General features: G+C 39.8%; 1 pseudogene; it reads left to right on the forward strand.

The window, feature by feature from the left end:
* Positions 1-7,408: 7,408 nt before the first annotated feature.
* Positions 7,409-44,910, forward strand: LOC122121602 (annotated as a pseudogene).
* The last annotated feature ends 27,179 nt before the right edge of the window (positions 44,911-72,089 follow it).

Raw genomic sequence — 72,089 nt, forward strand, 5'->3', positions numbered from 1 at the left:
CCAGTACTGGAAATCTCCATCTTGGATACCGACAAAGCTCAGCAGAGCTACTAGTTCCAACTCAGGCCCTGGAAGAAAACTAGAGTAATTTAGCAGGTCACAAGAACCTTATCTGACCTGCCAGACTCAGCTCCACCCAGGAAAAGTCACCATGCTTGGGAGCCAGCCCTAGGAGTGGCTTTCTTCACTGGGTCATCAGAGCCACAGGCTGCTCCTCCCTTTAGCAGCCTTGACAATCAATTGAAATTCAGTAAACATAAACCCTGAGAATGGCTCCAGGCTGGGCTATGTGAGTTTGTCAAAAACTAGCCCCCTGGAAAAGCTACTGTTTGCTGAAAGGCCTCAACTCTACCCAGATCCTAGCCTCCTCATAGCTTCTCCAAATTTGAGGAAAAAGCCATCTCCCTCTTTTGTGATACTCAAAGCAGATCTCCCTCCCATTGAACTAATCTGGGAGGAAGTTCACAAAATCCTTGGTAAAGCAGAGCATTTTACTGCGTGTTCAAACAAACTGACTTAAGAAACCAACCAAGCCACAGGACCACAAGCAGACAAGAGACTAGTTACAGACACAAGGGAGATACAGAATTTTTCCCAACCCTCCCAAAAAAATCGAAGAACTTTTTTTTCTCTTATTCCTTTTTCTATTCCTTTTATAATTTTTTTTCTTTTCTAAAACTTTTTTAAATTTTTACCTTTTTTGAAAAAAAAATTGTCCTCTAGTAACTTTTTTTCCTCTTATAATTTTTATTTTAGGAGTACATGTGTGTATGCATTTCTCTTTCTTTCTTTTTTTAAAAAAAATTTGTTTTTTGTTTAGCTCTACTGAACTTCTGATCTTTTTTCTTATGCTCTTATCCTTTTCACCTTTTCTTCTCTTTCGTTCTTCTTTATGTGACTTAATTATTGTTCTGCACATCCTCAGATAAACCCGTAGTTAATTATTAGACCCTATCCCCCATTGTGTACACACTTAATCCACAGCAGCTTATGAACACTCAAAGAGAACTACAAGAATGGCATGAACTCGAGTAAGCTAATCAAAGAGTAATACAGGAATTGGGAGAGCAGGATGAGAATACAAAAATATCACTAAAGGCATTCATGGAATCCGTTAACAAAGAGCTGAAGGAAGTCAGGGAGACCACAAAGGGAATGCTGAATGGAACCCAACAGAAGGAATGGGAGTCCAAGGAAACCATAACCAATCTGAGAATAAACACTGAACACCAAATTAAGGAAGTAAAGAAGTTCATTCAAGATCTAAAACAGAGCTTCAACAAAGAATTTGAAGCCATCAAAGCTGAGCAACTAGAAGGAGAAGAAATAAAAAACAGAGTAGAAAGTCTCTACAGCAGGTTAAACCATGCAGAAGATCAAATCTCGGGGACTGAAGACAGATTAGACATTATAGAGAAAGAACATACAACCATCCAAGAGAAATCCAGGAAATATGAGAGATCTATCCAACACTTGGAAGACACCATCAGAAGGCCTAATCTAAGGATAATGGGTATAGAGGAGCACCTAGAAAAAGAAGTTAATGGCCTAGGAAATTTGTTTAACAGGATCCTAGCAGAGAACTTCCCAAACATGCAAAAGGTTAAGCCTATTCAGATACAAGAAGCTTTTAGAATTCCAAATAGACCAGACCAGAATAGGACATCCCACAGTCACATTATAATCCACACAGGATCAATTCATACCAAGGAAATGATCCTGAAGCTGATAAGGAGAAAAGATTAATCACCTATAAATGGAAACCAATTAGAATCAGCTCAGATTTCTCAGCAGAGACAATCAAAGCAAGAAGAGCCTGGAATGATGAATGCCATGCCCTAAAAACAAACAACTATCAACCAAGAATACTGTACCCAGCTAAACTCTCCTTCATAACTGAAAGCCAAATAAAAATCTTCCATAGCAAAGAAAAATTGAAACAATACATCTCCACCAAACATGCCCTATAAAAGATTCTTAAAGATGTCTTTCACATACAAAACCAACAAGACCACAATAGAGGCCAAGAAAATGCACCCAAACTGATAATCCAAGAACCATAGGAAGAACCCAGTTGCCTCAGCCGCCATGAATGTGGACAAAATGACAGGAACTCCCAAACACTTCTCTGTCCTATTTCTTAACATTAACAGGATTAACTCTCTAATTAAGCAACATAGACTGTCTAGCTGGATTAAAAAGCACGATCATTCTTTCTGCTGCCTTCAGAAATTTTGCACATAAAAACAAACACATTTTCAATGTGAAAGGTTAGAAGAAAATCTACCAAGCAAATGGCCTCCATAAACAAGCTGGAGTTAAAATCCTAATATCAGATAAAATAGACTTCAAATTAAAATTCGTCAGAAGAGATAAAGAAGGTCGCTACATACATATTAAGGTGTCTCTCCTTCAGGAGGATATTACAATTCTAAATATCCATTCGCCAAACAATGGAGCACCCAAATTTATCAAGAAACACTACTTTCCACCAAATCCCACATAGATCCAAAGACATTAATTGTAGGAGATTTTAACACACCACTCTCCCCACTAGATAGATCAACTCAGCAAAAACTCAACAGAGAAACTGCAGATCCAAACAGCTGCATAGATCAACTAGATTTAACAGACATCAATCGAATATTTCACCCAGCAACATCAGAATACACGTATATCCCAGCAGCACATGGAACATCTCCTAAAATAGACCATATTTTAGGCCACAAAGCCAACTTGTCCAAATTCAGAAACTTTGAATTTATACCTTGAATTGTCTCTGACAACAAGGGAATAAAATTTGAACTCAACACCAAAAGCCACCAAAGAAAGTCTGGTAACACATGGAGGTTGAACAACACTCTGTTGAATCACGAGTGATTCATGGAAGAGATTAGAAAGGAAATTCATATATTCATGCTATTCAACAAAACTGAGCACATAAATTACCAGCTTCTCTGGGACAAAGCAAAGGCAATACTCAGAGGCAAGTTTATAGCTCTGAATTCCTACATGAACATATTGGAGAGATCTGAAATCAAAAATTTAATGAGACATCTGAACCCCCTTGAAAATGAGCTGCAAATAAACCCCAATCCAGTAGACAGAAAGAAATAATTAAAATTAAATCAGAATTAAATGAATTAGAATAAAAAAAACTATAGAAAGAATCAACAAAACAAAGAGTTGGTTCTTCGAAAAAATTAACAAAATTGACAAACCCTTAGCAAATCTTATCAGAAAAAGAAGAGAACACATCCAAATAAATAAACTCAGAGATGAGAATGGAAACATCACCACGGAAACAACCAAGATTCAGAACATTATAAGGGAATACTTCTCAAAACTTTATGCTAATAAGTTTGAGAACTTGGCAGAAATGGACCTTTTCCTAGCAAACATTGACATGCCAAAACTAAACCAAGATGAGTTAAACCATCTTAACAAGCACATATGAAGCATTGAAATAGAAACAGCAATAAGAGACCTCTCAGCTAAGAAAAGTCCAGGACCAGATGGTTTTACAGCCTAATTCTACAAGGCCTTCAAAGCAGAGCTCACACCAATACTCCTCCAAATCTTCAATGAAAGTGAAAGAGAAAGTTCACTACCGAACACATTCTATGAAGCCATCATAACCCTCTTCCCAAAACCAGGCAGGGACTCATCAAAGAAAGAGAACTATAGACCCATTTTTTGATGAACATTGATGCAAAACTTCTCAACAAAATTTTGGCCAATCTAATTCAACAATTCATCCAAAAAATCATACACCACGATCAAACAAGATTCATATCAGGAATGCAAAGCTGGTTCAATATACGCAAATCAATTAATATTATTCATCACATCAACAGGAGCAAGGATAAGAACCACATGATTATATCAGTAGATGTAGAAAAAGCATTCGACAAGATCCAACACCCCTATATGTTGAAGGTTTTGGAAAAATTAAGAATCCATGGGACATTCCTCAATACGATAAAGGCTGTATATGACAAACCTATAGCCAGCAAGATACTTAATGGTGAAAAACTAAAGCCATTTCCTCTTAACTCAGGAACAAGACAAGGATGTCCACTCTCTCCACTTCTCTTCAATCTCGTATTAGAATGCCTAGCTACAGCAATAAGACAAGATGAAAACATAAAGGGGTCCAAATAGGGAAAGAAGAAATGAAACTCTCCCTCTATGCAGATGACATGATCTTGTATTTAAAGAACCCCATAGACTCTACTCCCAAATTACTCAAGCTGATTCAAAACTTTGGCAAATAGCAAAGTATAAAATTAATCCCCCAAAATCATTGATTTTCTGTATGCCAACAATGAGAAAAGTGTGGCTAAAATTAGAAAAGCAACTTCATTTGTAATAGCCCCACAAAAAATAAATACATAGAAATTAACTTAACCCAAGAAGCGAAGGACCTCTATGATCAAAACTTTAAAAACTTGAAAAAGCATATAAAAACAGATTTAGAAAATGGCAAACAACTCCCGTGCTCCTGGATTGGAAAGATTAACATCATGAAAATGGCAATACTTCCCAAGGCTATCTACAAATTCAATGCAAAACCTATCAAAATTCCAACCTCATTCTTCGGGGAAATAGAAGAGGCAATCCAAAAATTCATATGGAACAATAAAAGACCCTGAATTGCAAAAACGCTCCTCCACGGAAAGAAGGCTGCTGGAGGAATGTCAAAACCAAATTTCAAACTCAAGTATGTAGCCATAGTAATCAAAACAGCTTGGTACTGGCACAAGAATAGACCTCAGGACCAATGGAATAGGTCCTGAAAACCCAGGAATGAACCTACAGACTTATAGCAATCTGATCTTCGATAAGGGAGCTCAAAAAAATATAATGGAAGAAAGACAACCCCTTCAGTAAATGATGCTGGCAAAATAGGTTAACTGCTTGTAGAAAACGAAAGCTAGATCCTTATCTATCACCCTGCACCAGAATCAATTCCAAATGGATCAAAGACCTTGGAGTCAAAGCAAACACTCTGAAAACATTACAGTTTGGAATAGGAGAAACCCTAGGTCTCCTTGGCTCAGGCCGAAATTTTCTTAGTAGAGACCCTGAAACACAACAAATCAAAGAAAGGCTGGACAAATGGGATTGCATGAAGTATCAGAGCTTCTGCATGGCAAAGGACATAGCTAGCAAGATCTATAGAAATCCTACGGATTGGGAGAAGATCTACTCTAGCCATACAACGGACAAATGGCTCATATCTACAATATACTTGGAACTCAAAATATTAAATTCCCCAACAACAAATCCTCAAAGAAACAACTGCCCAATAAATAAGTGGGCTAAAGACTTAAACAGAAACTGCTCTGAAGAAGAAAGAAGGATGGCCAATAGACACATGAAGAAATGCTCAACCTCCCTAGCCATAAAATAAATGCAAATCAAAACAACAATGAGATACCATCTCACCCCAGTTAGAATGGCTATATTCAAGAACTCTAATAACAACAGATGCTGGAGGGCATGTGGACAGAAGGGAAACTTACTTCATTGTTGCTGGGAGTATAAACTTGTTCAACCACTTTGGAAAGTAGTATGGAGATTCCTCAAAAGACTCCACATACAGCTCCCCTAAAACCCAGCAATCCCACTTTGGGGCATTTACCCAAATGCTTAAAAACAAGACCACACTAAAGCTACCAGCACAACTATGTTTATTGCAGCATTATTTACCATAGCTAATATATGGAACCAACCCAGATGCCCCTCAGTAGATGAATGGATTAAGAAAATGTGGTATACATACACAATGGAATTCTATGCCTCCATCAGAAAGAATGACATTTCTCCTTTTGTTAGGAAATGGAAAGACTTGGAAAAAATTATATTAAGTGAAGTAAGCCAAGCCCAAAGAAACATAGGTCCCATAGTTTCCCTTTTTTGCAATATCTAGTACATGTATGAGTCAAGCAGAAAAAGTCAGATTAGGTGAAGTTAGGAAAATGAACCCTAAGATATGTATTTAAATGTTTTGTTTTCTTTCATGCATTTGTTTCTAACGCATTTATAAGATTATTTCTTTGTTGCTTTGATGTCCCTCCCCCACAGTATAACCCCTGCTTTCACTGTATTTGATGTCGATATAATTTGTGGAGGGGAAGGGGAAAAATAAATTGTTTAAATAAGGACACAGGTGGACCTTTGCAGCAATGAGAAGTACAAGTTGTCATGTCGAAAACGAACTTCACAACTTTGGTGGGGGTGGGAGGGTGTTTGGGTGGGAGACGGGGGAAGCTGGGAAGGGATGTGAAGGGTAAACAAAGGAAGAGGCTACAATGCTTGATAGAAATGTACTCATTATCTTGCCCATGTAATTGTAACCCCTCTGTACTGTATGTTCACAATAAAAAAAGAACAAAATAAAATATTTTGTTAAAAAATACACGCACATATAACCCCAAAATAAAAATTATGAGTAAGAAGAAAAAGTTAATAGATAAAAAAATTTTAAGTTAAAAATTAATAAAAAAGGTTCAGAAAAAAATTATAAAAGGTACAAAAAAAGAGATCTTTGATTTTTTGGGGGGATGGGACGATCTTGAATCTCCCTTGTGTCCATATCCAGTCTCTTTTTGGATTATCTGGTCTGCTTTTGGTGTTTGATTTTCCTGCGGCTTGGTTGGTTTCTTTAGTCAATTTGTTTGAGTATGCAGAAAAATGCTCTGCTTTACCAAGGATTTTGTGATCCTCCTCCCAGGCTAGTTCAATTGGACAGAGATCTACTTTGGGTTTCACAAAAGAGGGAGATGGCTGTTTCCTCTAGTTTGGAGATGCTGTGATGAGGCTAGGTTCTGGGTAAAGTTGAGGTCTTTCAGCAAACAGCAGCTTTTCCCTGAGGAGTTAGCTTCTGAGAAACTCACAGAGCCCAGCCTGGAGCCATTCTCAGGGTTTATGTTTACTGAATTTCAATTGATTGTCAAGGCTACTCTAGGGAAGGGCAACCTCTAGCTTTGTTTACCCAGTGAAGAAAGCCCACTCCTGGGCCTGGCTGCCCAAGCTGGGTGACATTTCCCAGGGAGGAGCTGAGCCTGGCAGGTCAGGTTAGGAACCTGTGACCTGCTAAATGACTCTTGTTTTCTTCCAAGGCCTGAGTTGGAGCTAGCTGCACAGCCTGGCTTTGTCAGTATCCAAGATGGAGATCTCCCGTCATGGGGGGGGGAGGGTTGGCCTTCCCTCCTCTGCTCCCTGAGAAGGAGTGAGGATGTCAGGCTTCTACTCACGCCAGAGTCGTGGTTCCTGGCTCATCTCTGGTCTGTGAACTTCAGGATGAAGATGTGTGCTCCTTGTCAGTTCTTGCTGGTGTTGAGTAGAAACCGCTCACTTGCCGCGTCTGGCGCTTAAGTCCTGGACTCTCTTTGTTGCAGGAATGGCGGCTATGGCTGCTGCCACTGCCGCCACATCCGTGGCCACTGGCAAGTGCTCATATCTGTCTCCTTGCCTGGATTTTCCCTCTCAGGCCTAACTCTCTGTCCTGTGATGGCACACTTGGTGTGATTCTTTGGCTTAGGACTGTTTATTGGAACACTAAAATTGTTTTGTATGCGAGAGCTTGTTTAACCTCCAGCTTCTCCTCCGCCATCTTCCCAAAACTCATCAGAAAATAACATTTAAAGGCAAGCCCATGCAGGAAAGTACATGGGGCATTTTTTCTGTGTGTGCCAGTCATGGGGGTTGAATTTGTTCTACTTTATTCAAGGCTGGTGTTCTATTACTCTCAGCTAATTGGTGGGCTGACTACCAGCTAATTGGAGGTAAAGAGTCTCATGGAATTCTCTGTGCAGGCTGACTTCAAACTGATAATCAGATTTCAGCTTCCTGAGACATTCTGTGCTTTGCATGAGACACTTATCTCCAATGAACCACCAAAAAGAAGAAAAAAAATAACACCTGGTTTTGAGATGTGGCTAAAATGGCAGAAATGAGACAATGATTTCTGGGACAGCACCCACACCTTGAGATCAAGCTCCAGGACCAGCACACACAAGAATAAAATAAATAAATGAAAAGAAAAGTGGAAGAAGAAAAGGGAGAGCCGATTTCAGAGGTTAAAATGAGCAAAATTGATTTAGCTTACACTTGTTACTGTACTTACTCAAGGGTCTCACATCTGAGGATCAGTACTCAAGGCCAGCCAAAGCAGGGGAGTCCATGAACTCTACTCTAATTAGCCAACTACAGTTATTTTTTAAAAGCTCTGAATTGTGCTGTGGTTCACATATTAGAGGGCTAGTATTAAAAATGTACTGGGAGGGGGCTGGGAAGGTGACTCAGTGGGAGAATGCTTGCCTTGCATGCATGAGGCCCTGGGCTCAATTCCTCACCAACACATAAGCAGGAAAAATTAGAAGTGGCGCAGTAGCACAAGTGGTACGGCTCTAGCCTCAAGCTGAAAAGCTGAGGGACTGCGCCCAGGCCCAGAGTTCAGGCTCCATGACAGGCAAAAAAAAAAAAAAAAAAGAACTGAGACAATACCTAGGCTCTGATTTATAGCTCCAAGCCCAGCATACATATGGAAATAGAAAGTAGAAATTTAAAAATGTATAAGAAAATCCAATTAAAATTTTAGAATGAGTCATGAGTTTTTGGTTTTTGTGTGTAATCCTCTTTTTTTGGTCGGTTGTAAGGCTTGAACTCTGGACCTGAGGGCTGTCCCTCAGCTTTTCAGTTCAAGGCTAGTGCTCTACCACTTGAGCTACAGTGCCACTTCCTTTTGCTGTAATCCTGAATACTAAGATAGATTAAATCTGAGGGCTATGGTCTCTCATCTTCAAATCACCAGCAAAACAAATAAACAAGAAAATAGTAGTGAATCAGTGATTGAGTTGTAAAGCACCAGGCTTGAGTGAGAAAGCTATGAAACAGTGCCCTTGCTCAGAGATCCAGCCTTAGGATCACAAAAATGTAAATAAGAAGAGAACCTGGGGCTGGTGACTCATGCCTGTAAATCTCCAGGAGGCAGAAATATGGGTATGCAGTGTAAAGGCCAATTCTAGCAGGAAAGTCCAGAAGACAGTTGCTTGTGGGCCATCCTGGGCCTAGAAATGTAGTACTCCCAGATTTTTGGCAGTTAATTGGAGGTAAGGATCTGAGACTTTCCTACTCAGCCTGGCTTTGTACCATGATGGTCAAATTTCAGCCTCTTGAAACAGGACAGGCCTTGCATGAGTTTTGGCTCCAGCACTAGCACACTTACAAAAAATGAAATGAGTACATGCAAAGAAGACTAGAAGAGAAAGAAGAACCAATAACTGAGGCTGCAATGAGCTAATCAGCTCATCACTGGTGGCTCATAACTGTAATTGTTTACTCAAGAGGCTAAAATGTGTGGATAATATTTAAAGGCCAGAACGAGTAGGAAAGTCCATAAGACTTGTGCTTGTGTAAGTATGTCTGTGTGTGAGTCCTGTTGCTTGAACTTGCACTGTTTTGCTCAAAGCTCTACTAATCTCAGCATTTTAGTGGTTATAATTGGAGATATCATGTACTTTTCTGCCCAGGCTGGCACCAACTTTGATTCTCGGATTTCAGCCTCATAAATCTGGTTTGGCTCTGCATTATACTCATTCTAATTAAACACCAAAACAGAAAAAGAATCCTGGAGTTAAGCTGTGGTTCAATTGTCAGAACTGGGAAAATTTCTGGGACAGCACCCAGACCCTGAGTTCAAGCTGGAGGACAAACACAGAAGAAATAAAAAGAGGATAGAAATACAAAAGGAAGAGTCAGTGACAGAGGTTGAAATGAATCAAACATTGGTTTCTCACACATGTTGTACAAGGTACTCAGGAGAATTAAATCTAAGATTCACGGTTCATGGTCAGCCCAGGCAGGAGAGTCTATGAGACTCATATATCTAATTTGCCAACAAAAATAAGCTACAGTTTGTACTTTGGCTCATTCGGTTGAGTGCTAGTCTCAAATAGAAACTTTGGGACAAAACCTAGGCCCTGACTTGAAGTCCTAGACATACATTTCAAAACTAACAAACAAATATCCCCAAGACTTAAAAAAATCATGGGAAAAGAAAACTAAGGTTTAAGTTGGTTCATGTATGTATTCCTATCCATTCTATGTTCAAAGCTAGACTGGGCAGGAAAGTACATGAAACTGTTAACCCCAACTACCCAGCCAAAAGCTGGAAGTGCAGATATGACTGTAGATGTAAAGCACTGTATTTGGTGCAAAAGCTAATTAAAAAAAACTGCTGACCCAGAGTTCAATTCTTAGTGCTAAAAAATTGTAGGAGAAGTGAATAAAGGCCAATTGTAAATTTAAATATAAGCCTGGTGTTTGTTGATCATGGCTATAGTTGATCCCTGGCTACAAAAATCTTGGGATCAAGTTTCAAGGTCAACCCAAAAAACAAAGTCCAGGAGACTTTGTGTGTGTATGTGTGAATGTTTGTGTGTGTGTGTGTGTGTGTGTGTGTGTGTGTGTGTGTGTGTGTGTGTTTCTATGTGTGATGTGTGTGTCTCTGTATTATCCTTTGCCTAGTACCCTAGCATTCCCAGCTTTTGGGTGGTGAATTAGAGATAAGAATGTCATGGACTTTTCTGCCCAGGCTGGCTTTGAAACATGGTCCTCAGATTTCAGCTACCTTATTTAGCTGGAAGTTGAGCTGTGGATTAAGTGGCAAACTGGGCAACTATTTTCTGGAACTGCAGGCAGATCCTGAGTTCAAGCCCCAGGACATGCACAGAAGAAAGAAAGAAGAGTACAAGTAACCAAGGAAGAGCGAGTGACAAAGGCTTAAATCAAACAAGCATCAGTGGCTCATACATGTTTTACTAGCTATTCAAGAGCCTGAAATCTGAGGATGATGGTTCATGGCCAGCCTAGGCAGGAGAGTCCATGACTCTTGTCTCTAATTAATCAGCCCCCCTCAAAAAGTACCAAAAAGTTATGATGTTTCTCATGTAATAGAGGATATCCTTGAATAAAAACTTTTAGGACAGAATATGAGCCCCAATTTGTAGACCCAAGAACAGCACACACATGCAAAAAATAAAAAGTAAACAAAAGAAGGAAGTGTCAAGCACATATTAAAGTTTGAAAATGACACAAGGGTTGTGGGTCATGTGGATAATCCTAACTACCCAAGAGCCTAACATCTGAGGATTGTGGTATCAAGTCAGCCTGGGTAGGAACGTGCTTGAGATGCTTATCCCAGCTACCTAGCACAAAGCCCTGAGCTGGAGCTGAGGTGGTAAAGCTACAGCCTTCAGTTAAAAAGCTAAGAAACAGTCCCCAGAGCCAGAGGTCAAGCTGCAGGGCCACTAAAAATTACAAATAACAAACAATCAAAGGAGAGTGGAAGAAGAGAGACTGAAATCTGAGGATGCACAATTCAAAGTTAATGCATGGAAGAAAATCCATGAGACATTCTGATATGTGTGCATCTGTGTGCCATCTTGCAGCTTGTGTGTGCCTCCTTGTACTTGTGTTGGTTTGTTCAAGGACAGAGCTCTACCACTCCAAGATTTTCAGTGGTTAATTGGAGGTCATGGTCTCATGGACTTTCCTTCTCAGCCTGGCTTGATTCATGGTAGGCTTTCCTCAGACTCTTATCTCCAATTAATTGTCAAAAAGAAAAAAAAGCCTGGGAATTGAGTTATGGCTCAAGTGGCAGGATTGGGCAATCAGTTTCTGGGACAGCAACCAGGCCCTGAGTTCAAGCCCCAGGACAATAACAGAAAGATTAAAGAAAGAGGCTAGAAGTGCAGAAGGAAGATCCAATGACAGAGGTTTAAATGAATCAAGCATTGGTAGCTCACCGATGTTCTATCAGCTACTCAGGAAGATGAAATCTGAGGATCACCATTGAAGGCCAGCCCAGGTAGGAGAATCCATGAGACCCTTATGTCTCATTTGTCACCAAATTATGACACTAGCTGTGCTCTGGTTCATGTGGTATACAAAAACAAAGAAAAAAGAGCACAAATTATTAAAGATGAGAGAAAGAGAAAATTATCATTTCAAAATGAGCCATGGGTTGTTGGTTTGTGTATTCCTAGCTACTGAGGAAGTTGAAATATGAGGATAACAACTCAAAGCCAGCCTGGGTAGGAAAGTGATTGAAATTCTTATCTTCAACTACCCAGCAAAAGCTGGAAATGAAGGTGTGATAGTAGTTGTAAAGTACTGAAATATGGCAAAAATATGGAAAACGGATTCCTGGTCCATAATTCAGCCCAAAGTCGACCAAAAACAAAACTGAAAGAAGAGAAGAAATGACCATTTGAGATTTAAAAATAAGCTTAGCGCTGGTGGTTCATGCTTATAATTTTAGATTTCAGGAGGCTGAAGTTTGAAGATAGTATTGAAAGGCCAGTCCAAACAGGAAAGACCATGGGGCTTTTTTGCTTTGTGCCAACCTAGGGCTTGAATTTCTGTAGGAGCTCTACCACTCCCAGCATCTTGGTAGTTGATGAAAAGAATCTCATGAACTTTCCTGTTCAGGCTGGCTCCAAACTGTGATACTCAGATTTCAGCCTCCTGAGTCTTGCTGGACTTTACATGAGACTTATCTCCAAAAGGAAGAAAAATAAACCCTGGCGATTGAGCTGTGGCTCCAATGGCAGAAATGAGAAAATAATTTCTGAAACAGCACCCAGACCTTGATAGTAACTTCAGGGCCAACACACATACAAAGAATAAAATAAATGTGGAGAAGGGTGGGAGAAGAAAGAGCCAATTTCACAGTTTAAAATGAGCCAAGCATAGGTGGCAAACACCTGAGATGGTAGCTACTCAGGAGGCTCAAATCTGAGGCTCACAGTTGAAAGCCAGCCCAGATAGGAGAATTCATATACTCAACTCTATGTAGCTACTTAAAACCAAACAACATCAAAAAATAGCACAAGTTGTGTGGTGGCTCATGTCTTAATAAACCCCTCGGGGACAGCACCTGGGTTGATTTGTAGACCCAGGACCACATAGACAAGGAAATAAAAATACAAAAAAAGGTGTAAGAATGGCAGGAAATATGCCTTAGTGATAGAGTGCTTTTCTAGCATGTTTGAATTCCTGGGTCTGTTTCCTCAGTACCTCATGAATAGCAAAGGCTGGAAGTGGTACTGTGGCTCAAGTAATAGAGTCCTCACCTTCAGTAAAAGAAGCTCAGGAACAGTGCCCAAGCCCTGATTTCAAGCCTCAAGACTAGGGGAAAAAAGGTGTGAGAAAATCCAATTAAAGTTTCAAAATTATCCACGAATTTTTGGTTGGTGTGTTTAATCCTAGTGATTCAGAAGGCTAAAATCTAAAGGTTGTTGTTCATAGCCAACCTGGGCAGGGAAGTGCCTAAATCTCCAACTAATCAGCAACAAAATCCAAAAATGAGGATGTGCTTGTAGTTGGAAAGCACCAGCCCTGAGGAAAAACCTGAAACAGTGCCCTGGCTCAGAGATCCAGCCTCAGGATCACAATAAGAGAATTAAATGATTGAAGTAGAGAACCTTGGACTGTTGGCTCCTGTCTGTAATTCTAGAAAAGCAGGAGGCTGAAATATAAGATCCAGTGTAAAGGCAAACCCAGTCAAGAAATTCCAGGAAACCATGGGACCTATGTTTCTTTGGGCCTGGCTTACTTCACTGAATATAATTTTTTCCAAGTCTTTCCATTTCCTAACAAATGGGGCAATGTCATTCTTTCTGATGGAGGCATAGAATTCCATTGTGTACTGAGTCAAGCAGAAAAGGTCAGATAAGGTGATGTTAGGGAAATGAACCCTAAGATATGTATTCAAATGTTTTTTTTCTTTCATGCGATTGTTTCTATCACATTTATAAGATTATTTCTTTGTTGCTGTATATGTCCCTCCCCTACAGTTTAACCCCTGCTTACACTGTATTTGATGTCGGTATAATTTGTGGAGGGGAAGGGGAAAAACAAATCGTTTAAACAGGGATACACGTGGACCCATTACAACCATGAGATGTACAAGTCATTATGTCGAAAACGAACTTTACAACTTTGGTGCGGGGCGGGGGTGGGGGGGAGGTGGAGCGGGGACGTTTGGGTGGGGGGCAGGGGGATGATGGGAAGGAATGGGAAGAGGAAACAAAGGAGGAGGCTACAATTCTTGATAAGAAATATACTCATTATCTTGCCCATGTAATTGTAACCCCTATGTACAGTGTTTTCACAATTAAAAAAAGGGAAAAAAAAGAAATTCCAGGAGACTGTTTTGTGTGTGGTAGCCACACTGGAGATAGGATTTTTTTTTGATTGAATGGAAATAAGAGTTTCATGGACTTTCTTGCTCAGGCTGCTTTCAAACTATGATAGGCGGATTTCAAGCTCGTGTATCAGGCCAGGCCTTGCATGAGTTCAAGCTCCAGGACCAACAAACACAAAAATAAATAAATGAAGGGTAGAAGAAGAGAAGAAAGAGGCAATACCAGAGGTTTCAATGAACTAATCATTGGTGGCTCATATCTGTGATTCTAGCTACTCAGGTTGAAATTTGAGGATACTGTTTAAAGCTCAGCTCAGTTATATGAGCTCATAAGATCTCTCTCTCTCTCTGTATCTCTCTCTTTGTCTCTCTCTGCGTCTCTCTCTGTGTGCCAATCCTTGTGTTTGAACTTGCAATCTTTTCTTCAATGACCTACTTACTTTCTGATTTTTAGTGGTTAATTGGAGAAAAGAGTGTTAAGGACTTTCCTCAATTTTCAGCTTCCCGAATCTGGCCTACCTCTACATGAGTCTCTTGTCTCCAATTAATTTCCCCCCAAAAGCCAAATGTTATGGTTAGTCCCATATATGCACTGAGACAGCATCTGAGCTTCAATTTCTACTCCTAGCACAAGCAAAAATGAAGAAAATAAGAACGTGGAAGCAATCACATATTAAAGTTTTAAAATGACCCAAATGTTGCTGGTCATGTGTGTAATCCTTACTATACAAGAGGCTGACTTCTGAGGATTGCAATGTCAAATCAGCCTGGGCAGGAATGTGCTTGAGACTCATCTTCATCTACACAGCCCAAAACCTTGAGCTGTGGCTGAGGTTGTAAAAGCATCAGCCTTGAGTGTAAAAGGTAAGATATAGGCCCCAGAGTTAGAGGTCAAGCCACAAGACCAATAAAATTTTCAAAGAAGAGAAGATGAAGAGAGGCTGAAATCTGAGGATCATGGTTCTAAGCCAGCCCATGAGGCTTTCTCTGTGTGTGCAACAGTGTGCTGTCCTATGGCTTGAACTTGTGCTGTTTTGTTCAAGGATAGAGCTCCACCACTCCCAGCTTTTCATTGATTAATGGGAGCTAAGATTCTCCTTGACTTTCCTGCCTTGGTTGGCTTTGAACCATGATTCTCAGATTTCAAAAAACTGATCCATGCTGGGCTTTGCATAAGACTCTTATCTCCTATTAGTACCAAGAATTAAAAAAAACTGGAGTTGAGCTGTGAGTCAAGTGGCAAACGGGGCAATCACTTTCTAGGACAGCACTCAGGGCCGTATTTCAAGCACCAAGACAAAACAAGTATAGCCACAAGTTATATTTTGGCTCATGTGGTAAGCCACTAGTCTTGAAGAAAAAGCTCTGGTATTGTATCCAGGCCCTGATTTGTAGCCCCAGGACAAGCACATAAGCAACAATAACAAACAAGGAAAATTTTGAAAAGAAAAATTGGAAAAAGATAACATTAACGGTTTTAAATGTACAATCGGTGTGTGGTTCATGTGTATAATCAGAGCACTTCAGGAAGCTGAAATCTGAGGATCATGGTTTGAAACCAGACTATCCAGAAAAGTACAATAAAATCTTATGTTCAATTAGCCAGCAAAAAGCTAGGAGTGGAGTTATGGTTGAGTTGTAAAACATAATCCTTGAGTCTAAAACTAATAAACATAAGGGCACTGAGACTCTAGCCTGTAATCCTAGATATTGAGGGGTTTGAGTTATGAAAATCATGGTTCAAAACCAACCTGCGAAGGAAAGTTAATGAGAACTTATCTCCAAATAACCACCAGAAATCCTGAAGTGGCTCTGTGGCTGAAATGGTAGAGCATTCGCCTTAAGCTGAAGGGCTCAAAGACAGCACTCAGGCCGAGGGTTCAACTCCACCCTCCTTAAAAATAGGCAAGAAACAGCAATGAGGCCCAGGTATCAGGTCTACTGACCGCAATTAAAAAGCATTGAGGTTGAAGTCAAGAAAGAGCTGAGTAAAAATATTAAAATGTCAGAGGCTGGTTGTTTATGCCTGTAGATTCTAGCTACCCATGCCACAGTTAAAAGCCAGAACTAGCAAGGAAGTCCATGAGATTTGTGTATGTAATTACCAGTACTAGGGGTTGAACTTGCCCTGTTTTACTCAAGTCTAGAGTACTACAACCCCCAGCTTTTTGGAGATTAATTGGAGATAAGAAACTGAGACTTCATCTGGGAAGTTGGCTCAGTGGTGCTAGCCTTGCATGTATGAGGACCTGGGTTTGAGTCCTCAGAACCACATAAGCAGGAAAAGCTGAAAATGTTGCTGCAGCTCAGTTGATAGAGCACTAACCTTAAGCTAGAATGTTGATGGACAGCGCCAAAGCCTAGTTTTCAGGCCCATAACCAATGGCAAAATAATAATAAAAAAAAACATCAGACTTTGCTGCTCAGACTGGCTTCTAACCAAGATCCTCAGATTTCAGCCTCCTTAGTAGTGCTGGGGTTCGCATGAGACTTCAAAAAGAAAGAAGCTGGAAGTTGAGCTGTAGCTCAATTGGCAGAACTGAGCAAAATCTCTGAGACAGTGGCCAGTCCCTAGATGGAGAAAAAAAACATAAAAAATTTCAAAAATAAATAGTAAATTGTAATACAGAAAAAAACATGTTTAATATGATACAAAGGAAAACTGGTTTTTTTTTAAGTGCAGCAAACAAAAACGTACTACAAAGTTTCAAAATAACATACTGAGAGTAAGGGGAAAAGGAAAAATTTTTAAATTTATGTAAATATTAAATCCAAACTGACATGAACAAAACCTAATATGATCAGAACCTTATCTATCACTTGTAATTTCTTACAAACAATTGTCCCTCCAGTTTCAGCACTAGCATGGGGATTTAGGAAGGACCTCTCTATGCAGCCTTGACTGAATAGGGATCTTCCTGCTTTAACCTCTTGAGTTAGAAATACAGGCTTTGCCCTTATTTTAATACAAAAAATTACACTTTAAAACTCAACATCAATATTCAAATAATGGATTATGTGTAAAAGCATGAATAAACATTCACCAGAGAAGCTCTGAGCAATACAATCATAACAGTAGAAGATTATCTATCACTTAAGGTAGGTAACAGAAGGAAGATTTAACATTTTTTTGGAAGTGCAGGGATCTGAACACAGGGCCTCATGCTTGTTAGGTATAAAATTCAGTGACATTAATTATATCCACACTACTTTTTAACCATTACCTCTGCTTGTGAACTTTCTTTTCAATACTGATGGAATCCACACAATGACCTGCACCAGAAACTTTTGTTTTGTTTTTGATCAGTCATGGGGCTTGACCTCTGGGTTGGGCACTGTCTCTGTGCTCTTCAGCTCAAGGCGTGTTCTCTACCACTTGAGCTACAGCGCCACTTCCAGTTTTCTAGTGTTTTATTGGAGATAATATTTTCACATACTTTTCTGCCCTGGCTGGCTTTCAACTGTGATCCTCAGATCTCAGCCTCCTGGGTAGTTAGTATTACAGGCCATCCCCCAGCCACAGAAACTTTTAATCTTCCCTTTTTCCATTATGAAATTGCTTAGTCAATATATTTCACATAAATAGATTATTTTGTGTCCATCCATGACAGACATATATTAATTGCAGCCTTTTTTGGATGAGTCATAATTTATGCACACCTCACATTTTATAAACCTATTCATCTGGGCCCACATTCAGCAGCTTGTTCTGAGAAGAATGATAGCTATTTTGCTAGCCACCTCTATCCTCTGCCGTTTCCTACTCAAATTAGTCTTTGGTATCAGTATGAGTCTGCTCAGAGGGTAGAGCCATAAGGGCTGGCTTTGAACCATGATCCTCAGATCTCGGTCTCCTAAATAGCTAGGATTACAGGTGTGAGACACCTGCACCAGGCCATCATTTCTTCCTAGAACATTTCAGGCGGATGGAATAGCACTGTACCACATATATTCATTAGCAACTGCCCCAGGGTGAGCCAGATACTCAGACCAAATCCACTGAACTTGATACTGTCTTTGGTGTCCAAAAGGATATTGTTGGACTTAAGGTCTTCGTGTATGATTTTGTTTGGTGTAAGTAGTGAACAGCACTTACAACATGTGTAACAAGCCTCCTGGCTTCATCCTCATATAGGCCGCAGAATTTTCAGATCCACCCCAGGAGGTACCCCCTAGTGGCCAGTTCCATGATGAGATACACATACTCTTCCTTCTCCATTACCTGGTACAACCTGATGATGTGTTTGTGCCATACCTTCTTAAAAATGTCCACCTCATTCTTTATGCAATGATGAGGACTCTCACTTCCAGAGTATCTTAAATGCTATGTCCTTGTCTGTGAGGAGGGAATGGGCCAACTTCACTTTTCCATAGGTACCTATGTCAAAGATCTCTTTCTTCCGGTATTGTTTGATGATCTCCTCCTTCAAGGAGTTTGAGATTGATTCTTTCTGTACTTCCATCCTTCTGCTACAATGGCAGGTAGCAAGTCTACCTAAATAAATTAAATTAAATAAAGGAAAACCCAGAAAGAGTAAAAAGAAATACCAAAATCCAAATAACAGCCCGTCCCCACTACCAAAAATATCATTTAACTTTGATTCAGTCCAGCGAGTCATCAAGCAAGAGCTCCAAGCTCTGTTAACTGACATAGGTTGGAGCACAGTGGCTTCCTATATATCCTTCATGACCTCACACAATGGAGCAATCACAACCAGGCATAGTGATGTCATAGAAGAAATGGACCAATCAGAGTTGCGGCCAGTGACGTCAGAGAAATAGCGGAACAATCACAGCCTGCCAGCATTGACACTCTAGCTCTTAGACCTCAAAGACTGTTGCTAAGGAATCCATGTGGCTTGAGGTTGCTCTGGTCATTCTCGTGGCATTTCTGAAACCACTAGGACAGTGGTCAAAATACTCTTATTTTCTAGAAGACTACTGAATCTTATAAATTGCTTCTCTGGAGACACTAGCTAATAACCTCCATTCTTGATGGCCACCTTATCCAATGTCTTTTTCCAGCAATAGCACTGCACAAAGGCCTCCGTCCTTCTCAAGGAAAGGTGTGTCCTACAACTTCCTCCTGAGGGGACAAGTTCCAGGGTGGCTTTGAGCCACCACCCTCACAATTCACCTTCCTGAGTAGTTAGGATTATATACCTGAGCCATCGGTAGGTACTTAGCTCATCTCTTACATTTGGAGCAAGTATATTTGTTAGAAAGGTGGGTTTTAGATCTGTCCTTTCAACACTTTAAATTTATTGCCCTTGCTGTCTAATAGTGAATCTAGTTTCTGATGAGAAATTTGTCTTAATATCATTGAAGATTACTTGTGTGCGATGAGTTGTGTCTTTGTGCTTTGAGAGGTTTTCTGTTTTTGTTTAATTAGAATGTCTTAATGTGGATCTGCATAATTAAGTTAATTGAGATTTTTGAGCTAATAGATTACTGCATGGAAGGGTTCATGCTTTCAATCAAAACTGGAAGTTATTGGTTTTTATTCCTTCAAGTACTATATATTTCTATTTTTCCCTCTCTATACATATCTATATTATACATTATATATTCACATTGTATATGTGAATATACATATATATGCCTACATGTTTATATTATATATACATTTATATACATATATAGTTTCACATAGCTTCCACTTTTGTGATTGTTTATGGTAGGAAGATTAAATTGATCCTAGCTACTCCATCAGAGTTAGAGTTTGAAGTTTTCCTATTTATTTCTTGATAAAAATTATCCATTACTCATCAAGGATATTGATATAGGTATTAAGCACAGATAGCCTCTCTCTCTCTCTCTTTCTCTCATTTCCTACCTTGGTTAGGTCTCTGTGCATAGATCCATTGCTTGTCTGATTCTTCTAGTGTGCTGTGAAATTTTGCAGTGTCATATTCTGCTTCATAGGCCACCATGCAGGCCTGCACTTGGAAGAGGATTTTCTCAAAGGCAGCCTGCATGGGTGCACCTGCTTGCCTCTGTCTTGATGTCAGAGCCCCACAGCTACTTGGGGTGGCCTTAGCAGATGCCCCTTTGCCTGGACTGCTGACTGGTGACTGTGCCAGCACAAGCACAGCCTCTTTTTATTACACATCAGAGGTCTGCAGTGTAACCTGGGGGTGTTCCCTTGTTGGTGGCTATGCTTGGAGCAAGGGTGGGGGCTGCAGAAGCCTCACTGTGGCCTGACTTCTGGGGTACAACAAATGCCAAGGGTTTCTCTGGGCTCTTTACAGAATACATGGGCAGGTTCAGGAGCAGAAGCTGAGCTCAGGGGGCCCCTAAACACAGGGTGAGCTTTAGAGCTGGGCATCACAGATTGATCTTTTTGAAGAGCTGCGGACAGCATCTGGAAGCTGTTGGACCTTTAGGAGGTCTGATAACATCATGCAATTAGGTGTGGACCTCTGAGTTTCATCCATTGTTTGCAATAGGGCTGAGCCCTCCCTCCTGTATTGTCCTGGTGCCCTCTGAGTGTGTGCTGGTTTCTAGCAGTGAGAAAAGTTTAATGTGTCTTTTATTCTCTGAGTCTCACTAGGAAGTTCTATTGTTGTCAGGGATGATTCTGTCATTGGGAGGTCTGTGTGTTCTCTGATTAAGGGAATCTACAGACCTCAGGAGCACATCTTGGCTTTCTCTCTGAAAGGCCTAAGTGTTTAAGGCTTCAGATGCTTTATAGGTTTCCAGACATATCCAGGGCTTTTTCTCTTTGATCTTTCAATGACAGCTTTAATTTCCTCCCTTACTCATGGTCTATTGACCGCTTTGACTGTGGCATAAATGAGGGAACACAGGCAGAGCTGTTCTGTTGCTAAGAAAGCAGACAGGGCTGCCTTGTTGCTGAGAAAAAGCAGGCTGGCCTATCTTGTTACATAGTTTCATTTTATTCCCTGATGTTGGTAAATAAAACCTCCAGGTTGGACTTCAGGAGCTGCCTATGATCATTTTTCCATTCCTTTTCCCTGCTCTTAGCATACTGCCTTTCTATTTAAATTCATTTTTATTTTTAATTTTTGTCAGAAACAAAGAGGCAATTAAAAATCTGTATGTAATGTTAATTTTTATTCTTGAATTACTAAAATACATGAAGAACATGTCAAAACAGCATAAAATGGCAGGTGGCGTGAGCTTGATCACTGTCCCTCTACTCTGTCTCTCTTGCTCTACCCTGGGGTGACCACTGAGACTAGTTAGTTATGCATCCCTGCATCTAAACCACATGTGCACAAAGAACAGGCTATTAGAAAGAGACTTTCCCACAGCTATGCAAGTCCCTCAAACTGCTGTCTTAGTAGGAGGCCAAATTTCCATTCACAGTATGGAGCTTCAAACGTCTACACTCAGGTTCACAGACCTGAGCCAAGTCTGTGCTGGAACCAGGACTGAACATGGTAACTTATTGTTCACTAAGGGAGAAGTCTGCAATAGCTAGAAATCTGCCCTTTGCTTTTCCCACTAAGTCACAGTATCAGGTATGAGGATCAAGGAGTTACACAGGCCTTTTAGAGGTTACTAGACTTTGGGTTTTAACATTTGTAATTCCAAGTTTCTCTTCAGATCAAATATTGGGCCTGCACAACAGCAGCCCACGAGGAAGTGATGTCCAGAACTTGTGTAAGTGTCTCAGACTCTTTGAATTTGTTTTTACTGAATTGTCTCTTTTTTTTTTTTTGTTTTTTACAATCCACACCAATGGCCAAATAGGGTGTAGAAAAACAAGGCCACTTCCACCAAACCAGATTGTTGGTGTTCAAGACCTAACTTGAGTCCACTCCATTTGATGCAATACTGTTCAAAGGAACATTCATTCAGTGAGGAGTAAAACATTGTACATCTGTCAGAGATAGATGTTAACAGATATCCTTGACTTTTAACGTTATAGGTGGTATTTGAGCCAGATGCTGGTGGCATATACCTGTCATCCTGGCTACTCAGCATTCTAGTTTGAAGCCACCCAGGTCCAGAATGTCTGTGAGACTTTTATCTCCAATTAACCACCAATAAGCCCGAAGTAGAGTTGTGGTTCAAGTGGTAGAGCAATAGTCTTTGACACAAAAGTGCAGGAACAGCACCCAGGCCTTCAGTTCAAGTGCCAGGGCTAGCAAACACATACCAAAAATGTGGTATTTGCAACCAAAGAATAAATTTTAATTTGATCTCTTTTTAGCCAATTTAATGTCCGAGCTCTTGATCTGAAAGCCTCTTGGCCACTCTACTCCTGGAGAATAACAATTATTCAAGTGGAAAATAAGGATCTAGAATGATTCTCCATTAGAGATGCTGATGTTTGAAAGACTATGCGAAAAAAAATTCTTCAGTCTCTAAAAGAATATAGCATTCACAGTGGAACCTCTGAATTTGTTAATTGATGGTCAGTATATAGGCTTGAACTCAGAACCTCAAGGCTAGCACTCTACAACTTGAGACACATCTCCACCTCTAGTCTTTTTGGAAGTCAATTGGAGTAAGAGTCCTATGGATTTTCCTCAGATCTCAGCCTCCTGAGTAGCTAGGATTACAGGCTTGAGCCTGTGATGGCTAATTGAAATTTAATGGTACCTACTACTAGAGATGGTAGTTAAGACATTTACAACCACCACAAAAGTCCAAGTTAATTTCAGCTTTGGTTTCTCCAAAACACTTAAGAGAAAGATCAGTAGAGATTTATAATTAAACATTAATAGTACAATTCAAATACTCTTGGCGTATTTTTTTAAATTGTGAGAATACCACACAAAGGAGTTACAAATACATGGGCAAGATCTTGGTTTATTTTGAGTCCTGCTAAATCCCAGATTTGCAGGGACAAATCCCAAAATACAAGTGTTAGGATGTCAGAGACAGGAGAGTTCCCTGAAATTGCATTAAAATTAATATTAGCATTAATATCATTTGTTTAACTAACAATCTAACAAGTACACTTAATATAATTTTTTTCAAGCCTGTTCATTTCCTAACAAATGGAGCAATGTCATTATTTTTGATGGAGGCATAGAATTCCATTGGGTATATATACCACATTTTTTGATCCATTCATCTACTGAGAGGCATCATATAAGTAAGATATGGTTCCATATCTTACTTATGGTAAATAATGCTGCAATAATAAACATAGTCGTGCTGCCAGCTTTAGTGTGGTCTTGTTTGTGATCATTTGGGTAAATGCCCAAAAGTGGGATTGCAGGGAAATAGGGGAGCTCTATGTGGAATATTTTGAGGAACCTCCATATTGCTTTCCAAAGTGGCTGAACAAGTTTACACTCCCACCAACAATGTAGTAATGTTCACTTCTCTCTGCATCCCCACAAGCATCTTTTGTTATTAGAGTTCTTGATTATTGCCATTCTAACTGTGGTGAGGTTGTATCTCTATGGTTTGATTTGCATTTCTTTTATGGCTAGAGAGGTTGAGCATTTCTTCATGTGTCTCTTGGCAATCCTTCTTTCCTCTTCAGAGAAGTTTCTCTGTAAGTATTTAACCCACTTATTTATTGGACAGTTGTTTCTTTGGAGACTTGTTATGGGGGGATTTAATTTTTTGAGTTCCACGTTTATTTTAGATATGAGATCCTTGTCGGTTGTATGGCTAGTGAAGAACTTATCCCAATCTCTGGACTTTCTATTGATCTTGCTAGCTATGTGCATGGCCATGCAGTAGCTCTGCAATTTTTGTTCAATCCCATTTATTCAACCTTTCTTTGATTGTTGTGTTTCTGGGTCTCTATTAAGAAAATTTCGGCCTTCTCCAAGGAGACCTAGGGTTTCTCCTATTCTATCCTGTAATGTTTTCATATTGTCTGCTTTGACTCTGAGGTCTTTGATCCATTTGGAGTTGATTCTGGTGCAGAATGATATATAAGAATCTAGCTTTCATTTTCTACAAGTAGTTAACCAATTTTGCCAGCACCATTTGCTGAAGAGGCTGTCTTTATTCCATTCTATTTTTGAGCTTTTTTATCGAAGGTTAGTTGGCTATAGGTCTGTGTGTTTATTTCTGGGTTTTCATTTCTGTTCCATTGGTCCTGAGGTCTGTTCTTATGCAGGTACAATGTCGTTTTGATTACTATGGCTTTGTAGTAGAGTTTAAAATTTGGTATTGATATTCCGCTAGCCCTGTTCTTTCTGTTGAGGATTGTTTTTTGCTATTCGGGGTCTTTTACTGTACCATATATATTTTTGGATTGCCTCTTCTAATTCCTTGAAGAATGAGGTTGGAATATTGATTGGTATTGCATTGAATTTGGAGATAGCCTTCGGAAGTATTGCCATTTTCACGATGTTGATCTTTCAAATCCAGGAGCATGGGAGTTTTTGCCACTTTCTAAGTTCTGTTTTGATTTCCTTTTTCATGTTTTCAAAGTTTTCTTCATAGATGTCCTTCACTTCTTTGGTTAAGTTAATTCCTGGATATTTTATTTTTTGTGGGGCTATTACAAATGGAGTTGCTTTCCTAATTTCAGCCACACTTTTTTCATTGTTGGCATACAGAAAAGCCATTGATTTTTGAGCGTTAATTTTATACCCTGCTACTTTTCCAAAGTTTTGAATCAGCTTGAGAAATTTGGGAGTGGGGTCTGTGGGATTCTTTAAACACAAGATCATGTCATCTGCAAAGAGGGAGAGTTTTACTTCTTCTTTCCCTATTTGGATACCCTTTATGTTTGCATCCAGTCTTATTTGTAGCTAGGCATTCTAATTCTAGATTGAAGAGAATTGGAGAGAGTGTACGTCCTTGTCTCGTTCCTGAGTTAAAAGGAAATAGCTTAAGTTTTTCATCATTAACTGTAATGCTGGCTGTAGCTTTTTCATATACAGCCTTTATTGTATTGAGGAATGTTCCATGGATTCCTAATTTTTCCAGAACCTTCATCATAAAGGGGTTTTGGATCTTGTCTAATGCTTTTTCTGCATCTATTGATATAACCACGTGGTTCTTATCCCTACTCCTGTTGATGTGATGAATTATACCAATTGATTTGCGTAATTGAACCAGCTTTGCATCCCTGAAATGAAGCCTATTTGATCTTGGTATATGATTTTTTGGATGAATTGTTGAAGTCGATTGGCCAAAATTTTGTTGAGAAGTTTCTCATGAATGTTCATCCAAGAAATGGGTCTATTGTTCTCTTTCTTTGATAAGACCCTGCCTGGTTTTGTGATGAGGTTTATGATGGCTTCATAGAATGAGTTCCATAGTGAAGTTTCTCTTTCAATTTCATTGAAGAGTTGGAGGGGTATTAATGTGAGCTCTGCTTTGAAGACCTTGTTGAATTCCGCTGTGAAACCATCTGGACCTGGGCTTTTCTTAGATGAGAGATCTCTTATTACTGTTTATATTTCAGTGCTTGATTTGGGCCTGTTAATGTGATTTAACTCATCTTGGTTTAATTTTGGCATGTCAGTATTTGCTAGGAAAAGGTCCATTTCTGCCAAGTTCTCAATCTTATTAGCAAAAATTTTGAGAAGTATTTCCTTATAATATTGTGAATCTTGGTTGTTTCTCTGGTGATGTTTCCATTCTCATCTCTGAGTTCATTTATTTGGGCATGTTCTTTTGTTTTTCTCATAAGACTGGCTAAGGGCCTGTCAATTTTGTTATTTTTTTCGAATAACTTACTCTTTGTTTTGTTGATTCTTTATATGGCTTTTTTGACTTCTAATTCATTTAATTCTGATTTAATTTTAATTATTTCTTTCTGTCCATTGGGTTGGGGTTTATCCTGCTGCTCTTTTTCAAGGAGGCTCAGATGTCTCATTAAATTGTTGGTCTCAGATCTCTCCAATATGTTGGTGTAGGAACTCAGAGCTATAAAAATGCCTCTCAGTACTACCTTTGCTGTGTCCCAGAGGAGTTGGTAATTTGTGTGCTTATTTTTGTTGAATATCATGAACATTTGAATTTCATTTCTCATATCTTCCATTATGCACTCCTGATTCAGCAGTGTGTTGTTCAGCCTCCATGTGTTACAGGACTTTGTTTAGCGGCTTTTGGTGTGGAGTCCTACTTTTAATCCCTTGTGGTCTCAGAGAATGCAAGGTATAAGTTCAATGTTTCTGATTTTTGACAAGTTTGCTTTGTGGCCTGAAATGTGGTCTATTGGAAAATGTTCCATATGCTGCTGAAAAAAACGTGTTTTCTGATATTGCTGGGTGAAATCTTCGGTAGATATCTGGTAAATCGAGTTGATCTATGCAGTTGTTTAGATATGCAGGTTCTTTGTTGAGTTTTTGCCAAGTTGATCTCTCTAGTGGGGATAGTGGTGTGTTAAAGTCCCAAACAATTAATGTCTTTGGTTGTACGTGGGATTTGAGGGAAAGTTGGGTTTCTTGGATAAATTTGGGTGCTCCATTTGGTGAATAGATATTTATAATTGTAATATCCTCCTGAAGGAGTGATACATTAATTAGTATGTAGCAACCTTCTTTAACTCTTCTCACTAATTTTAAATTGAATTCTATTTTATCTGATATTAGGATTGCAACTCCTGCCTGTTTATGGGGGCCGTTTACTTGGTAGATTTTTTCCAGCCTTTAACATTGAAAATGTGTTTGTTTTTATGGGCAAGATGTGACTCTTGAAGTCAGCAGATAGAAGGTTCTTGCTTTTTAATCCAACTAGACAGTCTATGTCTCTTAATTGGAGAGTTAAGTCCATTAATGTTGAGAGATAGAACTGAGAAGTATTTGGGAGTTTCTGCCATTTTATCCACCTTCTTGGGGGCTGTGGCAACTGGGTTCTTTCTATGGTTCTTGGATTCTCATTTGGCTGCGGTTTCTTGGCCTTTTTGTGGTCTTGTTGGTTTTCTATATATAGGACATCTTTAAGAATCTTTTGTAGGGCTGGTTTGGTGGAGATATATTGTTTCATTTTTTCTTTGCTATGGAAGGTTGTTTTTGACCTTCGTTTATGAAGGAGAGTTTAGCTGAGTACAGTTTTCTTGGTTGATTGTTGTTTGTCTTTACTGCATGGCCTACATCATTCCAGGCTCTTCTTGCTTTGATTGTCACTGCTGAGAATTCTGAGGTGGTTCTAACTGTTTTCCCTTTATAGGTGATTGATCTTTTCTCCTTGACAGTTTTAAGGTTCTTTTCCTTGGTCTGAATTGATCCTGTGAAGATTATAATGTGATGCTATTTTGTCCTGTTCTGGTCCGGTCTATTTAGAGTTCTAAAAGCTTCTTGTATCTGAATAGGCCTATCTTTTTGCATGTTTGGGAAGTTCTCTGCTAGGATCCTGTTAAACAAATTTCCTAGACCATTAACTTCTGTTTCTAGGTGCTCCTCTACACCCATTATCCTCAGATTAGGCCTTCTGATGGTGTCTTCCAAATGTTAAATAGATCTATCATATTTCTTGGACTTTTCTTGGATGGTTGTATGTTCTTTCTCCATAATATCTAGGCTGTCTCAATGCCTAAGACTTCGTAAGAACATAGTAGATATTATTGAATACTAGATACACAGTTCTGGCACTCTCTACTAATACGCATTTATTGGCATACTACCACCTGCCTATCCATGTATGGCTATTTTGGCCACCTCTAGGCTTGATCTCAGAGCCTGCCAAGAATTTCATCCTCGAGTAAGAAGCCAAGTGTGACACCTGTTTTCCTTTTCTGAGAGAGTGCTGGGTGTGAGACATGATGGAGAACAAGTCTACAAATCTAGATGCAATTTGATAGTATGTAAACAATGTCATATATGTTTTGGTGTCCTCACAGTCGGTAAAATAAACGGTAAATAAATGAATAAAACAACAAATACAATGAATAAACACACCAAACATGATATAGACTGAACATGTATATGGAAGCCCAATCCTATCTTTAATATATATATAAGGAATATGACTGGGGCATGAATTCAGGCTTAGGGAACAAGCCTGAATTTCTGGTCTTCAAACATAATGAGGTTCCCCTTCCCCCACAGTGCAACATAGTTACCCAGTCCCTAAGTTCAAATCCCAGGCCTTGCAGATAAAAAAATCACACATTCCAAGACAAGGAGTTTCATTAGCATTTTAAATATTTTTTAAAGTTCACTTTGACTTTATTTGAAATATTTTGAAATATTTTTTTATTTTATTTTTATTTTATTTTGACCATCTGCCATGAAGAGTGAGAATAAAAATGAGGATATCATTTCTCCCTAGAAGTTTGGGACAGTTGATGTTATTTCTTATTTTTTCTATTTTTTTTATTTGTCTGTCGTGGGGCTTGAACTCTGGGCTTGGGTGCTATCCCTGTGCTCAACGCAAACGCTTAAGCACTTGAGCCACAGCACCACTTCCAGTTTTCTAGAGGTTTATTGGAGATAAGAGTCTCACAGGCTTTCCTCCCTGGCTGGCCATGAGTAGCCTTCCTCAAATCTCAGCCTCCTGAGTAGCTAGGATTATAGGCATGAGCCACCCGTGCCATGCAGTTGATGTTATTTCTATTTAGAGTTATTTTTATAATTATAAAATGTCTGCAATTGTGTCTTGTGAGTTTTCCTCAGTGCCTACCATGAAATATACTAAGGGAGTCCTCATACCACCAAAGGTTGAGTTTCTGAATAAACACTCACTTCTGTGAAGACAGTAGGTACTTGTAAGCATTTTGGGAATAAACTAGATTCTAAAATGAAAAACAAAAACATCGGTACTAAGATGTAGCTCAGTTGTGGAATAGTTGCCTAAAGAGCCTAAGACCCTGGAAGAAAAGTTTCCTAAGGCTCAGAATGTTAGAATTTTGTATGAACAAACTTCTTTCCTTTTTTTTTTTGTCGGTGGTGGGGCTTGAACTCTGGAATTGGGCATTATCCCTGCGCTCTTCAGCTGTTTGAGAGCACTCTACAGCTTGAACCACATCACCACTTCCGGTTTTCTACGGGTTTTTTACTGGTTCCGGTTTTCTCCCGGGGCTTGCCTTGAATGCCATCCTCAGCTCTCAGCCTCCTGAGTAACTAGGATTGTAGGTGTGAGCCACTGACGCCTGGTACATGAATAAACATTTTAAGATTGATTCTAAAGAAAGAAACCTCGAACGTACTTTTTGTACAAATAATTTATAATGCCATGATTAAGGCACTAATTCAGAAGTATTTTTTCATTGGCTGGTTTCTTAGTTTATATATATATATATATATATATATATATACACACATTATTAATTTATATATACACATATTATTAAAAACATAGCTTTGAAGTGTACCTAAGAACATATGGGCTCATGTAAAATTGTACAAATGCACAAGCTTGATCTTTTTTTCAGTTTGTTGTTACCATAAATTAGATGGGATTTGTGTACTGTTGTTTTGTTGTTTGTTTTTGGAGGATTTCTCTCCCCTTTATCCCCCTACCCCCCTCTCCACGCACTTGAACTCAGCTTGCTCTTTCTTGGCTTGTTTGTTCGTAGCTAATTTTCTACCACTTCAGCCATACCTGTAGATTGGCTTTTTGCCAGTTAATTGGAGATGATATCTCTCAGGCTTTGCTGCCTGGACTGGCTTTGAAACTTCATCTTCCAGTTCTCACCTCCTGAGTAGCTAGGATTACAGATGTAAGCCACTGGGGTGCCTAGGGATGAATTAATTTGGTTGATGTAGTCTTTCTGTTTTTCTAAGCATGGGATGATCTACTATAGAATTTCAATGCATGTCCTGGGTCTGAAGTAAAATATATAATACATATGCAAATCTGGATATATCTCATAAGATGTAATCAATTTAATACATGTTATAAATGTAATAATAGTCAATAAAATAATGAATGAATAATACAAAAAATAAAATAAATACACACAAAGCAAATTGCAATAAACATAAGTATGTAGATATTAATCATTATTTCAAATGTGGATGAATATTACATTAACAGGGCTGGGGATTGAATTCAGGCCTAGGGAACAGGCCTGAATTGCTTGTCTTCAAAGAGGGTGAGTTTCCCCATCCCCCCAGTAAATTAGAGTTACCCAGACTCTGAGTTCCATTGCCAGGCCTGGTAGAAAAAAACGGGCATGAATTCCAAGCCAGGGAGCTTCATTATTATTGTATGTATGTATATATGTATGTATGTATGTATGGGACTTGAACTCTGGCCTTGGGAGCTGTCCTTGTGCTCTTCAGCTCAAGGCTAGTGCTATAATGCTTGAGCCCCAGCACCACTTCTGGTTTTCTAGTGGTTTATTGGAGATAAGTGTCTCACAGACATTCCTGCCCTGGCTGGCTCTGAACCATGATGTTCAGATCTCAGGGTCCTGAGTAGCTAAGATTACAGGCGTGAACCATAGCAGACCCCAGGCTATTTTTAATATTTTTATTTATTTATTTATTTATTTTATTATTATTATTATTATTTCCCCAGCACTGTGCTTGAACTCATATCGTGGCAACTCTGCCTCAGCTAACATCAACCTAGGCTTGGATGGTGCAGCCTCTGGACCCACAGCCCATCCTGGGATACTAGGCCTCGGGGGCTGACAGGAAAACAAAATGAAAACAAGAACAAAAAAAAAAGCCAGGAACCACCTACAGATGGCAGTTTCTTGGTTTTCTTTGCTTGCATGGTGACCATCCCGGGTCCAAATAACACTGCTGCAACCTGTTGATCACTTGGCATTGCTGAAGGCTGACATGCTGTCAGAGAAGCCATAGGCCAACCTGGACACCTAGGCCCTGAGTTTGAATCCCAGTCATGCTACATACAAAGGGTTGGAGAGCCTAAGAAACTATTGTTTGTCCATAGGAACGCCAGAGAAATATGATCAATGTCATGGTTGGATGAGTAGTTCATCAATCAGTCTAGTATAAATTTAGACCCAATAATCACAGAACACAGATTGATTTTAATTCATAGTCTATTATGCATTAAAAGAATACTATTCATTATATGGAGTCCTCACTAAAGACCAGAGAACCTGTACGAATGTAGTGTATGTCATTTAATTCCACATAGACATCACTGGCAGTATCAAAATATCTAAATATATGTTTATCTTTATACCAGATAAATATATAAATATCTGTTATATATACCAGATAGAAAGGTACTGCTATTTTGGCCAAACCTGTGGCTCCATCCTAGGTCCTGGGATCCACTTGGCAGCTGAATGGGCTAGAGGCTGACACTCACCCATTCATGAATTGGGACTTCTAGGCTCTCAGTTCAGGTACCAGCATTGCCAAATATTTCATCTTGGAGTAAGATTCCAAGTGAGACACCTGTTTTCCATTTCTGTGCACGTGCTGGGTGTCAGGTATGATGTACATAATATGTATGCAAAGCTACATGCTACAGAATAGATTGGAATAAATGTAATAAATGATATAGGTGCACTCACAGTCCATAAAATAAATGTTAATTCAATCAATCAATAATAATATAAAATGAATCACTCCAACAAACATGATACAGACTTAATATATAGATGTAAATATAAATCACATATTTAAAATGTCTATAAATGTTACATTTTTCAGGCTGGTGCTTGAATTCAGTCCTAGGGAAGAGTTGAGAAATTCATGCATGATTCACATAGGAAATGATAGGCAAGACCTCTGGCACAACAATTAATTTTAATTAAGACTTCACAAAATGTGACAATAATAATTACATTCAGGAAATTGAGTTATTTTGAAAGATCCAAGAATTGGTAGTCACATGGTAGATAGGATTCCAACACAGCTTGACACATCTTCTCTATACAAATAGGTATTTATTAGCATACTAGCTTCAGCTTATGAATGGTTGAATATGGTGCACAAATCCCAGCCCGCAGCTCAATCTCAGGTCCTTGGTAGGGCCTAGAACCATAGTAGCTCAAAAGCTGTTGTGCTCATATGGACCCATTAGAAAGTTGCGCCTGCTAGGCCCAGAGTTCAACTCCCAGCAATGCCAAAAGGTTCATCCTGATGTGAGAAACTAATCCTTACAGCTGTTTTCCTGTCTTGTGAAAGTCCTGGGCCTCATCGAGGATGGAGAATGCTATATAGGCAACTCTATAGACATGGGAATAGGTTGTCATCCACGGCAACACAGATATACCTGTCACCATACTCAATAAAATACACAATACATCCATGAATAAGACTCAAAATTAAATAATAACTACATTGAAAGCAAGATGCTTACCACACCTGTATGTAACTAGAGATCCTATGTTTAAAAAAGGTAAGCTTGTTATTTTGTCCACTGCTGGAACTTCAAATCAGGCCCTGGACCAGGCCTGACATTCTAGTCTTCAGGGATGATAAGCTTTCCCTTCCCCCACAGTGCAACAGGGTTACCCAGATCTGAGTTCAAATCCCAGGCCTGACAAAAGATTCATCCTGATGTTAGAAACCAGTCTTTACACCTGTTTTCCTTTCCTATGGAAGTCCTGGGACTCAGCTAGGATGGAGAATGAATGCATAAGCAACCTCATAACAATGGGAACAGGGCATCATCCATGTCAACAGAGTTATACCTGTCACCATACTCAGTAAAATACACAATACCTCCATGTATTAGACACAAAATAAGGAGAAGGGGTGCACGGAACGCAAGATGCTATCCACACATTTATATCAATACATATCCTATTTTTCAATTATGAATTTATGCCTATCTTGGCCCTCACTGGAGCACAACCTCAGATCCTGAGAATGACTTAGCTCCTTAGTTGCTCACAGGCCGGTGTCCTCACCTTGACTCTTTTGTTGCCAATTGGGCCTGCTAGGCTCTCAGTTCAAATCCCAACACTGCCAAAACATGAATCCTGGTGTGAGAAGCCCATTGATTCACCTGTTTTCCTGTCTCGAGAATGTCTTGAGTCTCAGCTAGAATAGAGAAGGAGTAGGAAAGTCTATGGAAATGGGCATAGGTTGCCATCCAAGTCAGCACAGTTATATCTGTCATCATATGCAATAAAATACAAAATGCATCTCTGACTTAGACACACAATAAAAAGAAAAACTACACTGAAAACATGATGCATTCCACACATGTATGTAAATAGAGATTCTGTGTGTAACATAGGTGGGCATATGATTTTTCCCTGAGCTGGGGCTTCAATTCAGGCCCTGGGACCAGGCCTGACCTTGTAGTCTTCAACCATAGTGAGCTTTTCCTTCCCCCACAGTGCAAAAGAGTAACCTAGACCTGATTTCACATCCCAGCTCTGGCAGTAAAATGGCGCGAATTCTGAGCTAGGGTGCTTCATTCATAATTTTTCAATTTTTTAATATTTTTTGCCAGACCTGGGGCTTGAACTCAAGTGGTGGCAAACCTGCCTCAGGTCCGATCATCTAGGCTGCAGCCTCTGGACCCACAGCACATCCTCGGATCCTAGGACCCCAGGGTTTGTAGGAAAAAATAAAAAGCCGGAGGAGAAAAAAGTGGTGGGAAGTTCCAACTGGCGTTTTTAGGTTTATTTTCATTTGAATGTTGACCATGGTAAGACCGAACCCTGTGGACTGCAGATTGAAGGTGACCTGGTGTGGCTGAAGGCCTGCTGGCTGTCGGGGGAGCCACAGGATGACCGGGCCATGGAGGCCCCGAGGTCGAATCCTGGTCAGCCATCCTACATTGAGGGAATGGCAGGAGTTCCTGAGATACTCAATTCCGGACCTAAGAAGAGCCGTGAAATACGATCAATCTCTTCCTTGAATGAGTAGTTCCTAAGGATTTGAGTAGGAAATGATTGTCAAGACTCATGGAGTATCGATTATTTTTAGTGAAGAGTTGATGAAGTGTGACCATAATCATCACAGTCATTAAATGGAGGCATTGGGGAAGATCCAAGAATCGGTAGTCACAGGGTAGATTGGATTCAATCACAGGTCTCCATCTCTCCTACTCTATACAGATATGTACTTATTTGCTTACTACCTTCAGCTTATGAATGGATGACTATTGTGCTCCCCCTGCCTTACCCCTCGGACTCGATCTCAGGTCCTGGGAATAGCCTAGCTCCTTAGTGGCTCACAGGCGGGTGTGCTTATGTGGACCCATTCGCCTATTGGGCCTGCTAGGTGCTGAGTTCAGATGCCAGCTGCCAAAATATTCATCCTGTCAGAAGCCAGACATTGCACCTGTTTTCCTGTGTGAGTCCTGGGGTTCAGCTAGGATGGAGAATGCATGGGCAACCCTGTGGCCATGGGAAAAGGTTGTCATCCATGTCAGCCCAGTTACACCTGTCATATATACTCAAGACCATACATAATACATCCATGAATAGCATACAAAATAGAGAGGATAAGTACGTTCAATGCATGAGGCAGTCCACACACGTATGTGAATATACATTCCATGTTTCAATGATGGATTTAGGACTCTTGTGGCCTCCCTGGGGCTTGATCTCAGCTCCTGGGAACAGCCCAGCTCCTTAGTGGCTCACAGGCTGGTTTGCTCATGTTTACCCATTGGGCAGTTGGGCCTCCTAGGCCCTGAATTCGAATCACAGAACTTCCAAAAATTCACCCTGATGTGAGAAACCATTCGTTGCACATGTTCTGTGCTGTGCAAGTTCTGGGTCACAGCTAGGATGGAAAATGCATAGGCAACTCTATACTCATGGGAATAGCTTGTCATCCAGGTCACCAAAGTTATATCTGTCATCCTATGCTCAAGAAAATACACAATACATCAATGAGTAAGACACCAGATAAAGACAATAACTACACTGAACCCAAAATGCCGGCCACCCATGTATGGAAATAGAGATCCTCTGTTTAAATTCTGAATTTATGACTACTATAGCGCCCACTGGGGCTTGATCTCTGGTTCCAGGAAAGACCTAGATGCTTAGTGGTTCACGTGCTGGTGTGCTCACCATGACTCATCCACCACTTGAGCCTGCTAGGCCTTGAGTTCAAATCTCAGTACTACCAAAAGATTTATCCTGATATGAGAAGCCAATGGTTGCACCAGTTTTCCTATGCTGTGAAAGTCCTGGGTCTCAGCTAGAATGGAGTTAGCTAAGTAGGCAACTCTGTACTTATGGGAATTGGTTGCCAGCAATGTCAGCATAGTTATAACTATTATTAGACTCAGTAATATACATATTGCATACATGAATAAGACACGAAATCAAGAGAATGAGTACACTGAATGCAAGATGCCTCCCACCCATGTATGGAAATATAGCTCCTGTCTTTAAATTATGATTTCATGCGTATATTGACCCTAACTGGGCACAAGCTCAGGTCCTATGAATGGCCTAGCACCTTAGTGGCTCACAGGCTGGTGTGCTCACCTTGACCCATTCCCCAATTCTGCCTGCTAAGCTCTGAGTTCAAACCCCAGCACAACCTAAAGATACTTCCTGATGTGAGAAACCAATGGATCCACATGATTTCCTGTCCTGTGAAGGTCCTGGGCCTCATCGAGGATGGAGAATGCTATATAAGCAACTCTATAGCCATGGGAATAGGTTGTCATCCACGGCAGCACAGATATACCTGTCCCCATACTCAATAAAATACACAATACATCCATGAATAAGATTCAAAATTAAAAAAAAATAACTCCATTGAAAGCAAGATGCATACCACAACTGTATGTAACTAGAGATCCTATGTTTAAAAAAGGTAAGCTTGTTATTTTGTCCACTGCTGGAACTTCAAATCAGGCCCTGGACCAGACCTGACATTCTAGTCTTCAGGGATGATGCGCTTCCCCTTCCCCCACAGTGCAACAGGATTACCCAGACCTGAGTTCAAAACCAGGCCTGACAAAAGATTCATCCTGATGTCAGAAGCCAGTCATTGCGCCTGATTTCCTCTAATGTGGAAGTCCTGGGTCTCAGCTAGGATGGAGAATGAATGCATAGGCAACCTTATAACCATGGGAACAGGTCGTCATCCATGTCAGTACAGTTATATCTGTCACCATACTCAGTAAAGTTCACAATACCATAATGAATTAGACATAAATTAAGGAGAAGAAATGCACCAAATGCAAGATGCTGCCCACACATATATGTCAATACAGATCCTATGTTTCAAGTATGAATTTATGCCTATCCTGGCCATCCCTGGGGCTAATTGTCAGGTCCTAGGAATGGCCTAGCTCCTCAGTTGTTCACATGCTCATGTCCTCACCTTGACTCTTTCAACAATTGGGCCTGCTAGGTTATCAGTTCAAATCCCAACATTGCCAAAGTCTTAAGGACTTTCCTGCCTGGCTGGTTTTGAACTATGATCCTCATATTTCAGCCTCCTGAGTAGCTAAGATTATAAGCTTGAGACCCCAGCACCTGGCTCTATGTCTCATTTTAGATGTTCAAGAAGTAGAGTACATGATTAAGACCTGCCAGGAAAGTCCACATGACTATCTATGTGAAGTACCTGTCACAAATTAGTAAGAACTTTTCATATGAGTTCAAAACCTAACCCAGAGCTGATTGGGAGTAATGGAAACTCTCTAGGGATGAAAATTATGGAGTTCATTGAGTGCCAGAACACGCTTCTCTATATTAAACCTGATGAGAGGCACGGTGCATATAGGCCTGCTCTGTCTCCCATAGTTGAACAATCCCTGAGATATTTGGAGCATTTTGATCAAAATGATGAGTAGCAACATTTTGAATGTGATATAAAAAAGGAGATTTTTTTTTTCAGTCACAGACAATATTCTTGAGACATAGTTGGGCTTATGTGGGACAGCTTTCTTATAACCATGATGAATATAGGGAAGACTATGGTAAGTGTCCTCTCTTTGCCCAAGAAATACTTAAGGGACAGAGGAAAACATCCGAATGCCTTGAATAAGGAAAAACATTCTACATAAGAAGTACAGTCACTACTCATCAGATAATATTCAAAAGAGAGAATCCTTTTCAGGTAATGAATGTGAAAAACTTATCAGTAGGGAAATTCACCTTATAAAATTCCAGAGCAAATATACAGAGGAGAACTCCAATGAGTATATAAAATGAAAAAAATTATATCTCTCGGAAGTCAGACATCACTTTCCCACCTCAAATGCCCACAGAAGACAAGCCTTATAAATATGAGGATTGGACAGTTTCCACCCAGAAGTCAACTTTCAGCATAAGAGAACTCATACAAAAGAGAGAACTTGAGGTTCCGGGAAGATGGCGGAGGAGAAGCTGGAGTCTAAGTAAGCTCTCGCATAGAAAGCAGTTTTAGAGTTCCAGTGAACAGTCCTAAGCCAGAGAATTACACCTATTATACCATCACAGGACAGAGAGTTAGGCCAGAGAGGGAAACCCAGGCAAGGAAACACTTCTGAGCTCTTGCCAGCAGCCGGCACGGCAGCGGAGGCTGTGGCGGTGGCGGGCGAGCTCAGGAGCCATTCATTCTAAGATTCAATTCATATCCACAATAATTGCTACCACTTATTTTATTTTCACAATATTTTAGACTTTATTTTAAATGTCCCATGAACAAATATATTTGAATACGACAACAACATAATGAGGCAAATAGTAAACTATAATCACTTACGTGATGAGAAAACTGAAACCTAAAAATGTATTGTGTCTGAGATAACACCTAGTGGTGGTGAAGTCTACCAATACATTTTCTCTAAATTCACTTACAAGTTCATAAATACTTACACAGCATTATAAAATCTTAGCTATCTTAGACATACACCTTCACACCATTCACTGAATGATTGTTCCAATCTCTGTTCCAACCTCTCTTCATTTTGTTTTACCAAAGTGATAGATGCACCAATAAATCCACACTATTTGTAAGTTTTAAGGAAAAGTTTACTGATACCCAGAAAATTCCTTCTATTGAAAAAGGACGCTTCTGTTAAGAAGCAGCCCCCAGCCCTAACGAGTTTCAAATTTGATGTTTTAGAAGTGACAACTAAAAAAAGTGACTTAATATTTCACATAGATACATATCCTTCTGAGGCTAATTTCAAATCTCAATTCTGTGAGGAAGAGGAGGATTGGTCCCCTCTTCTGAGCTTTAGATAGCTGATTCTGGAATTTTCCATAGTTGTTTGTTTATTTGTAGCCTTTACATGTGAATCTTTTGAGTGGTTGGACAATAACTGATCTTTCTTCATATGTCTGAGGTCTCAACTGAACCCCCCTCAGTATTTTCAGGATAAACAATAAGTTATAATCAATATATGAAATAATTAATCAGTTTTGAAATTTAAGTAAAAGTAACAGGCTTGAGAAATACTGAAGTTAACATCTTCAAATTCAATTTCAACTAATTTATTTCAACTAGAGATGTCACAGAAAGTAAATTTATATCAGAGCTCAAAAACAAATGATTAGGGGCTTGGAATGTAGCTTAATGGTTGCATGGTTGCATGAAGCCCTCAGTTTGATTCCTTAGTACCACATAAACAGGAAAAGCAAGCTGAAAATGGTGCTGTGGCTCAAGTGGTAAAGTGCTAGCCTCAAGCCAAAGATGCTCAGAGAAAGGGCCCAGGCCGTGGACTGGAAAAAAAAAGCAGAAAGACATGCTTAGTCCCATTGATGCTGTATTTTAATAATTCACAAGATTCTTTGGTGAAATTTTTTTGGTGCTGGGCCTGAGACTTACAATCAGGACCTAATCACTGTTCCAGATCCTTCCTATTGTGCTAGCAAGGCTAGCACTCAACAACTTGAACAACAATACCACTCCTGGCTTTTATGGTGGTTAAGTGGATATGAGTCTTACTACTGCTTGGGCTGGTTTCCAACCTTAATCCTCAGATCTCAGCCTACTGAATAGCTAGGATTACAATCACGAGTCACTATAGTCTGCCTGATGAACATTTCCTTTTTTTACCCTATCACATTTTTTTTTAACTTATCACATCAAAAACAGACATGTATACCAATTTATACAATTATTAGGTGGTACATACTTTTTCAGGCAAAATTACATAGAAAAAAGTCAAACTAATTTCAAAGTCATCTGTTATACCTAGTTGCAATTTGAATGTACTTAATTGTCCATATAGATTTCTGCCAATAATTTCTTCCTATTTTCACTGCTCTGTCATATCTTTTGCCAGCCAAGTTTTGTAATTCTCCACTTTCCCCGTGTTCTCTTTCATTAAATGTCTCCATTAGACATGTCTTCTTCCAAGCTTCATTTCCTTCATTCACAGACCTTGTTTGCTCTTCGGTTTGTATTCTCAAGTGCTCTCCCTCCCTCAGTCTAACTTATATGGATTTGAGAGAAAACTGATAGGAGATGAAAGCCTTAGGAAATAGATTCTAATTCTATATGTGACTTTCAATGAAGGGAATGCCCAAGACAACCTTAGGTAAGGAACCTAGTTTGAAGAAGTTCTCAGGAATTATAAATTTCTCAAAGTCAAGTGGATTAGAAGAGGCCCAGAAACCAGTGTTCCCTCCTGGAGAAGCAAATACACAAGGACAATACTGCAAACAAAAATTGGGTAAGAGAAAATAACTTGGGAAATTTACTAATTTTGGAAATTCTAGCAAGGTTGATGAGGGTAATCTGACTATGTGAGGTGGACTTTGGAAAGTTCAAACATAGGCTGAACTAAGCTGTGGAACTAGTAATTAGGTTTCCAATGAGCAGCACATAAGAATTTGACAATGAAGTTACACACTTGGGTTATTATCTACATGGAGGCACTTAGGCCATGACACATTTTACAATCTCCCTGAACTTCTGAATGTTAATCTGAAGAACATGGATAAAGATGCACAGACTGCACTGGGAATGTGGCTTGTTGTAGCGTATGTGTCTTGTACGAATGAAGCCCTTGGTTCTATTCCTTAGAACCACATGAACAGAAATGCCAGAGGTGGCAATGTGGCTCAAGTTGTTGAGTGCTAGCCTTGAGCAAAAGAAGCACAGGGAGAGTGCCCAGGCCATGAGTTCAAGCCCCAGGACTGGCAAGAAAAATGTGTACAGCCTGACTGTTGTCTGAAAACGATAAGTAAAAGGTAAAATAACAGATACACGCAAACTGTCTAATAAATCTGTGACCCCACATTTTCAATCCTGTATGTCCAGGTCTTTGCTCAATACTTAACATACCCTCAACAAATATTCTGAATGAATAAATTCATCAATGACCACTTTATAAGAAATTTAATGAAGTAGAAATTAAACCTGAAAATGGGAATGGTCAAAACTTAAAATTGAATTAGAAACCTGTAATTAATGTTAAAGTGAAGTCTTTGTATCTCTGAGTCAAAGGTTAATGGGGGACCAGAGTATGTGAGAAGAATAGATGATAATTTGGTAGTAAGAGATTTTACTTTTCTGAAGAAATAGGGACAAACATTGTTGATCCCCAACTTAACTAACCATTGATTTTCAACATGGACGTAGGAAAAAGGAGGTAAAAATGAGCATATACAGCCTACAGGAAAGAAAGAGTTATGCTTATGGAGATATCCGTAAACCCCAGGATGATGATTACCTGTGTAAGTAACCCTCTGTGCTTGTTCAAACAGAAGGCAAATGTGCTTTTATAATAATTCATCAGGTCATTTGGCCCCCAATTACTGGTTAACTCTAGTAACTTCACATGAAGAACTAAGTGACAATGATATGCATTCTGTGCTCTTTCTCATGATTGTTAAATCTGAGAATGTACATATTTCTTTATTTTTTTGGGTCCGGTCATGTGGCCTGAACTCTGGGCCTGAGCACTGTCCCTCAGCTCTTCAGCTCAAGGCTAGTGCTCTACCACTTGAGCCACAGCACCACTTACAGCTTTTTTTCTTTTTTCTTATGTGGTGCTGAGGAATCGAACACAGGGCCTCTGGCATGCAAGGCATGCGCTCTACCACTGAGCCACCTTTCCAGCCCCCGAATGTACATATTTCTTTACTAATTTTTGCTGCTCTTGCCTCAGATTGTGAGCAGTGTCAGAACACATTCATCAACAGCTACACTGTTAATGGGCCACCTATATTTGTAAGAAACAATGTGGTGGACAAGGGGCATTATGACCATTCAGTCCTCAGTCTGCCCACTGGGCTGAGAATTCGTCAGTACAGTATTCCTGAGGCTGGGCTTAGAGTATGGAATGAGGAATCTGATCTGCCATTGGGTTTGCACTTTAGTCCCTATGAGGGCTTGATCATAGAAGATGAAGATGCAGACAATAGGTACTCCTGGATGGTAAGAAATGCTCTCCCTTTCCCCCCTTTCTCTAACTCCATGTATCCCCCTGTGCCTCCAATGAAACATTGCTAGGACATGGACAAAATAGTTGTATGTGTTTGTGGAATCTGCATAAACGTGGACATTCTGATTTAGGATCAAAGTATAGTGCATATAAACAGAGTGTGTTAGAGGCAAAGTGCATCCACACTTAAGGAGCCTCTGTTAGGACTATGACAAATCCCCTCAGATGTGTAGACGGCATCCTATGTGTTCACAACTGCTGAATCCATGCAGGCTCAAAGAGAATCACTGGACTCAAGTAATGTGATTTTGCCGATTATTACTCAAAAGCCTTTAGCTTGTCTTTCTGAAACTCAGATCACAAAAAGGAGAAACTGCTATGTGTAGATGAAAAAGATAAATCCCCGGCCATCTGGAGTGAGTCCAGCAGTCATTTTCATGGTTCCTAAGAAGATATTCTCCTCACAAGACTTGCACCGTGATCATCACACCTTTCTCAATGGATTCCCATATCTCCATTTTTCTTTTGCTGTACTTGGTGCTTTCAAAATTATGAATATTTGAGGGAAAAGAAATAAAAATATAAATAGTATAGCTGGGTTCCATAGCTCAACCTTTAATTTGGACTTTTGAGATAGAGATGATGAGATCTCAGTCTGATGCCAGTCCTAGCATAAAAGATTATAAGACCCCAATTACTACCAATGGCTGAGCACGTTGGTGCACATTTGTTATCCCAGCTACAGTGGAAGTACAATGGCTGGATAAAGTGAAGTATCTTCAGCAACCCAGGCAAGCACAAGCAGGATGGCAACCCAGGACAGCAGGGGAAATAATACCTCAAAAATAAACTGCACATTGGTGGCTCAAACCTGTAAGTAGCTACTCAGAAAGCTCAGATATGAATATCATGGTTCAAATCCAGCCCATGGAAGAAAGGCTGTGAAACTCTTACCTCCAATAATCCACGAGAAAATCAAAAGCGGCGCTGTGGCTCAAGTGGTAGAGCGCTTGCCTTGAGTTGAAGAGCTGAAGGACAACATTCAGGCACAGAGTTTAAGCCCCTGGACAGACAAAAAATACCTCAAAAATAAACAACACAAAAAGGGCTAGTGGTTCAAGTGGTAGAGTATTGTATTGCAAGAGTTAAGTTTAGTTACTGAGTTCAATCATTAGCTCTGCTATGTATGTATGTATGTATGTATGTATGTATGTATGCATATATATGTGTACTGTATCAAAATAAAGATTTCCATGAGAGACAAAATTAAGACATTAGAAGAAAAACCAAAGGGCCTAACTTCATTCATAGATCCTGCATCTAAAAAGCACATACTGTATACGAGTCAAAGAATTACCCTCAGTAGTTGAATAAATCATATTCCCTGAGTAATTGCGAAACACATGTGGAGACAGAAATGACAATTTCATTGTAGGAGTATTTAACTATAATTTTTCTTCCTAGTTTTTGCAAAGTACATAGTGCCCTAACAACCTACAAGAAAGAACTTTAGTCTATTAGGGTACACTCAAACACGTAGAAGCAGAGTTGGAGCAGTAGTGAGGTTCAGAAAGCAGTGGGTCTGTGATATGTCCTGCAGCCCTGTGCCATGGGGAACCATTGTCTTATCATGATACGACATCATGAATAAACAAATTTCCCTCTATTGTCTTTATAAGACAAAGAATTTCTATGGGAACATAGTGGAGACAGGTGCATGAGTGAGTCCAATCTAAGGAAAATTACTTGGGCCAAATGTCAAATGATGTGTGCTAATCTAGAAACAGAGTACATGTCCCCACCCAAATCTATGACATAAACTTTAACTCAATTTAGAGAATCTGGAAATCAATCTATTTTTGACAAATAAGGATTAAAAGAAGTCTGGAACGGGGCTTTGAAAACAGTGCACTTAGAGTTCTAGAGTGGATGAGTATTAGGAGTAGATCCAAAGGGAGCAGAAACTTACCCTCTTATGTTTCCTTCCTGTGCCTGCTTCAACTTTAGGTATATGAACTGTGGCAGGTATGCTGAGAAACAGAATCTGAGGGCCTTTCAGTACCACAGGTAGATCTTCTACCAAACCTGTCATGTCATCAAGGCAGGATGTGAGCTGCTTGTCTCCTATGGGGATGAGTATTGACAGCAACTGGACAGTAAGTGGAAGAAAGAGCTCACAGCAGAAACAGGTGGACCTCACTATGGTTCCTTAAAAAGGAAGAAAAGAAAAAAAATTCTCTTTAGGAATTTTCGAATATCAACTCTTCGGTAGAACAAAAGGCAATTTAACGTGAGAAAAATTTCAAGTTAAGTACCTCTGAATTTAAAGATGCAGTTTGTGATACTTTATTAGGAAAATTTCCTTATTTTTAACTATTTGTCCTGATTTTACATTTTAAGAACTTCATATGTTTGAATGCAATACAAAATACTGTGCTAAAAGGCTTAGAGGCCAAACAAAGAACCTACCAGCTCTCTTTCAAGGAACCAGTTACTTCTGGCCATTGAAGTTTTTTCTTAATTCCCTCCATATTCGCAAATATTATGCATATGTCATTGTTCATTCATTACATAGTCTACATATTCTGTGAATATATTACTAGGAAGAAAATCAGTTAGAATGAGAGTTCCCATAGAGACTTGTGTCTTTGACAAAAATGAATCCATCTTTTCTCAGGGCAATTTGCTCCAGCCATGGCCCTCAATTCTTGGTTCCATGGCTGCAACTAGGCCTTACTTTTCTTCCTCACTAGAAACAACTAAAAAGTTTTTAGTAAGGATGGCCTGTCATCGGCGTGGAGAAGTTGACTCCTGTAGTTGGACGTGTCAGTGAGAGGACAAATAAGTTGGCAGTAATTTCAGAAACTCTAAGGAAAATATCTGCTACTGGAAAAAGAGTGTCAGTTCATGTTCTAAGAAAATGTAATAGTAAAAATAACTATGAAATCAGACAGCCCTCATCTGTCCAGGAATCTCAGACTGCCCTGACCGATTATTTCCCAACTCTATCAGGAAGCAATTTAGGTCGGGAAATAATCCAGGAATAGCGCCCACAGCATTCCTGTGATTGGCCCCACCTACCCCAACTTATAATATGCTTGCTATGTATGATTTAACCTATCCTGTAACTGCTAAGCTAGAAAGTCCCTGCCCTTACTGGAAATGATCATTCCCCAACCAATAAACTTAAGACTAGATTTACTCCGAACCACCGACCTATCACAAAATCAGTGTTGTAATGATCCTTCCACCTGCTTCATACACAATAAAAAATCCTTGCTGAACAAGAGATTGGGACTCACAATTTCTGACCTGCTGTGTCAGGGAAGATTTGTGAGTCCAGCTCGAGCTGTAATAAACGACCCTCCTGCATTTACATTGGCAACGGCTCTCTGCTGGCCTTTGGGGGTGTCTGTGGCCTGGTACATCAGCAGGAAGCAGGAGCACAGCGAGAGTCCAGAAGACAGGAGAGGCACAGGAATGAATGCACCTTTCCGTGGAGACGCCTGGGCCATGCTTATGAAGTTCCCAACATGCACGTGTTGGCCACCACGCAAGTCCCTGGAAGTCCCACTGGTCTGGGGCACACTGCCTGTTCTAGGTCTACAGTCTGAACTTCTCCGGTGGCCCTGGACCTGGCTAGGCTGGAGCTGCACCCACCAGCCATGCTTCCTCCATCTGTTGCGCATAGCCTCCCAGCCACTGCCTGGTCTTCAGCATCTATGCCAGTCTGGCTCTCTGGGGCAGGCTGAGGCTGAGGTCACCATTCCGGGTGCCCGTTCAAGTCGAGTGAGGCCAAAGCTGTGGTGGAGCCAGTCCTCACACACTTCCAGGTATGTCCAGAAAGGACTGAACGCCACTGGCCCAGTGCTGCCGTCCTCTCCATCCCCCGAGTTTACCTCCATGTCCCCACCTTTGTTGTTGAAATTGTTCAGCCACTGTGATCTTAATTTTCATTGTTCTCCTTTGCAATACTTGAGACTCCTTCCTCTTCTCACCAGGCCACCAGGCCCCATGGGATCCACCACAACCACCCCACCTCACAGACACTCTCCAGAATCAGGCAGCCTTTGGGCACACTGCTTTCTGAGCCTCTGGCTTCCTGCCTCTTTCCTCGCTTCACCAGCTTCTGCCAAGGCCTCCTCTCCCCTCCACACCACACCAAACCCCAACCACAGTGTGGCCTCCCATGTGGCCTACACTCATCTCCCTACCACGCCCAATCCAACCCCAGTGTGGCCACTGCACTGGAGAAGACAACTAAGGTCCAGCAGCAGCAAAGATGCCACAGTGTACAGCTGGCTGAGAACTGGAGGCAGCATAGGTCTCTCTGATCATCTTTCTCTTCACTTACTCAGGTATTAATTGAATTTAGTATTTAATTTTTGGTACACAAAATCTCATAAGTATCTTCTTATTAAGCCTTTGCAGAATAGCTGGTAGAAATGCAGTCCCAAAATTCCGATTGTGTGTTGTTTAATTTTTTTTGAGATTCAGAGATGTTTTAAGTAGTTATAATCATCATAAATTCTCACTTTCATAGCAGAGTGCTACTCAGAAAATAATTATTTATGCATCTATTATCAATTATTTACATGACTTGAAACTTAAAGTTTCAAATATTACAGGAAGATCTTTTATTCATGTTGAGTGGATGTGAGTAGGTTGAGCTGTTGCATACATTCATTGTGTGTGTGTGTGTGTGTGTGTGTGTGTGTGTGTGTAGGGAGTGTATATTTATTATTGAAATCAGGGATAAGGATGAGCACTGGTCTGAACTTGCTTCCTTTTTCTGAGATATATGGTATTTCTGTGCTTGTGGTAGGCTCTGACTGCTTGCCTTTGCCTGATGTGCACTTTGCAGTTTTTTTTTTCAAATAAGCTTCGTATTTCTTATTGAGCAGATAGGGCTCTGATATTGCTTTGCCTTTAATATGCCATCTAGGATCTTATTTTCCTCTTTAAAAATTAACATAAAATATAAATTTTAACCCCTGTGTGATTTTCCCTTTAATTTGCATTTTGAAATAAGTAGTATAAGAAATTTGAGCTCTGTATTCATGAAGTTTGAATTTTCTGTTTAATGTAATAACTGGACACATTTGTTAGCACAAAGATCTTAAATTTCTTTTGTAGTTTTAGTTTAAAATACCCTCCTCCATGTTTTTAGCATGGGAAGACAAACAATTCCTAGTAAAAATGATAACAATTTATCCTTTAACTATCAGATAATTCATAATTAATGTCTAGTGGCAAATGAATACATTTGCTGAATAGATTTCCTTGATAGACCCGTGCACAAAAATTCCCCTCATAGGTGCTGAGAAGGTAGATCAGTTGTAGATTACCTTGCATGCATGAGGCCCTGGGTTTGATTCCTCCTCACCACGTAAGCAGAAAAAGCCAGAAGTGGTACTGTGGCTCGAGTGGTAGAGCACTACCCTTGAGCTGAAGAGCTGAGGGCAGCAACCAGGCCCAGAGCTCACCACCAGCGACAAAAATAAATAAATAAACAAATAAATATATAAATGAATAAAAAATAAAACAAACTCATACACAAGTAAATTAATTTCAAAGGTTGATTACTATTTTAGTTAGGGGCAGGGTGCCAAGATATAGCAGACCTCTGTCCCAAAGCTTCAAGAAGGATTTCAACAGTTGACAAATATTGAAAACAAAAAGCAAAAAACATAGCTCTGCCAATAACATATAGAATCTCCATTCAAACAGAAAGAAGTACTACGAATGAAATACTTTTTATAACATTTGATAAGAGATTTTGCCTCTATATTAATTATCATATCAATTGACCTTCAAAAACTCTATAGGTGGGCCTGAGTCTCAAGGGCCTCTAACTAAAACTGGAGGAGAGAATCATCAACCTGGAATTTTAAAAATTTTTATTGTTAATGCAGTGGACATACGGGGCACCATTTTGTAATTTATATAATGAGTTCATTTCATGTTCGAAAATCTCATCATTTCTTTGCTCTCTCTCTGTTTTTCCCTCCTTTCCCTGCCCACAAGTGGTATAGTTGATTGTCAACATAATATCTACAGAGTATCACTGCTGCATTTGTTTCCTTGTTCTCCTTGAATTTCTGTGGCTCCCTCACTGCCCAGAAATGGATAAACAAAAAAAGAAAAATCCATCGTTTCCAATTCCTTTAATTCATTTCAATATAAACATCAGTAGTTTTATGAGATTGTCAAGCTCTATCTGCACATCCCGAACACTTATACTTCCTATACCCAGTTATAACTCGCACCAGATTCTAAGATCCACAAAATAATTCTGTTCACTTTCCACACAAGAAGAAGCTGAGATTCAGAAAGATTAAGTAACTTACTGGAAATACTGGGCTGAGCATAGTGGCTCAGAGAGTGAGCCACTGAGAGTGAGATCTGAAGATCATAATTTGAAACCAACCAAGGTTGACATATACCTTACATGTTTATCTCGTTAACCAACAGAAGTCAAGAATTGTGTGATTCAAGTTGTACAGCTAGAATTCCACCAGACTTGAATGGGAAACCATTCAAGTTAGTACTGAAACCCAAATAGTTTTTTTAATTTTTATGTTCAGTTATTACCTTTATTGAGGTATGACTTGATAGTCTTTGCTGATGAGCCACAATTTAGAACTTTGTTGTAATTATATCCATGTCTGTGCCAGAGAAACATTCTCCTACTTGTCTTCCCCCGTTTCTAGCAATGATAAGTTGTCTCATCTTGGCCCAGTTTCAAGTTCATTGTTCTAGTAGATCACAACCATCCTAATAACAAGGGTTATAGGTGGTAACTACTGTACTGGACAATACCTGCCTTGGGAAAATTGTTCAAATTTGTCCATTCAATGGAGGTTGTTAGGATACACCCATGATAACTTTGTGCTCAGAATTGGGAACTTTTTAGGTCCAGGAATTCAGGGCAAGCACTGTGTGCTATTTCATACTTGTTAACTTTAATTTCAGGTTCCTATTATCTACTTTAAGCATTGTGTGAAGAGAAAAATTGCCCCTAGGACACAGAAACACAGAACTAACTGTTGTTCTCAAAACACAGGAGGAGGGAAAGAAGTTCTGAAAGAGGCATATAGCTTAGTCAATGAGTTCTTAGAAACTTGGGCTGCCTGTTAATCTTAACTTCAACATAGAAAGTCAGAGCCTGCAGTGGCTTGTAAGCTCCATTTATATTCCTGAGCATGCGGCTCCCTTCCCCTCAGCCCTTCTGATCCTTTACATCAGGGTTTCTTAGTGTGTATTAATGTGTTCCTGTTAGTTCAGTGCACAGGTTAAAAAATTAAGCATGCCCAACCATGGGTTTCCATTGCCCTAGTAGACGTTTTGCATTTTAGGACATTCCTTCCAGGGAACTCTCTTCTTGGGCCCTCATGTGCATATGATCACAGAAGTGAATGTCTCACATACCATGGAACGCAGTTGTTCAATGATGTTTACTCACACAGAGGCTCAGATAGGTTGGGTAAGAGCCTTTGTGAGAGGCCTTGGACTAGGCACTGTGGCAACATTGACAGTAACTCCTCAGAGCAATACCACTGATTAGAGGGCTATGGAGAGGTAAAAGGAGAGTGAATTAAACCAAGTTCTTATCTCAGACAGAGAGAAATAGATTAGACAGAATGATAGGAGAGTGATTTAAAAGAAAAGAAGAAAAATGGAAAGAAAAATTTAAATTTAAACAGTGAAACACTTAAAAATTATGTAAGTTTAAAGAAATGGTATTGAATGAAGGATAGAATGAGAGGAGGTGAGGGATAGGAGACATGAAAAACTAAAAAATAAAAGTGCTTAAAATTAGTTATTAAAAAATTAGGGCTGGGAAAGTGGCTCAGTGGTAGAGTGCTTGCCTTGCATGCATGAGGCTCTGGGTTCGATTCCTCAGCACCACATAAGCAGAAAAAGCTGGAAGTAGCACTGTGGCTCAAAGTGGTAGAGCACTATTCTTGAGGTGAAGAGCTGAGGGACAGTGCCCAGGCCCAGAGTTCAGGCCCCATGACCAGCAAAAAACAAACAGACAAACAGGAAATTATATAGGTATAAAGATATAATATTGCTACTAAAGAATTTAAGCCTAAGAGCTTATGAATTGAGTAATAAATTTCTGGATTAAGTGTATATACCATGGGGTATAAGGTCTAATAATTGACGACGGGTATATATATGGGGATGAGCAGAATATCAATTAAGTCACTCAAAAAAGAAAGAAAGAGAAAAAACAGAAAATAAAAAAGTACCAAAAGATCAGAAGATATAAAAAAAGCACACACAGACATACACCTAAAATAAAAATTATGAGAGGAAAAGAAAGATTAATAGAAAACAATTTTAAAAAAGGTACAAAAAGAGTTCTTTTTTGGAGAGGGGATGGGAAGATCCTTTATCTGCACTGTGTCCATTACCAGTCTCTTGGTGCAGTCTCAGTTCTGCTTGTGTTGTTTGGTTTTCCTGTGGCTTGATTGGATTCTTAAGTCAGTTTGTTTGAGCAGGCAGAGAAGTGCTATGATTTACCCAGGATTTTGTGATCTTCTTTCCAGGCTAGTTTAATGGGAGGGAGATCTGCTTTGAGTATCACAAAACAGGGAGATGGCTGTTTCCTCTAGTTTCGAGATGCTGTGATGAGGATAGGTTCTGGGTAGGGTTGAGGCTTTTCAGCAAACTAGCTTTTCCCTGAGGGGCTAGCTCCAGAGACACTCAGAGAGCCCAGCCTGGATCCATTCTCAGGGTTTGTGTTTACTGAATTTTAGTTGATTTTCTAGGCTGCTGTAGGGAGGGGCAGCCTCTGGTTCTGTTTACACAGTGAAGAAAGTCTCTCCTAAGGTGGGAGGCGCATCTTCCTCTGTCTGGGCTGGGTGATTTTCTCCTGGGTGGAGCTGAGCCTGGCAGGTTAGGTCAGGTTCTTGTGACACGCTAAATGACTCTTTTCTTTTCTTCCAAGGCCTGAGTTGTAGCTAGTTGCTCAGAGGGGCCTTTGCCATTATGGAAGATGGAGATCTCTGGTGGTTGGGGAGGGATGGCTTTCCCTCCTCTGCTCCCTGAGAAGGAGTGAGGATGTCAGGATTCTACTCATTCCAGAGTGTTGTTTACTGAGTTGTCTCTGGTGTGTGATCTGCAGGATGAAGATATCTGCTCTTTGTCAGTTCTTGCTGGTGATGAGTAGAATCTGCTCATCCGCTGTGTCTAGTGCTGTTTTCCTGAACTCTCTCTGTTATAGGTATGGCCACTACGGCCACTGTCACTGCCGCTGCATCCTTTGCAGCCTTGGCTACCGGCAAGTGCTCAGTTTTGCCTCCTTGTGTGGATTTTCCCTCTCTGGCCAAACTCTCTGTACCTGATGGCACACTTGGGGTGATTCTGTAGCCTAGGACTGTTCACTAAACAGTGTTTTAGAACACTAAAACTGCTTTCTATGCTGGAGCTTGTTTAGCCTCCAGCTTCTCCTTTGCCATCTGCCTCTGAACATCTCTAATGAGATTCTTATCTCCAATTAGCAATCAGAAAACTAGAAGTGGACTCTGGTGGAGTGCTTCACTTCAGTTTAAGAGCTCAGGGACAGCACCCAGAGTGCAAGTCCCATGACTGATAAAAAATAGAAAGAAAGAAAACAAGTGAGTGCCCAGAGCCAGTGGCTCATACCTGTAAGTCTAGTTAGTCAGAAGGCTGAGAACTAAGGATCAAGGTTCAACACCAGCTTGGTCAGGAAAATCTATGAGATTCTTATTTTCATTTAACCACTGAAACCCATAAGTGACCATGTAACTCAAAGTGGTAAAGCACTAGCTTTGAGCACAAAAGTTCAGGGGCAAGATCCAGGACCTGAGTTCAAGCCCCACAACTGACAGAAAAAAAAGAAAAAGGAATGAGAAGCCACCTTAATGAAATAACTAGACAAGTACAATATACAGAATAACTCCTCCCTTCCTTCTTTTCTTCCTTCCATATGTTCACATCCTTCCCTCGTTTTTATCCTAGAACTTAAACTCAGGGCCTCATGTACTTTAGGTAGGTGCTCTACCAGTTCAGCCATACACCTGCTATTTTTGCATTAGTCATTTTTGTTTTTGTTGGTCATGTGTCTTAAACTCTGTGCCTGGGTGCTGTCCCTGAGCTCTTCAGCTCAAGGCGAATGCTTTCCTGCTTGAGCCACAGCACCACTTCTGGATTTCTAATTGTTTGTTGGAGATGAGTCTCACGGACTTTCCTGCCTGGGATGGCTTTGAACTGTGATTTACAGATCTCAGCCTCCTGAGTAGCTAAGACTACAGGCATGAGTCACCTGCACCCAGCTCTGCTTAAGACATTTTTGTGGTATGGTTTTATGTTTATGACCAGGCCATCATGGACCACAATCCTTCTTTTTACCCTTTCTGAGTTGATGAAATGAAAAGCACAATGCATTGGTTTCAGATATTGATTGAGATCCAATATTGTGAATGTTTTGCCTGGGCATCAAATCATAGTCCTCTCTGCATTAGTCAACACACAGCAGATAGCATTACAAGTGTGAGCTCCCATGCTTGGCTCAAATTTATGACGACTAAAACATATGAATAAAGTTTTAATAATTTCAAATGATGAATTTGGGGACAATGGGTGCTCTTACTTGCCTCGTTTCAAATTTCACCAAAAGTCCCAAATATTAACTTTTGATTTCCTCAGGTAAATTAAATAAGAAGACAAACTTTTATTTTATTTTATTTTTTATTTTTTTTGGGTCCGGTAGTGGGGCCTGAACTCTGGGCCTGGGTGCTGTCCCTCAGCTCTTCAGCTCAAAGCTAGCGCTCTCTACCACTTGAGCCACAGCACCACTTCTGGATTTTTTCTTTTTGCTTATGTGGTCCTGAGGAATTGAACCCAGGGCCTCAGGCATGCAAGGCAAGCACTCTACCACTGAGCTACCTTCCCAGCCCAAACTTTTAAAAGCAATTAACTAAAGAAAAAAGTTAAACAAAAAACATCCTTACCATTGCAACTTTGGATTTAACACGTTGTCACACATTGCTTACATCATAGTTGTTTTTTTCTGGGCAGTATATTCCATACACGAATCATGCCACCATGAAAGTCGAGGGCTAAACAGCCTATAGGCTGTAGGTAAACATACAAGGGAAGGCATGGTCCAGCAGCATTGTAGGTGGTAATGTCCCAACATAGGACTTGAGGGGTTAGGGCAGCTTAAATAGAGCTTTTTCCTTAGGAATAATACTCTATTAAGCCATACTTCTTTTTCTGGGTTTATCACTGATTAATTGGAGACAAGTCTCATGGACTTTCCTGCTTGGGCTGGCCTGAAATCATGCTTCTCAGATCTCAGCCTCCTAAGCTGTGAGGATTATAGGCATGAGCCACCAATGTCTAAATCAATTATTCCTTTAACAAAAATCAAAATGGCTACAGTATGGTTTAACAGAGAGCTTGAATCCTTATCAGTTTTGCTCCTGACCTGCTATTCTAATAGGACCCCACAAAATTCACATTCAATTCTCCACTGAAGTAGAGGGTATCCATTGCATGCTCTTCAGCATCATAAATCACTTGCTGGTGAGGAAAAATACCTCTTTTCCATAGGAAATGCTCAATAAATTCTGATTATGGAATAATCATAAACCTAGGAGATGGAAAATACTACTATCCAATCACATTTTTTTGTTGTTCATTGTGGTACTAGAACTCAGGGTCTGGGTACAGTCCCTGATCCATTTTCTAGCACTCTACCACTTGAGCCACAACCCCACTTCTGTGTTGATTTTTTGTTGTTGTTGTTCATGGGGCCTGATATCTGGGTCTGGGCGCTGTCTCTCAGCTCTTCAGCTTATAGCTAGCACTCTACCAATTGAGCCTTAGCACCACTTCCAGCTTTTTCTGCTTATGTGGTGCTGAGGAATTGAACTCAGGGCCTCATGCTTGTAAAGCAAGCACTCTACCACTGAGCCAACTTCTTAGCCCCCCACTTCTGGTTTTTGAGTGATTCACTGGACCTAAGTATCTCATAGGGACTTTTCTGCCCGGGCTGGGTTTAAAACATAATCTTTCCATCTCAACTTCCTGAGTAAAATTATAGGCATGAGCCATCTCTCCATGGCTCCATCCACATTTTTATACAAGTAAATAAAGCTCAGTGATAAAGTGTCTTCCTCTTTAACCAAAAGCAGGTAAATAACCAAAATTGAATTTGAAATTCAGTTGAATCTGAGTCTATATTCTTAACAACTGGGTTGTAAGTTATTTGATTTTTGCACAATTTTGTTAGTAGATACAGCACAAATGTCATGAATTTTCTATTTCAAATGGCCCATGACACATAGTTGGGTGTGGTATGGTAAGCTTGTAATTCCATCACATGGGAGGCTTAAGCAGAAGCCTGGTAAGTTCAAGACCATTTTGGCTATGTAGTAAGATGCCATCTCAGAAGGGCAGAAAGTAAATGGCTCCTGAATATATAAGCCTTGGCAGTTACTTTCCCATCTTCTGTGTCTACAATGAGAAGCTTAAGACTCTCCAAGGCCAAACAGAAAGCATGACCCAAAAGACTAACCCAAAACACCTGGATACCAGTTGTGTCGACTCATTCTTGGGCCAATATAGTGTCACCCAAAGGCACTATTGAATAGTTGGGTCTATGTCCCCTCTTCTTCTCTCCAGAATGGCCATTTCAAAATCATCATTCCTAGAAATGACAAGGCAGCAGTGATAGTAGGATTTCCATTCCAGCATATTCACAGGTCAGTGAGCACTTAGACATTGGCAACTATAATATTAAGTGACTAGCAAGTGGCGCACAGTACCTGAAGAAACTCATAGTTCATAGTATATGTTCTGTGAATTAGAACTAATTAAGTTTGCTACCATAGCTGCAGCAGGTGCAGTACCAGTTTGGGGATGGCAGCAGCATCCTTAGCTCCAGCCCCTTAAACTCTGAAGTGCATCATGAAACCCAGCCACCCTTCACAAAAGCCGAGAGAGAAGGGGGCCACCATAGGATGGTAGGCTCTTATGGTGTGTCATGAGACCATCACCTCACTTCTGTTTCCTGGCTGGATAAGTTGGGGCTGCGTGCCTGTGTCACTTCACTCCTGATTCTGGTCTGGGTGGGTAGATGCTGTGTGCCTGTACCACCTCACTCTCGCTTCTGGTCTGGCTGCTTGGGGGCTCATGCCCATGTCACCTCACTCCTACTTCCAGTCTAGGTGAGTGGGGGGTTGTGTGCTTGTGTCACCACACTCCTGCTTCTGGTGTGCATGAGTAGGGGAGTAGGGGTCATGGTGCCTGTGTCACCTCACTGCTGATTCTGGTCTGGGTGGGTAGGAGCCATGTGCCTGCACCACCTCACTACTGCTTCCTGGCTGGATAAGTCTGGGATAATGCCCTTTTCACCTCACTCCCGCTTCAATTCTGGGTGAGTGGGGGCCATGTACCTATGTTTCCTCACTCCTGCTTCAGGTCTGAGTGAGTGGGGATTGCGTGCCTGTGTCACCATCCTCCTGTTTTTGGTCTGGGTGAATAGGGAAGTAGGGGCCATGTGTCTGCACCACCTCACTTGTCTGGGTCTGTCCGATTGGCTCTGAGGTAATTACTCTCTTCAGATGCTGTTAACCATCATGGACTGCAGCCCACGCCAGAGGTTAGACTTTTCCAATTCTCATAGCAAAGCATGACATTAAGGGATTAAGATGGCACCTTGCTAGGTTTAAGAACTATGTTATAAAATTGTGCATGTGTGTGCGCATGTGCACTGGTCTTGGGTCTTGAACTCAGGGTCTGAAGTGAATCTGAGATATTTGATTAAGGTAGAGCTCTACTGCTTGAGCCACAGCTCAACATATTGCATTTTTGTGGTTAATTGGGACTAAAATTCTCCCAGATTTTCCTGTCTGGACTGGCTTTGAACACTATCCTCGGATCTCAGACTTTCCAGTAGGTAGGACTTACAGGTGTGAACTATGGGCACCTCTATTTGCTTGATTGCCATCCAGAGAGAATTGTGCTTGGTAAGTGTTCTGGAGTAAAAAGATTTGAACTCTTCAAATGAGCAGTGGTGAAAATACTCAGGTTCTAGCCTGGCATTGGTGGATCAGGCCTCTAATTCTACAGATTCAGGAATGTGAAATCTGAGAATTGCAGTTTGAAATCAGTGTGTGGAGGACAGAGTCCTTGAGACTTTATCTCCAACAAACTACCACAAACCCGGAAAGTGGCACTGTAACTAAGTGGTAGAGCACCAACCTTGAACAAAAACGCTCAGGGACAGCACTTAGGCCGTGAGTTCAAGTCCAATGAGCACAAAAACGAAACAAATCAAGAAAAAAAACCTGGGTTCTTCAGTAGGAGTTTATCATTATAAATATCACTTTCCCATTATATTAAGCTCTGTCATAGGTACATGAATTTTAGGGTATTAAGAAACTTAGCTAAAAATATAGGCAGCATTGTGTGTGTGTGTGTGTGTGTGTGTGTGTGTGTGTGTGTGTGTGTGTGTGTGTGTTTGCCAGTCCTGAGGCTTGAACCTGGGGCCTTAATCTCTTGATTGGATTTTTTTCCATTAAGGCTGGTACTCTGCCACTTGGTCCACAGCTCTACTCCCAGATCTTTTGAATTCTTATTTGGAGATAACAGTTTTAAACACTTTTCTGCCTGTGGAGGCCGATTCTGGAATGTGATTATTTGAATCCTGCTATAAAATATGTGTGTGCAGATAGCTCTACTATAAGGCTGACTTACAATTCTTCATTTGTATATGTAGTATTAATAGGCATTCTGCTTAGGCAGACATGAAATTTCAACATAGATTTGATTTGCATTTCCTTGATTATTAAAGATGTTGAATATTTTCATGTATTCCTTAGACACCTATATCTGTTTTGGGGAATGATCTAGTCAATTCACTTGCCTATTTATTGATAATGTTGTTCTTAGGTTGTTTCATTTTTTTGAGTCTATACATCTAGATATTAGGATTTCTTCTGTAACTCAAAAGGCAGGAGTTTAGGCTTATTTTACTTATTCTTAGCAAAAGATGACTTGTGAGCTTCAAATTATTTAATAGATGATTGATTAAAAATGATCAGAAGGATGTGGCTCGCACAGGAGAGTGCCTGCCAACAACTACAAGTTCTGAACTCAGACTTCAAGGTCTATAAAAAAAGAGATATATTTTATTATTTTAAAACAATAAAATTTAATCAGTTATATACTCTCAAAATATGTAATTCTAAATATTTCATTATTATTCATGGTAAAACTATTGCAAATTTTAGCATAAGCTAACAATTTTAGTTTCTATTTTTTCCTTGGTAATCATTCAAGCCAACAAAACTGATAAAATACAGCTTTGACCAGGTGCTGGTGGCTCATGTCTGTATTTCTAGCTACTCAGGAGGCTGACATCTGAGGATTGCAGTTCAAAGTCAGCCTGAGCAGCAAACTCTGTGAGGCTCATCTCTAAATAATCACCAGAAAAATAGAAGTAGTGCTGTGGCTCAAGTGGTAGAGTGCTTTCCTTGAGCTGAATAGCTGAGGGACTTCCCCCAGGCCCCACGATCAAGCCCCATGACCAACCAAAAACAAAACAATACAAAGCAAAAATCCAACTTTATATAAAGTGGAAGAATCTCCAAGTTTTTATTCAAGATTTTTAATGCTTATGGCAAATGATTTATCCGGTAGAAAGTGGACAGCTTATATCTGTCATTGTGATAAGCTTGTTACTATGTGGTTGATTTTCTCCCATTTATAATTTCATTCATCTAACATTGTTGAAGATGAAAAATCCATCAAGGACATGACATACTATTTGGCAAAACTGGTAAGTTGAAATGACTATTTTTTTTTCAAGTTTGACAAAGAAACTGTGGTTTTCCTTCCCTCCCCAGGATTTGAAAAATGAAAAACATTTTCCCAAAACTGAGGAAGACAGCTCATATTCAAATAATTAGAAGATAATGAAAAGAATGTTTCAGACACATAATATATTTAATTTTGAACCTTCCTCTCAAGAAACTTCCAATAAACTTAGCAAAAATTGGTTATAGGTATTTATATCAAAGAGCTCACTGCAGGTGCCTCACACCTATAATTTGTTACTCAGAAGGATGAGATCTGGGATTGAGATTGGAGCCAGCATGGAAAAGCAATAATTGCATGGATGATGTCCCCTGCTGTTAGATCATATGTGCCTTCCTCCCATCCTCAATGTGAAGCTGTCTCCCCACATTACCATCCTTCTGAAATATTGACATTATCATTGAAATTTCTGGTTTTCTCCTCCAGCATGAAAGGTTCATGGAGCAGGCCACTTGCAGCTGAATTCACATCTGTTTCTCAAGTTGCCTACAACATTGCCTGGTCCTTAGTGCTTAGTAACCTTGTGTAGATGAAACTGCCCTGCTCATGTAATCTCAGAATTCAGTCAGGAAAGCTCATCACGCTGTGATCTTGTGGTTAATAGTTAATTCTTCTAATTATTTTTTTCTTCTTTGTGTATCTAAAGTCCACGTAAGGGTGAGATCAGTGGCTGACACCTATCTGTTGTAATGGCAAAGTTAACTGTGACATCACAGAAGTTTATTGTGAAGCTGCATGAAGACTCATCCACCAAATCACTGCAAATCGTAGCATTCCACATCCAGGGATAGATTTAACAGCTCTGCAATCAAACCATCATTCGCTCTCTGCTGGATTCAGACTCAGCATTTCCCTTTCCTATTTAAAATAAAGAAAATTTCAAGGCATGATTTTTTATGTCATTGAATTATGGAAATGTCCCTCCAAACAAAAAAATAAGAATGCCATTAGTGGAATGTAAATACAAGGCAAGGAATAAAACAAGCATAAAATTTCCTCCAGAAAAAAATCAAAAGTTGCTTCTGCTACAAAAGTTGGTACTTAAAACTAGGATTGGATTCTGACAGCAGTAATCCTAATATAATATAAGGTAATGAAAGTTTTATTTTTGTGCCAGTCCAGGGGTTTGAACTTGCACTCAGAGCTCTGAGTTCTCTTGCTCAAGGCCAACAATTTACTACTTGAGTCAAAGCTCCACTTCTTGTATATTTGGTAGTGTTGTGGAAATAAGTATTTCCCACAGTTTTCTGCCTGTTCTGGTTTCAAACTGTGATCCTCGATGTCAGCCTCCTGAGGAGGATTACAGGCATGAGCCACCAGTACCAAGCTAAAATTTACTTTTGTGAAATATAAAAATAAGATATATAAAGCAACACAAACAAACAAAACATTAGAACAACAAAACTGAAACAAGTTATATAAAAGATATTAAAAGACAAACACGAAGGCCCCGACTTCAAGCTTCAGGAACAGCACAAAAGAAATAAAGAAGTGTAGAAGAAGAGAAGAAATCGTCAGTGACAGACTTTTAAATTAATCAATCACAAAATTTTGCAATGTAGCAGGGTATAAAATTAACCCTCAAAATCAATGGCTTTTCTGTATGCCAACAATGAGAAAAGTGTGGCTGAAATTAGGAAAGCAACTCCATTTGTAATAGCCCCACAAAAATAAAATACCTAGGAATTAACTTAACCAAAGAATTGAAGGATCTCTATGATGAAAACTTTAAAATCTTGAAAAAGGAAATCAAAACAGAACTTAGAAAAGGGCAAAACCTCCCATGCTCCTGGACTGGAAAGATTAACATCGTGAAAATGGCAATACTTCCCAAGGCTATCTACAAATTCACTGTGGTACCTATCAAAATTACAACGTCTTTCTCCAAGGAAATGTAAGAGGAAATCCAAAAATTCATATGGAACAATAAAAGACCCCCAATAGCAAAAATGCTCCTCAATGGAAAGAACACTGCTGGAGGAATAACAATACCAAATTTCAAACTCTGCTATAAAGCCATAGTAATCAAAACAGCTTGGTATTGCCATAAGAACAGACCTCAGGACCAATGGAATAGAATTGAAAACCCAGAAATGAACCTACAGAACTATAGCCAACTAATCTTCGATAAGGGAGCTAAAATAATAGAATGGAAGAAAGATAGCCTGTTCAGTAAATGATGCTGGCAAAATAGGTTAACTGCTTGTAGAAAACTAAAGCTAGATCCTTATATATCACCCTGCACCAGAATCAACTCCAAATGGATCAAAGACCTCGGAGTCAAACAGACACTCTGAAAACATTACAGGTTGGAATAGAAGGAACCCTAGATCTCCTTGGCTCAGGCCGAAATTTTCTTAATAGACATAGCTAGCAAGAATTATAGAAAGCTTATGGATTGGGAAAAGATCTTCACTAGCCATACAATGGACAAGGGTCTCATATCTAAAATATACTTGGAACTCAAAAAATTAAATCCCCCAACAACAAATCCTCAAAGAAACAACTGCCCAATAAATAAGTGGGCGAAAGACTTAAAGAGAAACTTCTCTGAAGAAGAAAGTAGGATGGCCAATAGACACACGAAGAAATGCTCAACCTCCCTAGCCATCAAAGAAATGCAAATCAAAACAACATTGAGAAACCACCTCACCCCAGTTAGGATGGCTATAATCAAAAACTCTAACAACAACAGATGCTGGAGGGGATGTGGACAGAAGGGAACCTTACTTCATTGTTGGTGGGAGTGTAAACTTGTTCAACCACTTTGGAAAGCAGTATGGATGTTCCTCAAAAGACTTCACAAAGAGCTCCCCTATGACCTAGCAATCCCACTTTTGGGCATTGACCTAAATGTTTACAAACAAGACCACACTAAAGCTACCAGCACAACTATGTTTATTCCAGCATTATTTATCATAGCTGAGATATGGAACCAACCCAGATGCCCCTAAGTAGATGAATGGATCAAGAAAATATGGTATATATACACAATGGAATTCTATGCCTCCATCAGAAAGAATGACATTTCTCCATTTGTTAGGAAATGGAAAAGCTTGGAAAAAATTATATTAAGTGAAGTAAGCCAAGCCCAAAGCAACCTAGGTCCCATGATTTCCTTATTTGCAATATCTAGTATATGTAGGAGTCAAGCAGAAAAGGTCAGATAATGTGATGTTATGAAAATGAAACCTTAGATATGTATTTTAATGTTTTTTTCTTTCATGCATTTGTTTCTAACGCATTTATAAGATTATTTCTTCCTTGCTTTGTATGTCCCTCCCCCACAGTATAACCCCTGCCTTCACTATATTTGATGTCGGTATTATTTGTGGAGGGGAAGGGGAAAAATAACTTGTTTAAATAAGGACACAGGTGAACCTTTGCAGCAATGAGAAGTACAAGTTGTCATGTCGAAAACAAACTTTACAACTTCAGTGCGGGGATTGGGGGGGGATTGGTTGGAGTGGCTGGGGGAGGCCAGGAAGGGATGTGAAGGGTAAACAAAGGAGGAGGCTGCAATGCTTGACATCTTGCCAATCTAATTTTAACCCCTCTGTACATTATGGTCACAAAAATTAAAATTAAAAAAAATAAATTAATCAATTATTGGTGGCTTACACATGTTGTATTAACTACATAGGAGGATAAAGTCAGAAAATAACATTTAAAGGTAAGCCCAAACAGGAAATTCCATTGGCCATTTTTCTGTGTGTGCTAGTCATGGGGGTTGAATTTGTTCTACTTTACTCTAGGCTGGAGTTTTATCAATCTCATTAGTGGAATCACTACCAGCTAATTGGAGATAAAGAGTATCATGGAATTTCCTATGCAGGCTGGCTTCAAACTTTGATCCTGAGATTTCAGCTCCTTGAATTATTCTGTAATTTCCATTAGACTGCTATGTCCAATGATCCCCCCAAAAGAAGAAAGAAAACAGCTGGAGCTTGACGTGTGGCTCCAATGGCAGAAATGAGACAATGATTTCGGGGATATTACCAACACCTTTAGATCAATCTCCAGGAACAGTATACACAAGAATAAAATAAATAAATGAAAAGAAAGGTGGAAGAAGAAAAGAGAGAGCCAATTTCAGAGGTTAAAATGAGCAAAACTGAAATAGTTTACACTTGTTTTTGTAGTTACTCAAGGGTCTCACATCTGAGGATCAGTGTTCAAGGCCAGCCAAGGCAGGGGAGTCCATGGACTCAACTCTAATTAGGCAAATATGGTTTAAAAACAAAGCCCCGAATTGAGCTGTGGCTCACATATTAGAGGTCTAGCATTAAAAATATAGTGGGACTGAACTGGGAAGCTGACTCAGTGGTCGAGTGCTTGCCTTGCATGCATGATGCCCTGGGTTCAATTCCTCAGCAACACATAAGCAGAAAAATCCAGAAGTGGCCCTGTAGCACAAATGGTAGGGCTCTAGCCTCAAGCTGAAGAGCTGAAGGACAGTGCCCAGGACCAGAGTTCAGGCCCCATGATGGGCAAAATAAAATAGGGATACAGGTGTACCCATTGCAACAATGAGATGTACAAGATGTTATGTTTAAAAACAAATTTACAACATTGGCTCAGGAGGGTGGTTGTCAGGGCGATGAGGGTGTGGTGGGAAGATGGCTAGGGATGGGAAGGGGAAACAAAGGGGGAGGCAACAATGCTTGATAAGAAATGTACTCATTACCTTGCTCATGTAATTGTAAACCCTCTGTATGGCATTTTCACAACAAAAAGAAAAATAAATAAACGAAAAAATAGATGAGAAAAAAAATTACTGGGACAATACATAGGCTCTGACTTATAGCCCCAAGCCCAGCATACATGTGGAAATAAAAAAGATAGAAATTAAAAAATGTATTGGAAAATCCAACTAAATTTTCAAAATGAGCATGAGTTTTTGTTTCATGTGTGTAATCCTAGATACAAAGATAGATAAAATCTGAGGGTTATGGTGTCTCATCATCAAATCACCAGCAAAACAAACAAACAAGAAAACAGAAGTGAAGCTGTGATTGGAGTTGTAAAGCACCAGTCTTGAGTGAGAAAGCTATGAAACAGTGCCCTGGCACAGAGATCCAGCTTCAGGATCACAAAAATAGTCATAAGAAGAGAACCTGGTGCTGGTGACTCACTACTGTAATTCTAAAACCTCAGGAGGCAGAAATATGGGAATCGAGTATAAAGGCCAATCCAAGCAGGATAGTCCAGAAGACAGTTGTTTGTGGGCCATCCTGGGGCTAGTACTGTACTACTCCCAGGTTTTTGGAAGTTAATTGGAGGTAAGTATCTTAGACTTTCCTGCTCAACATGGCTTTGAACCATGAAGGTCAGACCACAGCCTCCTGAAACAGTCCAGGAATTGCATGAGTTCCTGCTCCAGGAGCAGCACACCCAAAACAATGAAATTAATAAATGTAAAGAAGGGTAGAAGAAGAAAAGAACCAATAACCGAGGCTTCAATGAGCCAATCAGCCAATCATTGATGGCTCATAATAACTCTAATTCTAGTTACAAAGGAAGCTAAAATCTGAGGATAATATTTAAAGGCCAGGCCAAGTAGGAAAGTTCATAAGACGTGTGTGTGTGTGTGTGTGTGTGTGTGTGTGTGTGTGTGTGTGTGTGTGTGTGTGTGTGTGTATGTATGTGTGTGTATGTCTGTGTGTGAGACCTGTTGCTTGAACTTGTACTGTTTTGCTTAAGGCTCTACTAATCTCAGCTTTTTAGTGGTTATAATTGGAGATATCATGGACTTTCCTACCCATGCTGGTACAAAATTTGATCCTCAGATTGCATCCTCATGAATCAGGTCTGGCTCTACATGATAATCATTTCTAATTAACCATCAAAACAGAAAAAAAAAACAGGAATTGAGCTGTAGTTCTCCTGGCAAAACTGGGAAAATGTTTCCGGGACAGCACCCAGACCCTGAGTTCAAGCCACAGGACAAACACGGAAGAAATAAAAAGAGAACAGAAGTACAAAAGGAAGAGTCCGTGAGAGTAGTTGAAATGAATCAAACATTTGTTGTTCACACATGTTATACGAGGTAGTCAGGAGGATGAAATCTAAGGATCACTTTTCATGACCAGCCCAGGCAGGAAAGTCCATGAGACTCATATATCTAATTTGCACAAAAAATAAGTTACAAGCTGTGCTTTGGTTCATTCGGTTGAGTGGTAGTCTTAAACAGAAAGCTTGGAACAGCACCTAAGCCCTAAGTTGAAATCCTAGACACACATTTCAAAACAAAAACAAAAACCGAAACAAAAAAGCAGAAGCTAAAAATGATGGGAAAAGAGAAACATAAAGTTTCAAAATGATCATGGGTTTTGGTTGATGTTTATTCCTAGTTATTCACTGTAAAAAAAAGACACTTAAAAAAGAAAGAAAAAAGACCACAAATTATAAAATATGGGAGAAAGCGAAAATTATAATTTCAAAATGAGCCATGGGTTTTTAGTTTATGTGTGTATTCCTAGCTATTAAGAATGTTGAAATTGAGCATCATAGCTCAAAGCCAGCCTGGGCAGGAGAGTGACTGAAATTTTTATCTCTAAGTACCCAGTAAAAGCTGGAAATGAAGGTGTGATAATAGTTGTAAAGTACTGAAATTCCATGAAAACCTGGGAAACAATTCCCAATTCAGCCCTAAGTCGACCAAAAACAAAACTGAAAGAAGAGAAGAAATTACCATTTGAGATTTAAGCCTGGGACTGGTGGTTCTTGCTTATTATTTTAGCTATTCAGGAGGCTGAAGTCTGAAGATACCAGTTAAAAGCCAGTCCAAACAGGAAAGTCTATGGGGCTTTTTATCTGTGTGTGCCAACCTTGTGCTTGAATTCATGTAGGAGCACTACCACTCCCAACATCTTGGTATTTAGTTGATGAAAATAGTCTCATGGACTTTCCTGCCAAGGATGGCTTCAACTACAATCCTCAGATTTCAGCCTCCTATGTCTTGCTTGGCTTTACATGAGACTCTTATGTCCAATTAACCACCAAAAGGAAGAAAAATAAAACCTGGTGATTGAACTGTGGCTCCAATGGCAGAAATGAGAAAATATTTTCTGGGACAGCATCCAGACCTTCATATACACCAACACACACACACAAAGTATAAAATAAATAAATGTAGAGAAGGTAGGATGAGAAAAAGACAATTTCAGAGATTAAAATGAACTAAGCATAGGTGGCACACACCTCTGATGGTAGCCACTTGGGAGATTAAAATCTGAGGATCACATTTGAAAGCCAGCCCTGGTAGAATTCATGGACTCAAATCTAAGTAGCTACTTAAAAGAAAAAAAAAGTACTAGCCACAAGTTATGTGGTGGCTCGTGTCTTAGTGTTCTAATCTTGAATAAAAACTTCTGGGCCTGCACTTGATTTTTAGACCCAGGACCAGCATACACAAGGAAATAAAAATACAAATAAATAGGTATAAGAATGGCGGGGAATGTGGCTTAGTAACAGAGTGCTTGCTTACCATGTTTGAATCCCTGGGTTTGTTTCCTCAGTACCTCATAAATAAAAAAGACTGAAAGTGGCACTGTGGCCCAAGTAGTAGAGTTCTCACCTTGAGTAACAGAAGTTCAGGGACAGTGCTCAAGCCCTGAATTCAAGCCTCAGGATTATGAAAAAGAATAAAAATGTTGTGAGAAAATCCAGTTAAAGTTTCAAAATTTTGGTCAATATGTGTAATCCTAGTGAGTCAGAAGGCTGAAATCTGAAGGTTGTTGTTCATAGCCAGCCTGGACAGGGAAGTGCTTAAGTCTGCAACTAACCAGCAAAAAACACCAGAAATAAAACTGTGGTTGTAGTTGTAAAGCAACAGCCTTGAATGAAAAGCCAATTGAAACCATGCCCTGGCTCAGAGATCCAGCCTCAGCATCACAATAAGAAAATTAAATGGTTGGAAGTAGAGAACCCAGGACTCTTGGTTCATGTCTGTAATTCTAGAAATGCAGGAGGCTGAAATATAAGTCTTATGTAAAGGCACACCCAATCAAGAAATTCCAGGAGACTGTTTTGTGTGTGGTGGCCACACTGGGGATAGGTTTTTGTTGATTGATTGGAGATAAGAATTTCATGGATTTTCCTGTCCAGGCTGCTTTCAAACCATGATGGCCAAATTTCAGCTTCCTGAGTCAGGCCAATACTTGCATGAGTTCGAGCTCCAGGCCCAACACAAACAAAAAGAATGAAATAAATGAAAAGAAGGTGGGAAGAAGACAAGAAAGATCAAGTAACAGAAGTTTCATTGGGGACTCATATTTGTAATTCTAGCTACTTAGGCTAAAATTTGAGGATACTGTTTAAAGCTCAGCTCAAGTATAGGTGTTCATAAGACGTGTGTGTGTGTGTGTGTGTGTGTGTGTGTGTGTGTGTGTGGTGTGTGTGTGTGTGTGTGTGTGTGTGTGTGTGTGTGTGTGTGTGTGTGTGTGTGTTTGGCAGTCCTGGTGCTTGAACTTGCACTATTTTGCTCAATAATCTACAACTCCCAGATTTTAGTGGTTCATTGGAGAAAAGAGTGTCATGGACTCTCCTCAATTTTCAGCCTCCTGAATCTGGCTTAGCTATACATGATTATTTTCTCTCCAATTAACCTCCCCACAAAAACCAAATGTTATGGTTGGTCCCGTGTATGCCCTGAGACAACATCTGAGCTTCAATTTCCTCTCCAAGGAAAAGTAAAAAAGAAAAAAAAAAGAAAAAAGGTGGAAGCAAGCACATATTAATGTTTTAAAATGACCCAAATGTTGATGGTTATATGTGTAATTCTTTTTACACAAGAGGCTGACAACTGACAATTGCAGAGTCAAGTCAGTCTAGAAAGGAACATGCTTGAGATTCTTATCCCCAGCTACACAGCACAAAGCCTTGAGCTGTGGCTGAGGTGGTAAAGCACCAATCTTCAGTGTAAAAGCTAAGATATAGGCCCCAATGACAGATGTCAAGCCACAGGAACCATAAAATTTTCAAAGGAGAGAGGATGAAGGTAGGCTGAATCTGAGAATCATTGTTCAAAGCTACCCCATGCAAGAAAGTCCATGAGGCTTTCTCTGTGTATGCATCTGTGTGCTATGTTTGGCTTAAATTTATGCTGTTTTTTTTCAAGGATAGAGCTTTACCACTCCGACTTTTTCAGTGATTAATTAGAGCTAAGTGTCTCATGGTATTTCCTGCTTTGGTTGGCTTTGAACCGTGATCTTCAGATTTCAGACAACTGATTCATGCTGGGCTTTGCATAAGACTCATCTCCTATTAACTACCAAGAGTTAAAAAAAACCTGGAGTTGAGCTGTGGCCCAAGATGCAAACTGGGCAGTCACATTCTAGTACAGCACCCAGGGTTTTAGTTCAAGCACAAAGACAAAACAAATATTGCCATGAGCTATAATTTGGCTTATGTGCAAAGCCACTACTCTTGAAGAAAATGCTCTGGCATTGCATCCGCGCCTTGATATATAGCCCCAGGACCAAAACATATACAAAAGTAAAAAAAAAAAAAAAAAAAAACAAGGAAAATTTTAACAAGATAAAGTGGAAAAAAACATATTAATATTTTTAAATGAACAATGGGTTTGTGGTTCATGTGTGTAATCAGAGCACCTCAGGAAGCTGAAATCTGAGGATCACGGTTTGAAGCCAGACTACCCAGAAAAGTACATTAGAAACTTATGTCAAATAAACAAAAAAAAAGCTAGAAGTGAAGCTGTGGTTGAATTTGTAAAACATCGTCCTTGAGTCAAAAAGCTAAGGAACAGAAGGGCACTGCTGGCTCTACACTGTAATCTCAGGAGGCTGAGATATGAAGACCATGGTGTAAATCCAGCCTTGTCAGGAAAGTTCATGAGACTCTTGTACTCCAATTAACCACCAGATAACCTGAAGTGGCTCTGTAGGTCAACTGGTAGAGCATTTGCCTTCAGTTGAAGACCATAAAGAAAGCACCCATGCCAAGTGTTCAACCCCTACCCCCCTTCAAAATAACTAAGGAACAGCAATGTGGCCCAAAGATCAGGTCTACTGGACAAAATAAAATGTACTGAGGTTAAAGGCAAGAAAGAGCTGGTTAAAAATATTAAAATAAGCTGGACACCAGTGGCTCATGCTTGCAATCCTAGCTACTCAGGAGGCTGAGATCTGAGGATCACAATTCCAAGCCAGCCCAGTCAGCAAATTCTGTGAAACTCTTATCTTTAATAAAGCACCAGAAAACTGGAAGTGGTTCTATGGCTCAAGTGATAGACTGTTTGCCTTGAGCTGAAGAGCACAGAGACAGCAACTAACACAGAATTTAAGCCCCACGAATGACCAAAAAAAAAAAAAATTAAAATGTCTGCGGTTGATTGCTCATGCCTTTAAATCCTAACTACCCAGGAGGCTGAAATCTAAGGGTTGTAGTTCAAATCCAACCCAAGCAAGAAAGTCCATGAGACTTGTTAATGTAATTACAATACTAGGGCTTGAACTTGCCCTGTTTTACACAAGGCTAGATACCGTTCTACTACCCCCAGCTTTTTGGTGATTAATTGGAGATAAGAATCTCAGACTTTGCTGCTCAGACTGGCTTCAAATCAAGATCAGATTTCAGCCTCCTTAGTTGTGCTGGGCTTTGCATGAGACTTTTCAAAAGAATGAAGCTGGAAGTTTATCTGTTGCTCAATTGGCAGAACTGAGAAAAATCTCTGAGACAGTGGCCAGTCCTTACATGCAGAAAAAAACATAAAATTTTTCTTTTTTCTTAATTTTTAATTTTTTATTGTGAACATACTGTACAGAGTGGTTACAATTACATGGGCAAGATAATGAGTACATTTCTTATCAAGCATTGTTGTCTCCTCCTTTGTTTCCCCTTCCTATCCCTTCCCATCCTCCCCCACTCCCCCACCTAATCCTCCCTGCTACCCCCCCTTCCCCGAACCAAAGTTGTAAATTTCATTTTTCGATATAACGACTTGTATATCTCATTGTTGCAATGGGTCCACCTATATCCCTATTTAAACGATTTGTTTTTCCTCTTCCCCTCCACAAATTATACCGACATCAAATACAGTGAAAGCAGGAGTTATACTGTGGGGGAGGGACATACAAAGCAACAAAGAAATAATCGTATAAATGTGTTAGAAACAATCGCATGAAAAAAACATTTGAATACATATCTTCGTGTTCATTTCCCTAACATTTTCAAAAGTAAATAATAGTAGTTGTATAATATAGAAAAAAATCAAAAACTATGTTTAATATGATACAAAGGAAAACTGTTTCTTTTTAAATGTAGCAAATGAGAACATAGTATAAAGTTTCAAAATGACATGCTGAGAGTAAGGGAAAAAGGAAAAATTTAAAAATTCATGTAAATATTAAATACAAGCTGACATGACCAAAATATAATGTGATCAGAAACTTATCTCTCAGTTATCTATCACTTGCAATTACTTACAAATAATTTTCCCTCCAGTTTCAGCAGCAACCATGGAAATTTAGACATGACCTCTCTATGCAGCCTATACTGTGTAAGGGTCTTCCTGTTTTAGCCTCTTGAATTAGATCTGCAGGCATTGCCCTCATTTTAATATATGAGGTTTCCTTTAAAATTTAAAATTAATATTAAAATAATGGATTGTCTGTAAAGCATGATTAAACTAAACATCAGAGATGCACCAGAGATCCTCTGAGGGATACAATCAAAATATTAGAAAAGCACCTACCACTCAAGGTAGGTAACAGAAAGAAGATTTAGCATTTTTTGGATGTGCTGGGGATGAACACAGGGCCTCATGCTTGCTAGGCACGTATAAAATTCAGTGACATTAATTATATCCACACCATTACCTCTATTTGTGAACTATCTTGTTGATACTGATGGAATCCACACAATCATTGAGTAATAATCACCCCAATGACCTGCCCCAGAAATTTTAATCTTCCATTTTCTCTTATAAAATGGTTTAGTCAATGTTTCACATAAATAGTAGATTATTTTTTGTGTCCATCCGTGACAGATATATATTAATTGCAGCATTTTTGTGGATGTCATAATCCATTAATGCTTACCTAATATTTTGTAAACCTGTATATATGATAGACAATCCAGGTAATTCCAGCTTCTGACTATTGTGAACTTTGCTGTTATTATTGGCATATGAGCTATTAGTTTTTTCTTTTCAGTTCTTTCGGTTACACAATGAGCAATGGAATTGCTGGGTAATGTGGTAATGCTATGTTATGTTAGAAGAATGTGTCATATTGTACCATAATTGCTATATCACTTTTCATCAGCACAGAAATGTACAAAAGGTCAATAAAATGTATTTCAAATGTATTTCAAACCTTCCACAGATGTGCCCTTAAAAATCATTTTTTTTTTTTTTACTTTTTACTTGCTGTTATTTAGGCCATGCAGGCCTGGAGCTATGTAGCATTGTCCAGAGCTGAAGTGAGAACAATTCCAAATGCCACTGACCTAGCCTCCAAAAACATTTAATCTAGTAGCCATTTTCTCTAGAGATAAAATTTAGTGATTATATGCAATTTTACTCTTCTAAAATAAGGTTTGGATTTTAAAATGACTTATATAAATGTAACACCGCTGTGTACCTTCTTTTTATTAAGAAGAAAAATTATATTTATAAGAAATATAAAAGGACAAAAAAGCTTCTCAGCAGAAAATACATTACAATCACAATCTAATTCTGACCCAAGCACATAAAATTCAATACAAAAAATAATACAATAAGAGCTCATCTAAAGTAAAATGAAGAGTAAGGCCAGGCGCAGAGGTCAAGTGGTAGAGCACTAGGTTGCCCAGCACCAGCCTCTGAATCAAAACCGCAGTATTGCCAAGGGATAAAATAAAGTATTGAAAGTTAAGGAAACATGCAGATAAAATATGATGGACAACAAAGATGGACACACCTGTAATCACAAAACTTGGGAGACTAAGCAGTAGAATTATGAAATTAAGATCAGACTTGGCTACATAATGAGACTGCATCTTAAATAACATAGAATAAAATAAATCAAACAAAAATTTTAATGACTAGTGTGTAGTTTAGGTGTAATTAAAGTAGTTTTGTATGCACAAAAATTACATGCTTTGATAACTACAACTTTCAGTTTACACTGCAGAACAAGGTGCTCAGTGGCTGGAATCCCTCCTGAGGAAATCTATGGCAGTTGATGCACTTCTATTCTTGGCTGGACTGAGGGTTTCTAGGCAAACAGTGTTTTGATCTCAATTCGTGGTTCCCACTTACAACTCTTTTTTTTAGTACACCACTTACAAATCTCTCCCATCTCAATAACAGGGCCTTCTGGCTTTCAAGTTAAGTTATCTTTGATATCTCTTAGGGTTCTCCTCCCCTTTGTCTGGAACTGCTCTGTTCCTGGGCCCACATTCAGCAGCTTATTCTGAGAAGAGTTGTAACTATATGCTAGCCATCTCTATCCATTGCCATCTCCACCTCAAATTAGTCTTTGGTATCAGTATGAGTCTGGTCAGAGGATAGAGCCAGCCTGGGCTGGCTTTGAACCATGATCCTCAGACCTCAGCCTCTTGAATAGTTAGGATCACAGGAGTGAGCTACTGGCACAAGGCCACCATTTCTTTCTTCCAGGAAAATTTAGGGGGGTGGAATAGCACAGCAGCACATACATTTGATAGCAATTGCCCCAGGGTGAACCAGAATCTCAGATAAAACCACTGACTTTGATATTGCCTTCGGTATCCAACAGGATATTGTTGGAATTAAGGTCTCAGTGTGATTCTGTTCTGGTGTGGGTAGTGAACAGCACTTACAATTTGTGTGAAGAGCCTCTTGGTTTCATCCTCTTATAGGCGGCAGGATTTTGAGATCCCCCCAGAAGGTATCCCCTAGTGGCCAGTTCCATTGATGAGATACATATACTCTTCCTTCTCCATCACCTGGTATAATCTGATGGTGTGTTTGTGCCATACCTTCTTAAAAATGTCCACTTCATTCTTTAACTGATGACTGGAGGACTCTCGCTGTAATGCCATGGTTGCAGGACCTCCTCCCGCCCCCCCCCCCCGCCCCGCAAGAAGACCACCGAGAGTCAGACTCTACAGCTGTTTTATTTAATCGGGCTGCAGCTTGGGCATCGTCCTACACTCTGACACAGGGGAGCCTAGGAGGAGAGCCCTGAGCTAAGGATTTGCAGGTCTTATAAAGGCACACAATCAACCAAGTGTTTGGATTACCATCACATATTGCTTTGCTAGACAGAAACAAGCAACAAGTGGTCACTGTCTGAAACTTTAGCCTTTCAAACCCCCCCCCCCCACGCTTGATTTATGGTCCTGAGCCACAATCTTGTGGCTCTGGCCCTAAACTAAACTTCAACAGCTCTTGATCTTGAACGAGTATACCAATAACAATCAGTCCATTTATCTTTTCTTGAGGCATATGCGGAGTGGTTGGGTAGGATGCTTGGAGACTTCCCATGTTTCCTGATGGTCATCCAGGGCAAAGGGGTCAGCTGGTCTGGCATGGGAGCAGTGGATCCAAGCAGCAATGCTGTCCACCTTAAGGGCAGTGGGTGTAGCCAGTAGCACCATGTAAGGTCCCTTCAATTGTGTTTCCTGAGATCGCAAATTGTGCCTTCGAACAAACACCCAGTCCCCTGGTTTAAACAAATGTGGGATAGGAATAGAAGCAGAATCATATAATGCTCTAAGTTGGGGCCACATACTCTTATGCACCAGCTGTAAATAGTCAAGCTTACACAGAATTTCAGTATCATCCAAATCAGCAAGCAATTAAGGACAAGCCGATAGGGTGAATTTCTTATGCTAAACAAGGCAAAAGGAAGGAGCAATACCCAGTCTACACAAGTCTCCAAGGCCAATTTAGTTAAGGTCTCTTATAGAGTCTGATTCATACCTGCCCTGAACTCTGGGGTCT

Source organism: Dipodomys spectabilis, unplaced genomic scaffold (genome assembly GCF_019054845.1).
Source record: "Dipodomys spectabilis isolate Male_0828 unplaced genomic scaffold, ASM1905484v1 ptg000191l, whole genome shotgun sequence".
In the NCBI taxonomy this organism is placed as follows: Eukaryota; Metazoa; Chordata; class Mammalia; order Rodentia; family Heteromyidae; genus Dipodomys; species Dipodomys spectabilis.